Source organism: Tinamus guttatus, unplaced genomic scaffold (assembly GCF_059628265.1).
Source record: "Tinamus guttatus ecotype Peru unplaced genomic scaffold, ASM5962826v1 Tinamus_guttatus_pri_ptg000119l, whole genome shotgun sequence".
Lineage (NCBI taxonomy): Eukaryota > Metazoa > Chordata > Aves > Tinamiformes > Tinamidae > Tinamus > Tinamus guttatus.
The window spans coordinates 1,057,337-1,129,425 of NW_028288653.1; the positions used below are offsets into that span (position 1 = coordinate 1,057,337).

A 72,089-nucleotide genomic window follows, 5' to 3' on the forward strand; every position below is an offset into this window, starting at 1 on the left:
TTTTCTGGAGGAGTGATACTTTCCCCAACCAAATCTCTTGTTAAGCAACAAGTTTGCACAGAGAACTGTGTGTGTATGCCAAAACTGTGGTATTACCACCTGGAATCATTGAGAGGCCCTTCATATCCGTCGGAGGAGACCCTCTCTGCAGCTCCCCACTGCAGGTGAGGACCAAGAGCAGAAGGGCTGCTGCAAATACTGAGCCTAAGGGATTTCAAAGCAACTCTCAGACACTGCCAACCACAGCAACCGTTCGCGCTAAAGAACCAGCCATTTCCAACGATTGTGCCACCAAAATCCCAACCCCAGGATGTATTTCCAAACCTAAGTACAAATCTGCCCGGCGTGTGGCGGGAAAGTTGCCCCGCCCCACGTCCGCCTCCGCCAATCACAGCAGCAGCCCCGGCCCCTCCTTTGTGTTTTTGCCGCGCGGAGGGCAGTGGCGAGTGATGGGCACTCGCGTGGGCCAATCGGAGCGCGCGGCCGCGCCAGGGGGGCGGGGAGACGCGGGCGGCCGTTGGGCGCGCGCGGCCCGTGGGGGTCCCCGCGGCCGCCATGTCGCTGGCGGTCGGCGCGATCCGGCGGCTGGACGAGGCCGTGGTGAACCGCATCGCGGCCGGCGAGGTCATCCAGCGGCCCGCCAACGCCGTCAAGGAGATGCTGGAGAACTGGTGAGGAGCCTGGCCGGGGCCGCCGGGGCGCCGCGCTGCGCGGGCTGTAACGTTGCTGCCGTTGCTCCTGGCATTTAGTGGGTTAAACGGTATAGTGTTCCGTGCTGTCAGAAGGAAAAGGACGGGGGGCGGGAGGAGGGGGTAGAGACCCACTTGAAGCAGAGGAAATTTCAAGATGACTGAAAATCAGGCCTTAAATGGAATTTCAGATCACCTCTCTAATTTGTCTAATATCTCTTGAAGCTCTTCATGCGCTCCAAAGCTTTTCTTTCTCCTTGCAGTTTGGATGCTAAGTCTAGCAGTATCCAGGTGGTAGTTAAGGAGGGAGGCCTGAAGCTCATCCAGATCCAAGACAACGGCTGTGGTATCAGAGTAAGTAACCTGGCTTGGCAGCTGAATGCTGAGGTTTGGTATTGGCGCTTAAACTTCTTTTCAGTTTAGAAATACGCGTTTCTTGTCTTGAAATGACTTGGAAGCAAAAGGTAACTTTTACTTGTTTGCCCTCTTCACACAGAAGGAAGATCTGGACATTGTATGTGAGCGATTTACTACCAGTAAACTGCAAAAGTTTGAAGACTTGGCCAGTATTTCTACATATGGTTTTAGGGGTGAGGTAAGACCTTTGACAAGGCTTTGAAACTGTTACATGTGCTTGGTTATCCTAATGTCTCATTCCCAGCATTCCTGGTGGACAGCTGTGTTTGCTGAGATTCTGCCTTGGCATCGGGCAGGGTAGGGAGATGTTTCGTGTACAGAGGAAAGTCGAGCACTGAGGAGATGAGTGAGACACAGAGTGTGTTGTTCCCTGTTGGACTGAAATTGGGAGAATCCTTTTTTCTTCCATTTTTTAAAAAGCAATTGAAGGTAATGATATTAGTTCATTCTCTGCCAGTGCATGGAAACAGAAAGCTTTTAAAAAATAAAAAGGCAAGTGCAGAGCCCTTGTGCTTCGCTGTGGTCAGCAGGCCGCTTGGTTCAGTTTTGTGCTATGTTAGAGAACCAGTTGCTGTGTCTGCTAAAACATATCTACTGTAAGGTGATCCTTAAAAGTAGCTGACAAAGTTACCACTAATGCCAGTGCGGTAGCCAGCGGCCGTCTCCTAGGTGGGAAGTTGCTTTCTTAATGCTTTTACCCCTGAGGTTTTTCTGTAGCAATGTGCCACCTGGAAAGAAAGAGGAAGTAACATATTTTAAAGCTGTGTTTGTGATATTTATAGAATGTGTTTTACTTCTCTTAGAACACTGAAGCAAAGCTAGTGAAATACATGAAGTTATGTGCTGTCTGTAGATAAATCACTGAATTACTGAATTCAGGTTTATTCATTTTGTAACTGCATTTATATGTGAAATTCCAATGATTTGATATTATCCTGGCACCAGAAAAATTTTCTTCGCCAGCTTTGCCATCTGTCTTTTGTGCCTTCTTGTTCTGAGAATGCCCTGGGGAATTAAATTTGCTAATCTGATTCATGTGACCCCCTCCATTTGGGCAGTGTGAGTTTAGATCCACTCCAGATGCATTCCAGAACGGCTGGACGTATCACGATGCTTAGGGTACCCAGACATATCCCTCCTTGCCAGCTGCAGGGATCAGGCTTTGCTGGAGCTCCCCGCTCGCCCTCTGCCTGCTGAGCGTCCCTGCAGTCAGTGCGCCCGGTGCCAACGCTCTGCTCACGGGGCTGTGCAGGTCTGTACACTGGCGTTTCTGAGAAGAGCAGTGTAACCGGGCTTTGTAATATTGCATAGAGACAGAGGAAGAGCTTGGGTTGGGCTTGAGAAGAAGCCAGCAGAGCCTTCAAAACCAGCTGCCTTTCCTTAGCACAACAGAAAGGAAAGAGCACCGCTGTAGCATTTTTGCAAGCCCTCTTGTAGTTACGTTCACATTGGCAGCTGCTGGTATTGTCAGACAGGATGAAGTGTTGGAAAAGCCAAAAGAAGGTCCTGAGTAACCAATAAGTATTGTAGGCTTTGAAATTCATTTAAGCTTTGCCAACCTGCAGTTTTCTTAGGAGGGTTTTTATTAATTGTTTGCAAGTGGTATATCAAAGTTTAGGATTGTTGTTTGAAGTGTGAACACTCATTCAGAAGTTAATGGTTTCTTGAGCAAGACTCACAAAGATTCTTTGTTTTTCCCTAGGCATTGGCTAGCATAAGTCACGTTGCCCACGTTACAGTAACGACCAAGACAGCAGATGCAAAGTGTGCGTACAGGTATGCTGCTCGCTGGTCATGTAGCATTAGGTAAACAGATGTATTTCTCTTTACAGTGGTCTTAGTAACACGGCTCTGCCTGAGACATGATAGACAAGAGGGCAGCCTCTTCAGAGCAAGGGATATCCATTCTGGGATCCAGAATGGATCCAGCGGATATCCAGAAGGGATTCTGGGCATTCAGCATGGATCCGCCAAGGGGAAATCATGCTTAACCAACCTGCCAGCCTGCTCTGATGGGATGACTGGCTGGGAAGATGCGGGGAGCAAGGGGGGTGTTGTCTGCCGTCACTTCAGCAGGGCTTTTGGCACCGTCTCCCGTGCCATCCTCGTAGCTAGCGCAGCAACTGCGGGATAGATGAGTGGACTGTGAGATGGACTGAGAACTGGCTGAATGGCAGAGCTTACAGGGGTGAGATCGGGGGTGTAGGGTGAAGAGAAGAGACAGCTGAGAGGGGTCTCATCACTGTGGACAAGTACCTTAGGAGAGGGGCTCAAGAGGATGGGCCAGGCTGTGTTCAGTGGTGCCCAGCAATAGGACAAGAGGCAGCTGCCACAAACTGAAGCCCAGGAAGCTCTGTCTGAATTTGAGGGGAAACTTGATTGTGAGGGCAGATGTAAAAAAGGCTCCGAAAGGGAGAAAAGCTAGTTTGAGTGATCCTTTATGCCTTTATGCCATATAACATGCTAAAAGAATTATGTGGGGCAAAAATCTTCTCTGCTCAAAATGTTGTGGACCAAAAGGAGATGTCTTTTATACGTTCAGAGAAGAATTTCTCATTGGTATAATGGAGGGTTAAGTCTAATGAAAAAAATATTTTCATGTCTGGACAGGTCTAGCTGTTAATGAAGAAATACTGGGTATGGTATTCCTGTCAGTGATGCCAGTTCTCATCAAGCAGAAGCATGGGGGTAGCAACCAATTGTCAGCATCCCAAATTTTTGCTGGGAGGAGTGATGAACTGCTGATGATGGGATTTTTTCACCCTTTTTTTTTCCTCTCTCCGTCTTTTTTACTCTCAATGATCTAGGTATCTGGTAACACCTTATTTTTGTTTTCTGATTAGAGCTACTTACAGTGATGGAAAAATTAAAGCCCCTCCAAAACCCTGTGCGGGAAACCAAGGGACTCAGATCACGGTACTTTTGTGTTTCTGCTTTTCCGTATCCCCCTGCTGCTCTCTGGCTATTACCCTTGTTGTGAGTGTTACGTGGCAGTCTCACCTTAGAGGATGGATGCCTCATAAATAAAAATGCCCTCAGAACAAATTTGTCTGTCCTTATTAAGAAGATGGGTTTCTTGTGACCTTTTTCTCTGCAGGTTGAAGATCTTTTTTATAATGTGAATACAAGGAGGAAAGCTTTAAAAAATCCAAGTGAAGAGTATGCAAAAATACTTGAAGTTGTTAGCAGGTAAACTGAAACAAGAGGCTTTTTTTTTTTTTTTTCCTAGCGCTAAGGAGAGCATTGGGGGTTGGGGAGGGATTGACATGTGTGTGGCTTCTTGACTGGTTGTTTTTAAAGTGTTTGTCAGTGTATGGTGTTTGATAACAATCCAATAGGATAAAGAAAATCCAGAAGAGAAACAGTGTAGTTGCTCTGTTGCTATTATTAGCAAGAATTGCACCAAACCGAAGTCTAAATGGCAGTTTCACCCCTCCCCCAAAATCAGGTCAGCTGCAGGGTGTGATGTTCCCTTGCTTGCTCACTGATTCAGGCATCTTTGGCATGTGAAGAGCCTTAGGCAGGATCTATACAACTTAACCAAAAAACACTTTACACTTTCAGTAAACAAAAAGTTAGTGAGAAGTAAAAAGACACTGTGGTATAGTATCTATTAGCATAGTGCCCCTGTAAGCTCCTAAAGAGTCGTTACTGAGCAGGCAGGCACAGGCAGGAGGTGAAGGGTTGGCTTCCACTGCTTCCTGACTGTCTCATCTGCAGACTCGCTGACCATCTGCCTACCAACTCACTGGCCTACCTACTTTTTTTTTTTTTTTTTTTTTTTTTAAATGTTGCCTTTCTTCTCCTGAATTCCGAGCTACTAACTGTTTCTCCTGAATTCCCCGCTGCAACAACCTGCCCTCTTTCTGCACGCTCACCTTTCTTATCTTGCCTACTACTTTGTGTTCCTTCTCACAACCCAGCATTTTTTCTGCAAGTCTGGGCCAAGGTTGAGCACCTGAGCTCTGTCAAACTGGGCCTTGGATCCTCCCGAGAGGGAGCTCGGAGTGGAGGAGCCAGCCTCTTCTCAGATCCTTCTCCATAGAACTTGAGAACTGTTTTACTGAAGAGATTTTATTGTACTTATTAAGCTTGTGAAATGCAATCAAACTAGCTAGATTGTATAGGTTAGATTAGTTGGTTGGTTGGTTTGTTTTTTTTTCCAAGTAATAACCTAAGCTAATCCTTGAAGTTTATATAATTTCAGCTTAGTTATAAATAGACCATTTCACTTTTTTTTTTTTTTTTTGAAAGCTATTAATCTACATAAGTTCAGATAAATTGTATTAAAGTAATTGAAATTGCTTCTGTTACTGGTTGCTCTTTCATACATGGCACTCTTTTTGCCTTGGTCTCAGGTATGCCGTCCATAACTCAGGCATCAGCTTTTCAGTTAAAAAGGTATGTAAAGGGTTCTTAATGTCCTCATATTTTTCTGAAGGTGACAGCACCGCTCTGTGCTGGATGGCATCTTTTGCAATGGGGCTGTTCTATAGACCCTTCCCAGGTGCTGAAATGTTGAGGTGTGTTTTTGTATCCACACTGGAAAGCACATCGATTAAAAGTGAACAAGATAAAAGGAGCTTGGAGTCTCCTATGTTGCCAGTGTTTTATTTTGTGTTAGCTTTAAGAGCTGTTTCAACCTTTTCTGAAAGTCTGGTTACTAGTAATTGTATTAAGTAAGAGTCTGTAGCATGTGGTCTACAGCACTGCTGATACTTATTTACTGAAGTGCTTAGGTTCCCCACTTGCAAAGATGGGTTATTAGCCCAACGGACCTTGCACCTGAAGTGGTCAATAAATTATTGTATTTCCATGCTGTTTGCCATCTGTTGTTTTTCTTAACACAAACAGGTAAATAATAAGACAGATTAAAAAAAAAAAGTTGTATGTTTTTGTCAGAAATGCATATTGTTGTGGTTAGTGTATTTCTGAGACTTTGAGCCAGAACTGTGTTACTCATTTCTGCTCCCTTTATAGCAAGGTGATACTATGTCAGATGTTAGAACCTTATCAAATGCCTCAACAGTGGATAATATCAGGTCCATCTTTGGAAATGCTGTTAGTAGGTACGTTTACCATCAGTTTTCATTTTGACATGATGTGTTCTGCTAACCTTCCTATTCCTTTTTAATAAAAACACAGACTCTGCTAACTTTACATATATTTGCTTTAAAATGAGTTAGAGGGAAGAGGAAATGTTGCAATAATAGAGAGGTTTCTCTTGCTTTGTAGAGTGTGTGGCTGTCTTTTTTTTTCTTCAATCAAAGGAAAGGGGCGAGTTGTGATGTAGTTTCCCTTTAATGCAGCAGAAGGAAGGTATCTGTGTGTAGGTTTCCATCTGCTAATTGAGAAAGAGATGCAGGTCCAGCTTGTGATAAAAGCTCCTGGCCTCCTCCTCACCATGAAAATTTTACCTCTTCTTAGTAGCTAATTGTTTGCACTTAAATAACACAACTGAAAATTGAAGCTGGAATATATGGAGACTGAATTTGAAATAAGTAGCCCATAAGCCTTTTTATGTTAATTTTCAAAGCTGGCATAATGCTTTGCTAGATGATAATACTCACAGATTGCAAAGTCTCATCTGATTTCCCAAGCTAATGTATCACAAATGTCATGCAGTCTGTGAAGACTCTTATTGCTAGGATCTGTACCCATGGGAAGAAAAAAATGTTTTGAGTTCTTAATAGCCCACTATATATGTTTAACAAGTGGACACAACAGTTCAAAAAAACAAGGTGACCTTTCCTGGGCTGCTGACAATTTTGGAGTGTCCATGTTTGCCACCGTTAGTGACTTAAACTGACAGTTCTAATGAAGTGGATACTGTGATATAATCAGGTATTATAAAGATATTCTGGGTGACTTTATAGAATCTAATCCTACTGTGTTACTGGTTTACTTAGGGAGAAATAAGCAATTGGTGTTTTATTACTCTTATGTGTTGAAAAAATTTTAGGGTTGACAAAGAATGCGTAAGCTCTACAACAATTCTAGTGTTTTCTTTAAGGGAAACATAAATGCAATGTATAGTAGTGCATTCTTCCTTGTGAGCAGTAGCATGACTGAAATTTATATCAACAGCAGAATTCTTCATTTCTGTAAAACTCTAGAGAACTGATAGAAGTGGGCTGTGAAGATGCAAGCTTGGCCTTTAAAATGAAGGGTTACATAACGAATGCAAACTACTCTGTGAAGAAATGTATATTTTTACTCTTCATAAACCGTAAGTTAAAAATGCATGTTGTAGAGTTGTCTGTTGCATGCGTAATAATAATCAGACAAAATCCATTTCTCTCAAGAACTACAAAAAATATTCCAAATATGAACTTCCCTGAAGACGACTGAGGGGTAAATATTCCAGTTCATGGTAGATAAGATTTCTTTTATTTCTACGTGCAATGTGGGTTATATTTCAAACTCTAAAATACTGATACTGGCCCTAAAGAAATTCAGACTTAAGAATGTCAAGTTTATGGCTGCAACAACATTGGTGGTGCCTGCAGGAAGCCATGACTGTACCAAATAATGGAAAGGTAGTTTGGTTATTCCAGTTTTAGCACACTGAAAAAAACTCTTCTAAACGTAAAAAGAAAAAATTAGAAGCACACTAAACTGACGTTGCGTATTCCTTAATTTATATTAAGATGTCTGCAGGGGGTAAAAAAGGAGTACAAGTGATGCCCTCTGAAGATGCGGTGTATGAAGATTTTGGTCTAACTAAAGTGTTGGACATCATGCAGCCAGTGTGTTTCACTGATGCATGTAGCATTTTGCTCTTTGTTTCAGATCGACTGGTAGAGTCGACTGCTTTGCGGAAAGCCATTGAAACTGTCTATGCTGCCTACTTGCCAAAAAGTACACACCCGTTCCTGTACTTAAGGTAAAGTAATAGAAAGCGGCCTTTTACTGCCTTTTACTGCTCGTGCAGCGTGTGGAGGGAGTGGGTAGGTTTAAAAAGCCATTGGTATCCCTGGTGGGAGTGTTCGGCATCACATTGAGCTAGGTTAGTGCTGAATAGGAGAAAATTCAGTATGTATTTTCCATATTAGAAAGATCATTACATTAAAAATCTTTAAAAGGAAGGCCTGATTTTCAGAAATAGTAAGCACCTAGTAATTTCAACTTTGATATTTGTAATTTCAACCTTTGCTATTATGAGTTAGGAAGATAGTTGTACTGGGGATAAAGCAGAGCATTTCAGGCCAGTCAGGGCTTTTATTCCAAGCTCCATCAGTATTTTTCTTTTCTAGGATTTCTGTTGTGTTCTAGAGAAGCAGAACATCATCATCTCCGTTCTTACTTATTACTGTTTTTGGTATGCTAGTGTAACAAAAAGAGCATTAATCTTTTGCCATGCATGTATGGAAAAGGTCGGTCTTGTTCTTTTGAGCAATAAAGCGCTGGCACTTTAATAATAAATAAAGTGAATGCACTGCAGCATTCAGCTCTATTCCTGCATGGCAATAATGCTAAAAGACAGGGCCTCAGAGCTCGTTAGTTCAGGCACACTCTAAGTAAGTTTCTTTTCAAAACTGTTTTTGTAGTAACACAATGGAGAGTTTGATTTAAGCTCACCTACGTTAACTGATTTTGAAGAGTTTGGAATCAAATTCTTCACACAGACTCACAAACGTAGCAAGGAAATCTCACTGCGGCTTTCAGGACTTTTTTGGCTTAATTGCATAGAGTTGTGGCCCTAGATCTGATGAATCTTTTATAATGTTTTGCAGCCTGGAAATAGCTCCTCAGAATGTAGATGTGAACGTGCATCCTACGAAGCACGAAGTCCATTTTCTTCACGAGGACAGTATTCTAGAGCGTGTGCAGCAGCACATAGAGAGCAAGTTACTGGGCTCTAATTCTTCCAGGATGTACTTCACCCAGGTGAGAAAACACGTTTCCACTGACCAGTGTACTAACAGTGGTCAAGTTTACTCTGTTCAATAGCACAGTTTAAGCAGCATTTGGTAGCTATCAGTGTTATGCTGGTAGCTTCAAGTTTCTGCTCTATACTCAACTTGCTTTAATATGCCAGTGTTGGCAATGAGGCAGTAAGCTTACTGGAAGAAAAAGTGAATGAAATTTAAAAATAAAAAATATTTTATGTACCTATCTGCCAAATATCTGTTCAGTCTTTTTGGTGTTACGAGTGTGCTGTGCTTCACATTTGGTTTGTTTTTATTCTGTCCTGATTCTGTGGGGTAGACCTGTTACTGTGGTAATGGTTTTTTTATATACATATTTGACAACACCTTGGACTTAGTAAGTGGAGAAAAAACAAGGAAAAAAATCCATTACCTCTGTATGTAGTGTAGTGTAGGGACTTGCAACTACTAACATTTGAAAACAGATCTCCTTGTGCTTGTTGACACTCAAGATTTTGTCTTTGAGACGAGGCAGTGTTCACAGCGACTTCCTTACCTGCCAAGACGCTGACGTTTGTGTTGTGCTGATAGTGAGCACAGAGCTGGTCGCCTGTGTGAGCGGTTGACACGGTGTCTCCGCAGTGCGAATGTTTCGAGCAGTGAGATGGTGTAAGAAGCTGGCAGGGCGTTGGACTGTGCTCATTCTCTGCTCCTCTCTGTCTTCTGTATCTTCATGAAGACGTTGCTTCCAGGGGCCGACTGCTCTTCCAGCGAGGTTGTGAAATCAGCAGCAAACTCTGCGGCAGTTACCAAAGGAGCGGGTGATAAAGTTTACGCGCACCAGATGGTCCGCACGGACTCCAAAGAGCAAAAGCTGGATGCTTTCCTTCAGCCGGCCAGCAAGGCCCCAAGCACAGGCCCCGCGGAGGCGAGAGCCGGGGCAGGAGCAGGGCTCCTGGAGAGCGCAGCTGGGCCCCGGGATGCGGAGATGGAAGATGTCAGTGCTGAAGCTGAAGTCGCCGCTGCTCAGAGGAGCCCGGGGCCGGCAGGGGGTCGGAGCAAGAGCCCAGGCGGGTCTCCTGAAGCGGTGCCGCCTCGGTAAGTCTCCTCTTTGCTGAATGGGAAGTGTTACCTACTCGTTTCTGGGCAGTGCCACCCAAGAAACTGAAGTTGTGAACCATGTGCTAGGCAACTTGTGGTAAGTTCTGTAGCTGGAATGGGAGATTCTGTGCAGTTTGGAAGGCCAGAAACTAAGTAGTGATGTTAACTTTAGCTTAGAGAACTCTTATTACGCTGTATGTGTTCAGAGGTTCCCCGTTTTGGAGGGAATAGAAAATATATCATTGATTTTTTCAGAAAATACCCTAATAAAGATATAAGCACTGTAACTTTTTTTGTAGCTTTGAAGTGAATTATTCTGAGAAGCCAAAGTGATTTGAGAGAACCTGGTTTGTATTTCTTTTCTTTCCTAGTATTGCAGTCCCTAAGAAATAACAGAATTTTGTGATGTGATGTGCTGTTTGGAGCCTGATTGGCTTGATGCTTAAGCAATAGATGCATCAGATGTAATCAATGTTAAAAAAAGACTTAAATTCCCATATGAATTATTATGCTCTGACAAATTGTGCCTAGGAAGTGCAACAGAACAGTTTTCCCTTTGGAGAAGCTTGGGGAAGCCTTCTGCATTTCCATCATTACTGTGAATTGACCATGCCCTGAGCTGAGTGTGAGTGTGATAAGAGGAGATGTTTCATTTTCCTTTCCCGATGGCAGAAAGAGACCACGTGAAGATACTGACGTGGAAATGGAGACAGATGATAACAGAAAGGAAATGACAGCTGCCTGCACCCCCCGAAGGAGAATTATTAACTTGACCAGTGTATTGACTCTCCAGGAGGAAATTAGTAACCAGGCACATGCAGGTAAGCAATTATCTTGCTCCCCAGGATTACTGATGCTGTGCCAAGCAAATGTTTGTTTGGACTGCTGAGAAAGGAGAAAAAAAAAAAAACACATTAAGAAGGTGGTCACATTAGTCCACTGCTGCAAGTGAGCTTCTAACAGAAATGTTTGTTAAATATCAAGGGGCAAACTGCCCAGGCAGCTACTAAGTGGTATGAGCTACACTGGCCTGGTCAGGATTCCATGTTTGTAAACAGATGTTTTATATACTTCCTTTTCTTTTCCTTGAATTTATTTTGATTTTATGCTAGCTACAATGAGGGATCCTCCACAGTTAAAATGGCTCTCTAATAAGTAACCTACAACCGAATCAAACACTAAAAATATTGATCTTTAGAAAGCATGTGCTCCTGATAATATCTCACAGTAGGCTGGTAATTCTGTATTTGTATTCCTTATCTGACTACTGCTGTTTAAATACTGAAATCAGACATTTACCCATGCTATAAAAGCAGCACAAAAAAGTAGGATTTGTAGAATTTGTGCAGCTGGCTTTGTCTTGTCTTTACATGTATGAGAAATACATACAAGTTACTTCTATAAGAAAGAAATGCACTTTAACTGTATGTTATTTCTTTGGAAAAGGCAACACTGCAATTTGGTCAGCTCAATGTTTTGTACATGCTGTTTTAAGAAAGACTGTAAATAGTTATGTCCTTTGAGGAGTGGCTAAAACAGGCTGCAACTGTGGAATCTCACTTCTCAAATTCTCAAAAGAATTTGGACCCTATCTATCTGCCACATTTTGGAAATGTAGTCTGTTGTATTTTGGTGAAAGGTTATTCTACATCTGCAACCTTGTGTTAAAATATGTCTTTATTCTCTTACTAATCTCTCACCAGCAACTGCTCTAGAAAGTCATGCTCTTCAAGTCCAATACAGAAATTTTTAAATAAATTTTCCTTTGTAGCTTAACTATTGTATAATCTTTCTCATTTATGCTTTAATATATACGACTATATGCGTATGCACACAACTGATTAAGACTTCAAAACATATATTGGTAGGGGCTAGTACAGGCCCATAGTACAGGCCTGAATGGAAGTTCGGGACCTTCATCTTGAAAAGACCCATTACAACCCAGGCAAGCAAATCTGTCCGGCCAGGGTTGATGGAATTAGGGATATATGATTTTTTTTTTTTTCCCCCTCAGGTCTTCAGGAGATGCTACACGATCACTCCTTTGTTGGCTGTGTCAGTCCTCAGTGGGCTCTGGCACAGTACCAGACAAAACTGTATCTTCTCAATACAACCAAACTCAGGTAAAGAAGCTATCTATCTATCTGACTTGTCACTGTTGAAATAGCTGCTCGTGACCACACTAATTAGGAGGGAGAAAGAAATGAGAGAAAAACTACTAACGCTTTCTTGTCACCTGTACAAAATTCATGAGGCTAAGAATTAAGCAATCAGCTCAGAAAGCATACGTGTAGCTACAATTTTAGGGTGAGTGTGTAAATCTTAAACTGTTTAGTTAAAATAAGATCTTTGTTAACCTGAAGAGACCTTTCTGATGTTCCCAAGATGACCTTTACTTTTCCCTCTTTACATATAGATCTTGCAGTGGTCATGCCCATGTAACTAACTCACTCTTGTACTTCAATTTAGCCAAGAACTCTTCTACCAGATACTTATTTATGACTTTGCAAACTTTGGCATCTTAAGGCTGTCTGTGAGTATCAAGCCTATCTTTTTCTCAGTTTTTTTTTTTTTTTTTTGGTCAAAAGGAAGCTTGATAATGGAGCAAATGCTGTTAGTGCTGTTAGCAATTTTGTAGCTACTGCTGGGAGCTGTGATACTGGCCCCTTGTTAATCTCACTTTTGGCTACTGACTGAGTTTTGTTATCTGGTACTGTACTGGGACAAATAATTAATACATAAGCTCTCTTTATCAGAAGTAGACTGTAAAGTGCTACTCCTTATCTTGTAACTATCAAGCACGTTACAGAATCTTGGATGCTGCAGAATCCTGTCAGTAAAAAATTAGTATTTTTGCCTGTTTTTAGATGGATAGGATACACGGAACTGCTCACTTGTGGACCAGAGCCAATTAGATTATAGTTGAAGGAACAAATGCATTTTAAAGAATGGGAGGAGGTTTGTGATTATTAACCACAGTTTTGCCTCCTCTGCTTTTAGGAGCCAGCTCCTTTATTTGAGCTTGCCCTGCTTGCTTTAGAGGACCCTGAGAGTGGCTGGACAGAAGAAGATGGCCCCAAGGAAGGGCTCGCCGAGTACATTGTTGAATTTCTGAAGAAGAAGACTGAAATGCTGAAAGATTATTTCTCTCTTGAAATTGATGAGGTGACTAAACTATGCTAGATATTGATGAGGTAACTGTAGTAGTTTGCTTGCTTCAGAAATGCTGGGCAGGTGAAGAATATCAGTAAGAACTTAATACACCCCTTATTTTATACAATGCAGAACACCCTCAACAAGTGTGCTATTTCCCTCAACCTCATGTGTCTGAAATGTTTTCCTAGGAAGGGGGAGTTGTGTTTAGCGCCTTGAGATGGAGAGGAACCCTGAAATCAGGTCTCTTTGACCTGGATGGTCTAAATTCAGGCCTTCTCAGTTTATAAATAACAAACCACAAACCAAAGAGAAACCTCCCCAAAATTCTCCCCATGCTACCTGCCCAGAATCAGACTGTACAAAGATGCAACTCAGATGTTGTTAAGGCGCACTAAGTTTCAATGAAAGGACAAATATCTGGTCTATAATAGACAAGTTTTGATGCATCTACTGTAAGAACAAAGAGCACTTTTCCTTTTTTATGGACGCAGCAGTATTGCATTACAGGAAGGAAACCTTATGGGATTACCGCTGCTGCTAGACAACTATGTCCCCCCTCTGGAAGGGCTGCCCATGTTTATCCTTCGCCTGGCCACAGAGGTATGTTTCCTTAATAAAAAGGAGTGTGTTTGTTCACTTCTTTCTTAAATGAAGAAGGCATTTGTAATTTTAATTAGCTTCTAAAGTTGTGCATGGAAGGCTGGAATGGGTTTAAACAGCCTGTTAATATACTTAAGCTTTTGCTGTGGTTACTTAATAGTTATACTTTTGACCATAACATCATGAGTGCTAACCTAATGAGAACAGATACTCACTTTTATTTGAAAGCCTTCAATTCTATCCATCTTATTTCTGTTCCATTATCTGCATCAAAATGATCCAACTACTTACAGTTTTTTCATATTAGAAGTTTGTATCTTAACTGCTGCTCAGATTTTAAGTAGCTTTTCTTGATTGTAACAGGTAAACTGGGATGAAGAAAAGGAGTGTTTTGAAAGCTTAAGTAAAGAATTATCCATGTTCTACTCCATTAGAAAGCAGTACATAATAGATGACACCAACCTGACAAGCTCTCAGGTATGAGAATATGTAACTTGTTATATGAACACATAAATAACTTGAACTGTTGACCTCCAGTTCCAGTTGTACTTTCAGGGAAACGAATCAAGTAGCAGTTCAGCAGGAGTCTGAAAGAATACATGGCTTAGCTGATCTGAAGAACTGTAGCATTGTGTATTGTAGCATATGCACCTCTGCACTAGCTTGAGGCTTCTTAGAGGCCAGGGTGTTTTTAACCTGCTGAGGAATAAATAAACCTGGGATACGTTTCTGTAGAATAAAGATGCAAGTATACTTTTAAGACACAATCTGGTTAGGGCAAGTACCTGGCTAACCAACTAACCATTCAGTCAAGTTAACTAATTCTGCCTGTGATACCACTAAAAAGAGTATCCAGAACTTAGTAATCTGATTGTATAAAACAAACCTTTTCTGTAATACTAGAAGAACTTGTATACTCGCTGTAAGTTCTTTATTACTCAAGTTGAAAAGCTGCTCACCTTTAGTGCGAGGGAATGAGTTTTACCTTTTTTCCCCCCCCGTATTTCAGGCTGAAGATTCTGACTCCGGCTCAACGGGCTGGAAGTGGGCAGTGGAACACATAATTTTCAAGGCTTCCAGGACTCATCTGCTGCCTCCTAAGCACCTTGCAGAAGATGGCAACATCCTGCAGCTCGCTAACCTGCCTGACCTGTATAAAGTTTTTGAGAGATGTTGAGCAAGTAGCTAGACGGACTTGTGCATATGTAAAAAGCATTCATTTTGTATTCTATTTATTTAATAAAGGACAAAACTGGAATCTCTACTGGCAAAAAAAGGATTTAATATCAGACTAACATGATAGCAGGCAAATGTTATTTTCTTCCTTCTACTGAAGAATATTTTTTTATTTTAACTATGTCTAAGCCCAGCTGAAATTAAGCTGAAAAATAAAATCTTTATGTTCAATCTAAATGTGAAGCTGCCCTTCTAGGAAATGAATTTGGCTAAGAGAGATAGAGCTTTAACTTAATTGAAATTATATTGCTTTAACTCAGCTTGCCCTTTGAAAGCAACATTGTGGGTTACTTACCTGTACTTGTTTAAGAAGGGCTGTTGTATGACAGTATCTGCAGTGCCTATGTGACATTATACAAATGGTTATGCAAGGCACTTAAATAATTTTCTATTACAGAGTCCGTAAGTGTGTTATTTCAGAGCCCCTGCCCTGCATTTCAGCCAAGGATTCCAAAAATAAAGACAAGACACATAGGACAGGTAACAAGTGCCTCTGCAACCACAAGATACTGCATTTCGAGGAGCAGTTGCAGATGGAAACTAATTGCTGGCTCCAGGATCAGAGGGAAAGAGTGGTCTTGCCAGGAAGGAAAAGTGCTGGAGCTTTAACTTGTGCCCTAACCTTTCCTACAAGGCCATACAAGAGTCCTAGAATATCACAACTGTTCTCACAAGGAGGATCCCAGAGAAAAATCCTCTCCTTCAGAAGCATGTTCCAGCCTCAAGGGGCTGGTTAAGAGGAAGTCAACCAGAAGCAGACATGTTTCACACACCCTGTAAGTCATACAGAAAGAGATATTAGCAGAAGCTTTGTACACATGAGCATCCCCTATCCTCAGGGTACACAACTTAAAAACCACTGACTTCAGGCCCTTATGGTTTCTTTGGAATAAGCCCCCAAAGAGAACATGCAGAGCTGAACAGAACAAGAAACCATCTATGTTACCACCAACCTAAGTCTGTCCTTTTAAGACACTGACACTAGGCCCTAGACGCCGAAAAATGAGTCTCCCCATGGAAAACATTTTTCCTTCCCTGTAAGTCTAAGAGGCATCTAGCACAGAAACCAAACATGAAAGAGCACTTAAATTTGTGAAAATGGCTTTCCTTCAGAAAATAGCTGTGAAAGAAGTAGAAGCAGTAAGACTCTTGCTTACAAACATCCTGAAACCTGTGTTGCTTTGAGAACTCCTAAGGAGTGATTTGCTACAGGAAAACATCTGGTTTCCATCTAAAGGATTAATTCCTCTCAGATCAAGTGCTGGTCTCTTTCTGGCCTGAGGCTAAGTCTAACACGGGTTAGTAGCCCAACTTCAAATGATTCAGAACTGTAATTCAGCAGGTGTCTCACATGCTACATGCCAGCTGGAAAAGAAGGCAAGCTCTTAATAGCATTTCATGTCCAACAAAAGTGGGCTACAGCCAAAAATGACTATTGTAAAGAGATCGAAAAGATATTATTTAAGAATATGAAGATCACCATTCAGTGTTAGAACTTTGTTCTATCCTGTTGGTAACTCAGGATTTTAAAAGAAAACAAACACCTTTTCTGGTCAGTAAAGTGTCCATTTAATAACCTCCTTAGCCGCATTTCCCACCCCCTTCCTCCCGCTTTACATTTCATTTCACACCTAAGCAGCAGATGACGTACAATTTGATAGTGTGTAACACAAGGTTTTAAATCTGTACTCTGTATCTATACAGATAAAAGTATAAGATACTCTTATACTCCTGTATCTGATCAGGGAGTACCAGGGGTTACTATTTTACAAAATTATCTGGAACTCAGATGTGCCCATGCAAAAAAAAAAAAAAAAAAAAAAAAAAAAAAAAGGCAGATTTTTATGTACAGTCCCTATTTATTTTCTTATAAATTCAAATATTTTACAAAAAAAGCATTTTCAAAATGTATAAAGTTTAGTGAATACCCCGTATGTATTTAAAATAAAATGTTATCTGATTTCAAACGTTATTTCAACAATCTAGCGTCATTGAAGACTAAATTGCACCATATAAAAGGCACTTGTGCTGTGTGATGTCTTGAGCAAATATAGTTGTTAGTTTATAATACAGTGTCTTCTGAATTCATGCAGTTGTCTCCAAGCATCAAGCATCATTAAAGCAGCCAAAACAGATTGTGAGTAAACTTGATTCCACAGTTGTGAAAACATTTTCTATCGCTAAGTCAATCATACAGCATTGTGCTCCAGCTCTGACTCTAGAATCAAACGCTATGGAAAAATTGCTGTCATTCACAGGGGAATTCAACCTACATTTCATTCTCTCATAAGTTACAAAAACATGATGCCATTTAATTATGAAACTAAAATACCATCGAACAGCTCGGTGTTCCAACAGTTTGTGACAATGAGAGTCTGTACTTAAAAACAAGCTAGGGGCTAGTTATTCAAGGAGCAGTGCACAGTATTCTTTAATTTGCACTTCACTGCTGAGATAAAAGCGCAGTCCGATTTGCCTTCATCTTCTCCAGCCTTTTCATCAAGTGGTTATTGGTCATCTCCATTTCTTCAATCTTATCCAGTGCTGTTCGTAACTATAACATGAAAGCAAAAGTTATTATCACTTTAAGCTTAAATGGACTTTCTGCTGTTCTTAGCTCTTGATAGAGGAAATAAGACAGGAGCACAGCTAAGTTCCAGCTCCCCGTGAAGTGCTGACACCTGACACAGCTCCCTATGGAGCTTCCCAGTAACTTTTCTGAAAGAATTAGATCAAAATAATCCAAAGCATCACATTTTGAAGAAAATGGAACTTTAGATCCCTCCTTCCAAGAAAATACTGTGTTAAACTGTAACTGGTAGTACTTTATGTGCTATAGTTGTCATCTTCTGAAGGCAATACTAGTGGCCTCTATTCAGAACACTTCAAAGCTGAAACAGAACATTACAAAAAGGGAGAGCTTGGAGACAAAGGAGAACGCCCCACAGCTGAAAGCTGGGTGCGACTCAAAGCTCACCTCTCGCTGAAGCTTCCTCTTCTCAGCCTTGAGTTCATCTTCCACTTTTTCTGCATTTTCTGCAGCACTTTTGTATCTTGCAACCTGGCCCTCAAGTCGTCCAATCTGCAAACCCAGATAAACCCAAAAATGTAACAGGGTGCTCCACCTGCCTCTCCTAAAAAGCATTGTATAATTGTACCCCAAGCCATCCTCCAAATTAAACACAGATTCTTCCTCAGGAAGGAGGCAATTAAAATGGGTTAGCAGCAGCCATGACTGCAAAGAGAGGGTTTAAAAGTAGTAGTAAATTTTCAAGCAGCAGAGTAAGCTGAGGGCAGAAACTTGCAGTACCTTTCACAGCCTGATGAGGGTGACAAGAAACAGCAGAGAATGGAACAGAGTAGGGGAAAGAGCACAGAAGACAGAACAAGTTAAGGTAACAGAGCAGAGAGGAGCTGAGCAGAAAGCCAAGAACTGGGGAAAACGTGGGATTAACAACAAAAGGTGGAAAGTGGAAAAGCAGAGACTGTGAGAAAAAGCGTAAAGCAGAAAGGAGACAGCAACTGTAACTGGATAGGCTGCATGGTGTCTAAATTCTGCACAGTTCTGCGTGCAGAGGGGACTCAAGACAAAGCACGGCTGCGACTGTGGCATTCAGCCCACTTGCTGGGTTGCTTTGTGTCCACCTCCCTGCCCCACTATTGCATAGCTGTGGTTATTACTCATTGCTGTGCAAGACAGAATAAAAGCAATTGTAGTTCTAATTCAAACTATAATCTTTTAAGTGTTTTTAAGCATTGCTGAACTATAACCCCATTTGTCCCAAGAGTTGATTTGCAGGAAAAGGGAAACAAATCTCAATGTAATGCTGGTTTGTGTAAACTACAAAACAAACAGTAAATCAAGTTATGAAATAGGTTTTCATGCATTTGTTAAGAAAATTCTTGTAAAGGCCTGCAGAGCAAGTGCCATTTGCTGTGATCTGAAAAAACATATACTTACATTTTGTTCCATAGTAGTTATATCTTGTTCAGCTTTTGAAAGCTTGAATTTGTATTCACTAATTTGTCTATTGGCATCTCCTAGGAAAAACACATGACATGCATTACTCAATGCAATTCTCTCAACAGGCAGTTTCCATTTAAACTCAAATGCATTAAAATACTCTATTAATCAGAAGCCTATATTCAGGACTATCAAGAGGTAAATGTTCTTTTGGAAGTTGTATTTGAGAGTAAGTTTCAGTTTTCCTGTTAGATAGAGAACACAACAGTTACCATTATTTTAAGAGATTGCATTACATTTCAGATGCATAAGCCCACATGTGCATGCTTTAAAACAAGCACATTTAGATCAGTAAATTCTTCACACACACAAAAAAAATCAGAGAATCAACAGAGTAACCAACACACTGCAAATTGGCTCAAATAGGGAGAATTCCCACAGTGTTTAGTGTAAACATCTGGAAAAACAAACGACTGATAAGGAGCACAAGGCCTGAACCTGCTTGACAAGAAGATTCTCAGGAAACTTTGTCATATTTTAGTGCTACTGTTCAGTGCTGACATTGCCAGTGCTCTGTGCACACTAACTGCAAAATGATTATTAAATGACAGTCTGTCAGATGAGGAACACTTGTAGCTTAAGAAACAGCTTGTTCATAGTGGCTTAGTGCTTGTATGAAGCAAGACATATTCAATTTTAATAGTTTGAGTACTTACTTCACGAGTAAAGTTTACTTTTCAATAAGTATTTTCAATTAAATATTTTTAATTTTCAAGTTTTGGCACTCATGCTAAGCAGTATTGCCATCTAAGAAATAACCTCTCAGAAAAGGAAAAGTTGAAGAAATAGGGGAGGGGGTTGGAAAAAAACAGTAAGAAATTTCCTGAGAGGAGACTTACCAACAAACCTTAGCTGCTCATTCATTCATACAACCAGTTTGTACAACTTCATAGAAAAGACACTAGGAAGAGTCTGTTTCCTCTCTCCACAAGAAAAGTATTTGTGGACAGTAACTATGTACCTACTCTGCATTTCAAATAGCTGCAAGTCAGAACCATTTTCTAAGCCTGTTGCATCCAGATCTGTGCCATCACTTCTGGAGTATTTCTGCCGTTCTTCTTCCAATTGCATCTTCAGTTTTCTAACCTGAAACAGGAGCATTCTCTTGTTAAAAATTCAGCTTCCAGCACTTCAGTTATCATATATCTAAACTTCAACAAGCCAAAATGGTAAAGCAGTCGTGAGATGCCTCTAGTTGAGAGGGTTTGGTAGTTGGAAGCTGGCAACTGACCGCAGCGCTAGCATCGCCGCTGCTGGCCAATGTGCTACCTGCTGCCCAAGCCCAGCACCTCGGTCAGTGCTGCGGGGGCCTCAGCACAACGCAGGGGCACCCGAAGGGGCTGCCTTCCCAGCAGGACATTCAAAGGACTTGAGCCCTGTCTTTCTGGAGTTCCTCCAAAAGATTCTTTTTCCACTCTTGGCATTCCACTCTAATCAACAACATCCTAGTGAGTTTAGGGAAAAAAATAATCCATAGCTTTTGCGGGGTGGGGGGCTGGCCCTCTCTTTTGTTCTACCTGGACAAGTCTGCGGTGCATGCTAGTCCTATGCTGCTGGCTTTAGGCTACAGGAGCTGTCTCAGGATTTTTCCCAGTAGTCACGGAGCACCGATTCCTCAGCTATGTCCTCTATATCTGAAGTCCATGAAGGAAGTGGGAATTGTTTTGTCGACTCTCTGTTATCGAAATATTGCCCTACAGATCAATAGTATGGGAATTATATTTTCAAAACTCCCATTTGTGATATAGCATACTCAAAGCATAAAAGGTCCATTAAAATATATACACACAAATACACACATAAAATATTTAATAGTCACAATTCAACAATAGAATTGGGTATTCAGCAAACACTAGAATTAAAGTCGTGCTCCCAGCAAAAAAATATATTGACAACACCACTTAAATCTTGAGATATCTTTAACTGGATGCACAGAAGTGACGCTGCTCTTAACAAAAGCTTGCTGGACTTGAATTTCTTGAGCACTCTCTTCTCGGTACTAAGCTGCATTAAAATATATAACTACTTTGATAATATTATATTTTCCCTCTGAGTAACTGAAGTGATGAAAGGAATGTTAACATGGAAGGAAGAGCCTCTTAAGCTTGCAAGAATGTCAGTTTATTGAATTCAGTATTTTGGCACAGGACAAAAGAAAAGAGATAATTTTGAGTATATGTAGGCAATTGTTGTTATGACAGCTTGGGTCCTTCACCAACCCAGAACCAGGTCACATTGATAAGGATACTTATGGAGCTGATAATTCCCACTAGTCAGCCAGGCTGGAAGCGAGTATTTGCTTTATATTAGCACTTAAATATTTAAAGCATCTTTACACTTGGCATTTATTGTTAGTATGTAACTATTTGCTGGGAGACACACTATTAAAAAGAGGACACATTTGGATATCCTTCTACAGAATTTTTGAAAAGGATTGCTTTTTTTTTTTTCACCTGGGACAGTAACTCCTCCTTTTCTCCAGCCAGTTTTCGTAGCCGCACATCTAAAATGAAACAAACCAATTAAAAATCAGAGAAATCTGTAAGTAAAAATGTCATAATCTTGTTAAATTGAAAAGTAAAATGCTCTTCAAACCTAAAGTTTATATGAGAATAGAATACCTTGATATCTTAAATAATATCAACCTTTAGTTAATAGCAGAAAAAGGAAGATATTTAATTCATTGTTTATTAGTATAATAATTTTAAAAACAAGATTTCCAACTGTATCAAGTATTCACTAAAAACTGTCAACTGAAGTGTCAACTGAAAATTATCTTTGAACATATGTAGACTTAGAACAAAATTGTTTTATAATCCAAATGACTGAACCAGCTATTTCCAACAGTTTTTTTAATGGCAGCATACACTCCTCCCTATGCTTTACTTTTAAAGACTGCTGTACCTTCAGGAAAGGCACTAAGCTATCCCGTGTGCTTGCAGAAGCTTTTATTATTTGTGTTTTCAAACCACAAAAAAAGCACTTGGGAAAGGGCCCAGAGCAATGTTTCAATTTCTCAAATATCCAGAAGACCAATAACAGCTACAAAATACCCTCTCAGACAGTTTGGTGCTGAGATTAGAGCCGCTCACTCAGAATTTACTACTTGGAGGTTAACAAGGCATGAAGACAACATTTGTGCTTTGCTATCATGGAACCATGTCAGAAACATTCATAATTAAAACAAAAATATTAAATTACTGTACATGCTGTGCAAAGATATGCAAGCTTATAAGAATATTTCCTTGGATATTCACAATTTTGAAAAAATTTTGCAGGTGATAGACTATATGCACAATAGCTTGTTCAACTTTAGAATAAAAAATAAGTTAAAATAAAGGCCCCTCCAAATCTCTTTTCTTGTTATCCGTGTTACTTTTAAAGTACTACAGGTTTGCCTAAGGGAACAACAAAAAAAAAGCAATGACATTATTTTCTGCAGAACCTCTCGCACTGATGATATATGCTTTTAAAAAAATGTTTTGTCATGAAAAACAATGGAAAATACTAATCAAAAGATCCAATAATCCTAGGCTTTTAGGCTAATCTTACATATTTTGCCAACATTAATAAAGAGACTTAATCAGCTACGAGCATCTTGACATATCCCATTATATTTAGTCAAACAAAATATATGTTTATTCATAAAATATTCATGTAAAAAAATAAAATCTTTGGAGTAGCGTAGCAACTCAGTATCTCAGAAGCATTGCAGACGTCTTTCTGCGGCTGTAAACCACAACTTAAAAAGAACAGAATGCAGACAAAAGTTTTATAAACTCTTAGTATACTATTATATTAGCATGTTTTACCTAGTGGTCCTTCTCCAGCAGATTCCAAGACTTGAGCAGCTTCTTGTGATACAACTGTTATTGCCCCAACCACCGACTCGTGGTTTACATCACCGTTCGGTGTGCCGTCGGGAATTATAACTAACCCATGCTTCTAAAAAATACAAAAAGAAACACCACATTCATATCAGAGCACTAAAGTACAACTCAACAGAAGGGTTTTTAAAAGGCTTTTCAAGTTACTAGAAGCAGTGACACCACAGTATTTCAACTAGCCTAGCCTACCCTAAAGGCCAGGTTTTGAGGCTGTGTAAGAGAGTAACAATGATTCCTCTTTTACATGGCCTTTGATTGCATCCCCCATGCTGGATTTCTGTAACTCTAAGTAGCTACTACTGACATACCTCTCCTCTCTTCATTGCTTCCTTCAGGTCAGCCAACTCCTCTCTGAGCTCATCTCGCTCTTTCTTAACGCAGTCAAAGAAAGCTTTCTGCCTTTCTAGGGCCTGTGCACAGGCACATGGCAAGAAAAAGAATGGCACAGAGAAAAAGCATGTAACAGATAGCAGAGAGAACTTCTACAAACACATACAAAGAGCTGAATAAAAGAAATCAGGAGGTGAATTTAATCTAATGAATACATATAAACATCCAACTCTAGCAGCTACTCTTTACAATGAGTCACCTATCTAGTCTCACTGCTACATACTTCTTGTGACATCTGAACTGGGTCTTAGTAGATTCTACAGTAGATATCTGTTTAATAGATTCCTTTTTGGTAGTTTCTAACTAAATCAAACACTAAAATAATAAATGAGTACTCTTATTTCTGGCTAGAGTGTGGCTACATTAAAATCTGCTGGATGTCATCCACCCGATAAAACTGGCTTATTCCCTGTTTAAGTGTTACAGCCACTCTGTACTAAAACCAATCATTTTCAGAGAGTGGGGCAGAGAGGGAAAAAAAAAAAAAAAAAAAAAAAAAAAAGAGGCCCAAAAGCCAATAGCCTCTCTTAGCAGGAGAGAGGATCAACTAAAAGCACAATATGGGCACAAGTTCATTTGCACACCTGCACTGCAGTTCTGCTCCCTGGGTGCAAATCAGACCTTTTTATCTGAATTGGCAGCATCTCTGCATTTCAGACAAATTTCACACTGCATGCATTACAAATAGTCCTGCCTATCAAATTACTGCAAAAAGGTGCACATGTTTTCCCCCCAAAATCATCTAACTAAACATTGTATCATGCAGGAATGTTTAGGAATAGACTGATATCACGAAAGAAACAAAGGTGAGTCACTGTACTGAAATTGCTCCCCATGAAAATTGCAGTATGCTGCATTTTAATAATTGTCCAAAATGCACATGCTAGAGCAATACCTCAATGCAGTATTCTGTTAATTTCAACAGAAGAAAGAAACTTCTGGCATGAAATCCACCTGGCGGCAAGGACCCTGCAGTTACCGGGCAGCGGCTCCTCCTTTCCAACCGGCACGAGCAGCAGGCAGGGAGCGCTCGTGGGCCCAGGGCTGCCAGGGCAGCTGCCCCGGTACCTCCCTGCACAGAGAGCCTGGCAGCCGCTCCTGCCTGCCGAGGGGGCGGATTCCGCCTACGGCGCCAGCCAGGTCACCACGTAGGAAGTTTTACAAATTGCATTTTCTGTATGAGGATGAAAAGCTTCAACACTCACTTCAAAAATTGTATTAATATTCTACATGTGGACCAGACATCCTTCACATTTGTTAGGATTAAAGCAACTGACTTTTAGGGCTCATATTGCAGGCAAAAATTTTCTCATAAAAAAGTAACAAGACCTGTATGCATAGCAACTTGTTATGTTGTAGATTTGATTTGCACTATTCACCACTATGCAAATAAAGTGGAACTCATTTCTTTCTCTAAATAGGAGAAAGATTTAAACATTTAAAATACTTTTCAAATGGAAGTGGCCTTCGTTTCTTTGGTGTACACAGCATTCCTTGGAGAAAAAAAAAGTATCAGTCTACTTCTAAAAATGCAAAAAATACCTTCCCCCATATCATTTCATACCCCTATTTTTTTATCTTTCCAATTAATTGTCTCCTGGAGATCAAACACCTCTTTGGTTATGCAGTCTATATTCTGCTGCATTCGTTGATTCTCCTGTAGCAAATACGATGAAGACAGAATAAGAGAAGAAAAAGAAAGACGAGTAAAGAAATGGGAAAAAATGTCTGAACAGATAAAGGAAAGGAAACAGTAGGAGTCAACCAAAGAGTTTATGAGCATGACATAAAAGAAAAAGGATGCAACCCAGCGTAACACAGGGTCCCTTCAAATTCATACAAAACTGTATTTTTATTGAACCACTTAACGCTGATAGGAATATTTAGCTATAGCAAGAACTATTTCGTAACAAGTCCCATTGCAAACTGCAAATAACATCCTTTCTTTAGAAAAATAACTGCCTTGCAGTAATTTCCATTTACCAACAAGTGCTGTATGGAAGTGATTTCCCTCCACCCCCAACTTTCAAGATTCAAGATTCAAGAGCAAACAGAAATCATCTTGTTCACAGAATAAAGACTGAAGTAGAGCCACAAGCATATAAATACATATGTACATAAAAACAGCTTTCACATTCAACCACCTAAGCTATTGAAATACATTAGAAAGTTAACTGCAACAGAAGCAACAATTCTAAATTTTGTAATTGAGTGTTAAAGAAAGGAACGTAACTGATTTCTAGTCAGCAGTTGCCTTCCCTATATTTGTCTACCAGCAATGTCAAATATAAACAAACACCTTCCAGTGATCAAATAAAACCAAACCTACCTTTTAACCCATAAATAAGAAATATATTTGCAAGACAATGACTGTTAATAAAGCTAAGAATAAGATACTGGAGAGGAAAATAGGGCTAGGAATAATTTTTTGCACTCCCCAAAAATTGAACTTAATTTTTCAACCAGTCTCCTAAATGGCTTCCGCTAGGTTATCTGGAATAGTTGCACAAATAAATTTGGGTACATTTGAATGGGCTGCCTGCACATATTCAATGCACATGCTGCGTACTCCCACAGCAAACACTCCAGAACCATCTGCTGTGTATTCCTCATTCATTTATCCTAAAAACCACCACCCAGGGAACAGACACTAAAGCAGCAAACTTAAAGCTTTTTCTTGACAGCGAAGTCAAAGAGATTCCAGAAAACATGACAGAGCTTCAAATGGAATGTGCAGAAGTTTTTTGCCTATCAGCACATCAGTCTGGGCACAACGTTGCTACCTAGGCTGATCAGAGCCCTTTTCTTCTGCTTGTAAATCACGCCAATGCCAGTTCATGCACTTAATCCTTTTCTCAGCATCATCATCATCTCTGCGACTTTTCAAAAAGACTCTGAGCTCACTGGGCTACTGCCTGTATAGCACAAGAATTTGGTGGGAAGAAGATATCAATCCAGAACAATACCTGCTACTGTCAATGCATCAGAACTTCCAGCTAGGCCTAATGAGATTTTGAGCAACATAATCATTAGTTCAGCCCTCAAAGAGGGAAAAATAAAGAGAACATTGATGACAGAACCAGGGTTCTTGCAGGAATTAAGGATTTTTACAATGTGTAATACATTTTTGAAAATCTTGCAGTGACGTTATTAACTTCAGAAATTGAGAGATTAATAGCTTAAACTCGTCTCAGTAAAACAAAAAAAAAATATTTGTTAACAAGTCCAAGATGATAATGAAATTAATTTTGTGCATAGGAAGACTGTACTTGTGCAAATCTTACACCATTTTTGTTTACACACATTCTATCACACACTGTCTCAGATGAACATACCTCTATCAATTCATCTCTCTGACGAAGGCCTTCTTTGAGTTCATCCAGCTTATGCTGTAGAACACTGCATGTGTGTTTTTGCCTTTCCAATTCCTAAAAACATCAGGAGGCATGATTTAGTTTGGATTTGAGAAACATCTCCAAAAAAAAAAAAAAAGAGAGAGAGAGAGAGGGGTAAAGGTTTGCTTAACATAACACTACCAAGGAGATTATTGCAACAATTTAAGAAATTCAAACAATCGAATAGCTAAAATTCACATAGTCAGTGACTAAATTCTCTAGATACTTCCTACATGGAAGATTTTATTTAGTGATATTTACAGTGGAAGAAAAGATTTATGAGCTCAGCCTTTTTCTCCCCTTCAAAAAACAATCCTCAAAAAAACAACAGTACCTTTGACTTCTCTTCATTTTCCCTGTAGAACTCTGCTATCTGTTCTTCTTTCTCCTCAATGACATCCTTTAAAATATCCACTTGGTAAACCAAGTTGTTCTTTTCATTGTCTAGCTGAGCATTGGAAACCATGGCTTTCTTGTACTTCTCTTCAACTTCAGCTAGAGAATCCTACAGACAGCAGAAAGACTCACTTTAGCCTAGCTTTTTGACAAATCACACCACCATAACATTCAAAAGTGTTAATCTCTTGTATAGTAAAGTGAGGCAGACATCCTTTTTTCTGAAGTATTATTCATGTCTTTTCTTTAGAGAAATAAAGTCATGGTCATTTCCATTACTCAGGTTATGCTATATCCAGCAATGAAAATTACAGCAAATGCATGAAAATTACAAAATATTTCACCTGCATTTCCTGCTCTGACACCTTCATAGCTTTACTAAATCACAAGAACAAAGAAATAATGCACAGCTTTACTGCATTTTTAATGCATGCATAAGAACGCTTCAGAATGGAGCAACGAGTGTGACAAAGAGAACTCACACAAATAAACAAATGACAAGAGATAGCAGAAATATCTTTAAGGGAAATTTGAAAATAATCCTCATTAATATAGTTCTATAACTCTGGTTTCAAGTTTTAAGGTAGTCGCATCCTTTTTTCAATAATGATTTTAATGAGCTATTTAAGCAGACTTTGTGTCTTTTATTTCATAGTAAGAAAATGCTTTCTCCATACTCCTCCCCCAATCCCACCCTAAATACAAGTCTTCTAAAGACAAAGGGAAATACATCAAGATTTACCTACTCAACCTCTCTACCTGCAAGTACAACATGCCTTGCTAATCCCACTTAGCTAATTCTATCATTTCTTGCATTTACCCACCATGATTTTATATTATTTTTCCCTGGTATTATAGCAAATATAAACTATTGGGATATAGGAGCAACTATTATTCCATGCCCTTTTAAATATACAATGATTGCAATATGAACTATTTTCAAAATAATTTCAATTTTCAAAATTAAGTTTTATGAAGTCCTAATTTTAGAGTTAAAAAAGATTAAACTATTTCCTTTAATAAATTATTTTTGAGGCAGAAAAGTGCGAATTACTTTTGGAAAAGAAACCGAGCTTTGTCTAAACGTCTCAAACTACTTAAGAGAACTGGGACATTGATAAGGTCACTTTGGAACAGTTCCTTCTTTCTGAGGAAGATACTTGCAACATGTTCCTTATGCTGCAAGAACTTCATGGAGTTTCAGTTACCTTTTGGTTAAGTAAGAAACAATAAGAATTGAGAGAGTCCCGTAAAATGAACAAGTGATAAAATTTGAGGGTAGAAAAAGGAAGAGAGAAATATTGAGGAAAGAAAAAAAGGGTTTCTTTCTGGCTGATTCATGGGAAAGTGGATTGAGTCAGCAAAACAGAAGCACCTAGAGACATTAAGAGACTGGAACAACTGACGAAGTCAAAACGATCCTCCTGCAGTTTGTTTTGCTGACACCAAGCAGGTCTGAAGCCAGGCAAGAAACTTTTTGCTCTATGCAGATGAACAACCACAGAGATGTGCAAGCAGCACAGCTACATATCACTGTTATTCAATGACTGAGAAAACACAAGATATCCTAGTAACTCAACTTACACAACACAAAACTGCTAAAATGGTGGTTGAGAAAACCTTACTAATTAGGAAAAAGGGCTCCCCAAAGAATCTCCAAGGAAGGCAATTTAACTTTCAGTCGCATTATTTAGTATTATTAATAATTACTATATTTATATAATAATAATTTAAAACTGTATAAACCAATTCTGCCAGTCAAGTGTACATCAAGATCTTACTCTACACGGCAGACCCGTGCTCTTTGCAAAGTGTAACTGCTTAAAATGGACAGTGCATTAGTAAGGACTCAACATCAGTCAGGCCACACGGGCAAACATGCACAAACATTAGCTATTTTGAAATTACAATGCAATCTCATCTTTAATTCCAAGTTAATAGAATCATACCTATTTCTAAAGATCTTGCAACTCTCCCTCAAACTCACTATGGGAAGCTTTCAAAGCGCTAGGCAATTTAGCAGTATTAGAAAAAAAAAAACAGCTTTGTGACAATTCTGCTTTTTGAAATCCATTTAATATACATATAATAATATGATAAAAATATACTTCATCTGAGCCTCTGTCAGATTCAAATATGGTTACTTATCCTCTGAGGAGGGAACAATTTTTGATACGTATTTTCAATCATTCATTGTATTTCCTCTTCACTGTACTATTCAATATTATGTTATTTAATTAAAGAAATTCAAGGAGGATGTTGAATTGCTGTTATACTATTTAATGACAAGTAATATTAAATTCATTCTCTATATTAATATACAAAATATATTCTTAAAACTTGCTCCTTTTACACAGAACTATTTATAGCTTGGCAAAGGGAAAGCGAACAGAACAACTATTCTGAAAAAGATATTGTAAGTCACATCATTTGCTGTATCGAATTTCCCTTCAACACAGAATGCAAAATAGTCATAATTTAGATTAACTATAAATTCCTAATTGAGTAGGCACAAAAGAAACATTTAGGCAGAAGTCTTATTAACCTATTATTGAAAATATTAGAAAAATTAAAAGATAATCAGAATGCAAGCCATGAACATGAAAAAAACTCTCTTGATGGCTGTATACAAATGATCCACACGAACTTCATCTGGCCTGCAAGCACTATGCCTGATGAGATTCATGTGATTGCATCTTTCTAAAGTATCACTTTGGTTTTATTTTTATAAAATTCAGTATTTTCTTAGTTAAGGTCTTTGTCATGACTACCCCACTTCTCTTCCCCCTTCAATATACAAGTACTCTGAGTTCCCACTAAATGGCTAACAATAAAAAGCACTAAAAATATAGATTGAACCTCTCATTATCATACCAGAAAACACCTGGTTAAGAGAAAGTTTAATACTATTTTAATATAAGCCAAATAATTAGCATTGTTTCTAAATGTACAGTGAGACAGTAGAGCTTAAAAATTTACCCACACGACAAATAATGATGTGCTCTAAGCATTAAATGTTAAATACATGCTTCAAACAAATTTAAAAAGCTAGTTAGTAAAGCCTTACATGGTTAGTGGAGCCAGTGCCATCTCCATTACCCACAAAACCACATGGAACACATGCTTGGGAGAAGCCCTGATACCTTTAGTTCTTTAAGTCCCTGCATGTATCTCCCTTCTACATCGTGTATCTGGTCCTTAAGATCATAGATATCCTGCAGGACATAGGAATGAACCATTGCATAAGTAGTACGGGGAAAGAATTTATAGCTGAACGAGCATTAAAAAGGTTTCCATGCATTTCTATCAAATGCCAAAGCCTGCAGTAACTCACAGAAGTTATATTTAATTCACAATGCTTAACCAGAAGAAAATTAAGATTTGTTTATAGCACTGAATCCAAGTCATGGGAATTAAATATTTTCAGAGACAGCAAAAAGCTATTTCAAATTTGATATATACATTTTTTTAATAGAAGCTAAATATCAGCACTGTAAATATTTATGAACACAACCAATACAATATCATGACAAATATATATATCTCTCCTCAGATTGAAAGCATTCCATCACTTTTTCTATAAAGAGAAGACAGAAGCTTGATAGCAAAGAAAATTCTTCCTAATAACAAATATAAATTAGCTCCAAATTCTCCAGTAACAGAGTTTACCCGTAGTTCACTTAGGGAGGCATCAGGATCCACCAAACTGCTTGTGTCTCCACTTCCTCTCCTAGATGAGTTGCCACTTAGAGGGGTTGCACTTATTGAATTGCGGGATGATGGCTTAAAAAAGTGGAAGACAACATATCAGGAAGCATACTGTGATTTCTGACAGGGTAACCTCCTTTTGCTGATTTTACCTTATTCTTTATAAATTATTTCACAGTCACAGAACACCTTTCTCCCTCTCTTGTTTTTACCATTTCTTAATACAAGGTTACAGACAGTATTTTCCATTGATTACTTTCCAACACTTCTGTTATTTCTTGGTGAAGTGTCGGTTTCTCTTTGGTGCTATATGCTTTGCTTTTGAGAAGCTAATAGAACACTGAGGTTATGTAACAACACAGAGAAAACCTAGATGGCTCATCGTAGCATTTTAATTTTGAGTATTCTATTCTGAACACTGTCATAAGGGAGCTGTTAGTACTGGAAAGTATGAAAGTTCAAAACATTTTTTTAAGTTCTAATTTCTGCCATATTCAGGAGAATGTCTCCAACAGCATCTATTATCCAAATTTTACAGCCCTGTTCTCTTAAAATTAAACCTGTTCTGCTATTTCCTAACATAAAGGATGATTTTTACAAGAAATGTTATTCAAAGTAAATAAAAATAAAATTTTCTTGGTAAATAAAAGGTGCGAAGTCCATTAATTCCTGGTAGATAAAATCGATGTTCAAGAATACCACTTCGCAAGATCTATGAAATAACTAAATTATATTCTACTAAAAAACACATAACATTTCAACTTTTGGAACTACTTCAAAGCTTGCGAATTAATGTTGAACGCTGACTTTCAATAATAGTTAAATTAAAAGCTCTTACCCTTGAATAAATTTCCAAATGTGTTTTGTCACTCTTTTCTTCCAGCTGAAAGAGAAAAGAGAAAGCAATCATAATATATCTTCTGTGATTAAAGTCTATATATAAGCACCATCATCTGTGGTGAATTTCTCAGACACTGAGAAATATTTAAGGAAAAAAAAAGAAACAAATGAAAAAAAAGTTAGCAAATACTGAGTGGTGGGGGGAAAAGGGGCGAGGAGAGGAGAGGGAAAAATAATAAGCCTGGAAGAGTAGTTTTTTATTTAATTGCAAAGTTTTTACTTTAATTACTTTATTAAGTAAGTAAATGCATATAGTAACTCAGAAACTTTAAAGAAAAAAATGTTAAAAGACAATGCTAAAAATTCAAAGTGTACTGCACAACAAAAATGCTTCAGCATCTTATATTTCAACAGTGACTGCAACACTTTGTGGCATAACAAATGGAAAACTTTATGCAAGCACAGTTTACGTTATTAGTGACGCCCGTGTGCATGTCAGTCATTAGGAAACACGTTCATTACTTCAAACTCTTTGACAAAGCTAGCCAGCAAAAACATCAGGACAAGAACAACTCAAGTGAACACATGCCTGAAATGTATTAACAGCAACCTACTAAACAATTTCCATTCAAGCGTTGAAGCTAGAGCAAAAGAACAAACTTAAATAGACCCCCTAGCTTTTTAGCTAAGAAGTTCTGATATTCCCAACTTTCACTATAGTTTTCCTTAATTCCAACAGTTCTGTGAATCAAAATAGATGATATAAAATGACATCCATATATTGATATGTGTTCTAATATTGGCATGATTGCTGTAATACCTCACTTCTCCAAAAACTAAGTGATTTAGAAGCATGCTAGAATCAAGGTAGAAACAAGCTCACTCCATAAGATTTTCCTTTTCCTGCCACTATGTTTTCTACAGGAGCAACACCATTTTTCATTGACAAATCTGCACCATCTACAACGATGTCTTGAAATTGTAAACAGCAAATATTTCTCACCACTGTAATGACAAAATGATGTGAAGAATCCTATTGATACGAAATATCTATATGGAATTACTTAAAATAACAACGACTACATCAAGAAAGGCAACTGAGAAAATAGTGTCATTGCCAATCTTGGTCTCCACGCTCTCTTAGCAGAGCATTAGCTCCAGGAAAGAAGCTTTATTGAAGAGGGAGGAGAAAAAAAAGCTAAATTTAGACTAGAGAGATGACTGATCTCTCTTACACTTGGAACACAGACAATAAATATCCTGCAACATTATAATACAGACTGTGCTGCATTAAGTACCATCTAAATGCTGAATCACAGAAACAGTGCCTGTAAGGGCACTCGGGAAGTCATCTGGTTTGGTCTCCCTCCCAAAGCAGGACCGTGGCCAACAGTTCCATTTAGCTGTGTATTCATTTAGCTGATTTTCTCAGAAAAAGCAGTAAGCTTTCCTGAGCACCTTGCTTCCTCTATTTGAGAGAAAAAAAGATGGGAAAGTTTTCTACCTTTGCTAAGTTGGTACAGAATAGTAGTCACTGCAGCTTGTATTGCGCGTTACTGAAATACTGGAGATAGTTTCCTTTCCATAGGTAGTCTACTGACCAAAAGTTGGTGTTCAGGTAAAAAGTTGGTGGTCAGGTAGCCTACCTGACCAAAAGTTGGTGTTGAGACACTTGAAAAAAACATATGGATACAATACTAATTGCCAGTATGAGGGCCTTGGAATGCATGCAGAAGGCCAAAATATAAAAATAATAAAAAAGAAGCGATACATAAACTCTTCACCATCTGATTTCTTCCTTTTCTCCTCATCCTTTGCATAAAACTTTGCCTGAGAAAGAACTTAGACTTTCTATTCGCAAGGAAGATTTCACATTAAAGAAAGCAGCATCTCCTAAAAGCAGGTCTCTTGGTGACCATTCAAAAGTGCCTGATGCCAGACTACACAACTTTTTAACTCTTCAAATTTAAGGGTCTAAGGCTATTTCCCACCTTTACTTCCTTCAAAGGCAAGCATAAGAACAGGAATTTTCCTGTCTTTTATACAAAAGAAAAAAAAAAAGAATTATCAGGTAATAAAAATATTTCATGAACTATTCGCAGCAAAAAAAAGAGGCAGCTACGTTTATTGTCAACAATGCTCTTCTTGGTGGAAAGACTACTAACATGTACTAAAGAGAGCACACCTCCAAGAATATAAATTAGTGTTCCGAAAAGCTCTATAGGACACTAATTTATATATTAATTTTCAACACAAAAATATTTTTACATTTCAGAGATGCTTAAGTCCATCACACAATAAAGTGAAGTGTTTATCACATGCTTCTAGCAACAGGCAGAATTTCTTTAAAATAAAAGCAGCATGCAGAGGCAAATTGAAAGGAGTCCCTGAAATTCAAAGGCTTCTCATTTGGAACTTCCTTGTACTTGATAAACATGAATGATGCAGCTTGTTCTCATCCTGGCTATATGATAGCCAGGTATCCTTTTCACAAATGTGACCATTTATATATAAAATAGTTGAAATGAAATTCAAGGACTCCTGACATCTTTGTATAAAAAACAGCATTAAGCTTTAAATAAACCCCAACAATTCCAGTCAAAGTCACCTGCCGTTACATAATTCCAAGCTCTTTTACAATATTTTTTTTTCTCTTAAATATGAAAACAAAAATCCAGGATGTGTTAGCTTGCTGCATTCACCACAACATAATATCAAGCATTTCACTCACACTATTCAAACCTTGGAAATCATCTGCATCAGAAACGATGCTTCCCCTGCGGTTGGAACGACTAAAATAGTCAGCAGCAGTTTCACTTTGATCAGAAAAATCAGAAGACTTCAAAAGACAGACAGGGAAAAGAAGGAATAAAATTGAAAGCGACATCACAGCATTAATGAAAGTTTATTGACAGAAGTATACTAAATCATAACTTTAATTGCAACTTTTGCAATTCACTGATGAATAATTCAAGAGCCACATGATATAAGCATTTTGGCTAGTATGTATACGTGTATTTTTAAAACATATATTATAGTCCTGTATAATTTAAGGTATCTAAAAACCACATAAAGACAGTAAGCATTTATTGATTTCCTTCTCCTACCTGGTGTGGTAAAAAAAAGCATAGTCATCGGTACAAAAGAATATAGCACTAATATTATGTCAAATGGACTATAAAAGTTAAAGGTACATTTTTAAAAAGAACTTTTGTAGATGACAATACCAGATGGAGAGGTCAAAGAAAGCTGATAACTAAAGTTATTACTTTTATCTACAAATCTTGTCTTTTCTTCTGTCACAAGCACAACAGTAGTATTTGCAAATACAATCTGGGCTTCCTGCTATTCAAAATTTTAAGACTCTCTACAACAGAAGATAAGCTTTTCCCCCAAGGTCAAATGTCAGACAAGGACCTAAAAAAGGGGGAGGGAAATACACCAATAGGACACAGCACTTCTTGCCATCAAGGCATGATGTATCTAACAGCATTACAATTCTCATAGGAAAGCATTTTACTGCGCACCTATTGAAGTGACACTTATAACAACTGTACACTCTTTTTCATTTGCAAAAGACACATCTTTGCTGTTACAAAGTTATTAGTACACGATACACTAAACACAACAAATTAAGAAAAGTTAAGGAATAAGAAAACTTCAAATAGAAGCATGCAACCCAGCTCACCATCCTATCCTTCAGCTCTTTTATGGTATGATTACTGGATACTATACTCTCTATGTGATCATCTGCACACTACAAGGTTTAAAAGATAAACCTTTCTTTTATAATAGTAATAAAGTTGTTAGGCTGAAACATAAGGTTTGTCTATTTTGCATGAATAATTTGCATAGTGTGATTGATGATAGCCATTCTGCATAGAAAAAGAGATGCAGATAATTAGAACATTCTAAAAAAGATAACAAATCACACACTTGAAAAACAGACATTCAGACAGTTTTCCTGAACTGCAGGAAGGGTCTTCAAAAGAAACACTTAAGCTGAAAACATTAGGCATGCTTTACATTTTAAAATCCTCAAAAATGGCTACAAAATCAGTTAGTATTAAGGGCCTAATATACTTATTCTCTGCAAATCAAGCATAATGGGAGTGCACAGTAACAACAACAACTTCAGTTTGTGAATCACAATCAATACACACTTTACACAATGTATATATTTTAATGTTGACCAATGGGAAAAAAAGAAGTTCTTCTACAACTTAAACAAAAATTTAGCAGTTTATTTCTTCCCAAAGTAGAGACTTGCTTCATTACAATTGACTGAATGAGTGAAAACACCTTCAAAATCTCCATAAGAAAGCCTAAGGCGAACTAGCACAATGCTCTTAAACTAGCACCTGAAACTGCAGCACCTAAAGACTGATCCTCTCTTGCTAAACTGTTGCAGATTCTAGAAATGATCAGCGCCACTTTACCAACCAGGGGAACCACCAGATGCACATGTCCTCCAGGACTTTGTCTAACCCCAATTTAAGCAAAGATACTTCCGGATTCCTAAATAAATTCTAGGTATATTATATGCTGCACAAACCACTCCCCTTTATCAGAATTGATAGTTTTTGAATTTGAGATGCACCATAGTTTCTCAACTGTATTTTCCCATCTGTTCAAGTTTTCTCTTACTTTCCATTTTGACTTCCAGTGAATACTCAGCTGACACTTTCAATGAGCTACCCACAATGACGGCAAAAAATAACCACAGAAAGAGCACAGAAAGTGAATGTTAAGCGGCAAAAAGGACCCACACTGCCAAGCAGCCCCCTAACTCCCGTGCGTTAGTAGCGAAGTGCTCAGTAAGACATGCGAGAGGAACGCTCACCACAGGGCTACTTCGAATTGAGCTCGCTCTCGAAGAGTAACTGTATTCAGATGGCTGAAGTGATGAAGTAAATTTTCACAATTGTTATACATTTTAATCTCCAGAAAATAAAAATTTTCAAAGAAATGACCAAGAGCTTATTACACTTACAGTGCGAGAGCTATACGAGCTATGAAATCCATCACCACACAAAGATGCCTGAGAAAAAGGGAACAGAAAAGTTCTTACATTTGGCCTTGGAAAAAACAGTGCCACATTTTTATGCACTGGAAGATACTGAGCAGTGAAACCTCCTATTATCTCATAATATCAATGCATTTTCCCTTTTCCGCTATGCTTTTGGAAAGGATGGAGAACAGTATTTTCTTTACCAGCAGTATTTCTTCGCCCTATTAGGGAATTTTACTCCCAACTACAAACCTAAGATTTTCCTTGAAAAATAAGAAGTCTTAATTTTCACAAGAAAATTAAACGTTTAAAGCACAATTTACTTTTCCACTACTTAGCTCACCCCGGGAACCTTATCAAAGGGGTTATCAAAGAGTTTTACTTTGCCTCAACCATGCAGATTTTCCAAAAGGAGTTTAGTTTTGCATGATTACTAATCTTAAATAATGCATGCCATGTGAAAGAATTTTAAAGTACACTTACCACAAATTTCTATAACCTCAAGACAATGATTTACCCATTCAGATTTTTGCTTATTCTGAAACTTAACTAGATTTTTTTCATACTAGACTAGTATGAAAAACTAGACATACAAGACACACATTTTTTTCTTTAGAAATATGTCTGGTTTGACTTGTTCTTTAGAACTCCACTGTTTAATATAACTTTTATTCAAATTTTATGCATGTCCACAAAAAGAGCAGCAAAACTGCAATTACCAAAATATTTTAAGAGGAAATCTAGCAACATTAAAAGCATTTAACTAAGGTCTCCCCAAAATAAGACACACAAGCTTTAGTTTTCTTTAGAAATATGGAAAGAATGCAGATGTAATATGCTCAATCCACACGGCCATACAACACAAACTTAAGGCAACCATGCAAATGGTGCTTACGAACCAAACTGCTACTTCTTATTAAACCAGTATTTACAGAAGGAGACACCTATAAAGAGAAGGGTAATTTTAAATTTGAGAGCAAATAAAACAACTAACATTAAGCAAAACATTCTTTCACATTGTACTAACCCTGTAACTCCTAGTAGTTGCCACTGGATCACTGCATAGAGAAGACGACTGTAGTGCGAAGAACAGAAAAAGTCAAAGGCTTTTTCTGTGTACAGTGAGTGTATCTATTGTTCTATGTTCAGCAAAGAAAAAAGCTCTAGAGATTAAAATACTGAATAAAAGTATAACATGAAATTAAATAACTATCAAAAGATATGCCAGTTTTCTCTAGCTACTTATTTAATCTGACCATGACAACTTCTGAAATTACTGCAGTTGCTACTCCTCTCATCATAGAGCATCAGTTTATCATTTATATCACTATAGAAGAGAGCAGTATATTGGTGCTGAGCTTTAATAGCCTTGTTTTAAGTTAAATAGGACTTTTTAGAAAAAAGTGTCACAGCAGCTTTTTTTGTATATATTATATACATACAGTAATTCAAGACATTTTAAATCTCCATGTATGCAGAACATAATTTACATATTATAGACTAGTTTTATGAAAGGAAATAGTTACAAAAAATTGTAATTACTGCTAGCTATAGTCATTTGCAATGTTATAGAAAAGGAGAGAGGAGTTTGCTTTATAAATCATAGAACAGAATCATAGAATGCTTAAGGTTGGCAGGGACCTCTAGAGGTCATCTAGCCCAACCCCCCTGCACACGTAGGGTCACCTAGAGCATGTGGCACAGGGTGGCATCCAAGCGGGTTTTGAAGATCTCCAGAGAAGGAGACTCCACAACCTCTCTGGGCAGCCTGTTCCAGTGCTTGGGAAGCATGAGAAAGTAGAAAAAAATAGAGTGAATACAGGAAAAGACAGACCCGAGTATGGTAGGAAGAAGCTGGTTTACTATATCTAAGGCTGCTATAATTTCTTTGATCATGGTAAATTCCACTCTGTGGAAAAACAGAAAGACACAAGAAAACACACGTTTCATTTAAAGATATCAGGAATAAAAGTTCTCATGATATTGCCCAAACATTCCCAAGCTTATAACTTGCATAGAAAGTTGTAAAAAAATATTCCTTAGGGTAGACTCAAAGTCCATTTAGCTTTCTGAAGCAAGTACTCCAAGCTTCAATACTTGGTGCAATTTTCAACTAAGCTAGTTTTATTCTCTCTCCCTAATAAAGAAGAAAATACTGAGAAGTATATATTAACAGAAAATGAGGCATAAAACACATGGAAAATAAGAATAGGGGATGGACATTTATGTGATAAGCATTAGTCCACGACCTACCAGTGTTCTCTGCACCATGCGCAAATCCTGAAAACTTAGCAATTATATTTCTAGCTACTTATTTCTCTTGTTTTCAGACATATCCCCATACATTAGCGCACGTATATGTGAGAAGAAATTTGATGCACACACGCAAACAGAAAAACCCATAGATGAGTACGTGTCCAAAGTAGTGCTTCATATTGCAGGTCTCAGGAGGCACAAAAATTCACATCACATGTTTATTAAAATAGAGGGGGAAGAGGAAGGAAGCATCCCAGAAGATGCAGAGAAGTACCATAATATAAATAAACACAAAAATTCTTGTCTCAACAGAAATGTTCACTTCTCTCCGTTGCATAACTCCTGTAAACCATTAAACAACTACTTAAGTGTTAAAACCTTTTCAAAAGTTAAATCCAAAAAAAACAGTTTCCCCGTACTACCTTAATTTGTTATACACTAAACTCTTCTAGCAAGTTTTCTGAAAATCACAGCAGTCCAAAGGATTTTCCCCAAAAATTATTGGGATAAATGTAAAGTTTGTAGTAAACAATTTACTTTATTCCACATCTACTCTTAATATAACTCTAAGCAACAGGGGACCAGATAATAGAGCACATACCTCCAGCCTGACTGAACAACCTTAATACACAGAATTGACACGTTTAAATAATTCTAGAGTCTTGTAAAGGCCAAGCATATGATTTATATTAAACTGAGTTCCATTCATGTAATTCACTGACATGAATGCAGTTTCAAGTACTCAAACTCAGATCAGAACTTGGTCAATATTAAGAGTTGTTTTTTTCTTCCCTTAAAGTTATGCATGCATGTGTAAGCAAGTTAATAAATGTACCCATTAGAAAATGACTCCACAAAGTTAGTTTGTAATAAATATTGCTTTTGATAACTAACCAAGAAGTCTCTACGGAAATAAGCAGTTTTCTTCTTTGTACTAGCAGATTCACTGTAAGCATGACTCTAAGAATAAAAATTTTAAAAATTAATACTATTATTTAACAGCATGTTCAATCTTAAAGCACAGAGAGCTCATAACAACTTGAGATATTTATCACCTACAGTGGAAAAGCCATAGAAAATTCTAATTACATGATTAGAATAATATTCTTTCACAGGTAAGAAAAGAACTGTTAAGTTCCAATTATCCTGATCTTGGATTAAGTGAGGATTCACACTTTTCAATAAATAAATCCTACATAAACTAAAAACATCTAGCATTACAGATTATTATATTATGTCATACATCTGAAATAGATAACACTGTTTAAACAAATCTGGCATTTTAAGTAGCTCTATATTCCTTCCTGGTGCATCTTCGCTTGAGATGTGCCTAAGTCTTACTTGGCATAACTCCAATGAGAATGGGATGCACTCTACTTCTTATTAAGCAATAGTAAAGTTATATAAACAACCTGCATTTTCTCTAGAACTAAACAATTCTCCATTATAACAGCATAAATTTCTACTTATAAATAAAGAACACAAATACATGGGCGCACACACATAAACATTTTTTGAAAACTATGACTTCTTCAAGTCTAATCTATATGCGTCACACAAGTACACTTAAAATACTGTAAAGATAGATTAATAAAAAATGTTTACATAAGATAGCCATCTGTAATACATAACTGCATTAGTCTTCTCCTCCCCCACGAGAAAGTTCATACATGCAGGCTATGGAAAGTGTTTGGATGGCATTCATATTCTAGATCTGATAGTGCAAATCAAACATGTTAGTGTCATTATACCTTAAAACACACACACATACACACACACAGACTTCACTCATACAAAATCATGCAGAGCGTTAACATACAGGGACGGAATATCTTGTAGATCTATCCTTAGCACTGTCATACTAGGGTAAAAGAAAATGAAATTAAAATACAAAAGTTAAAAAGAGACAAAAATGCTATTAAAAATGAATTGAAAACTTAAAAGGTAATTAGAACACAATCTTATCCCATAAAAAGGCATTTTTGGGCTGGATTCCCCCCCCCCGTTCCCCACAATTAAACCTCCTTTTTTAGCTCTTTTCTGGCAATAACCTGATTTATAAAAAGCAAGATAATTTCAGACTGTCATAGGCTATGTTTAATATTTTCCTGCTGTTTTGCTAACATAATTTTAAACAATTAAGCCAGCTGGCATGGCAAGTTGTACTAAACAAAGGTAATATTTGCTAGGTAGCAGGATAAAAGGCTCATCTCCGCATGCACAACGGAGCGCAGAGGATCATCAGGTGTCACCATTGCCCACAAGGTCCAGAAAGGCTCTCCAGAGCATCTTGCCATCCATCTGAGGAGCGTTACTGGTGAGGAGGCTCCCTTATCAGGAACTTTTTTTTCTTGCTAAAAGTGTTTCCACCCAGGACCCAGAGGTCTCTGTACCAGTTTTAAGGAACTTCACCAAATTTTTAAATATAGCTTTTACCTCTAAGTATTAATTTTGGATGGCTAAGAAGAGCAACAGCTCCTTCAGAGAAGGCAGCCAGATCAAACTCAGATAACTTATTATACCACTTAACTTATCCCTGAATATAAATTATTATCAGTTTACTAACAAACACATTTCATGTAAAGATTGATTAGAAATACTACAAAATATTCAGAAACTACACTACCAAAAGTGAGATTTCTTCTTGTATTCCTGTCTTTATTGTAGGTTCGCATTATACACCATAGTAATCAATATAATTTGGGTGAAAAAAGTGTTTCCTGACCCAGCTTTCAGCAACATCTCTGTACTAACAGAACCACACACAGCCTTCGCTCCCTCATTCGACTTCCCCTTTCACCTTTAGGGACACTGGAAGAGTCAGACTGGAGGGACTACGTATTTCCTTCAAATTGAAATTTGAGGTTCTCTTTCAGTTACAAGTTTTATCTGAGCCCTTAAATTTGCTATCACAGAGAAATCACTGCATTTTTTTTTTTATCAGCCACTGCAACAGTCCAGTCGATGCTGCTTTCAAAAAGACACTTTGACAGAACTGCTGCTGTTGGTGAGTAGGCACAGAAATGGTTATGGCAGGAGCACATCAGAGCATGCTTGTTCCAGGCTACACACCACAAGGTCTCTCCTCCGGGAAGCACTTGTTCTGCTCCTGTGTGACCCACCGGCATCCAAAGAACTCTTAAGAATGAAATTGTAAAGATTATATCAATACAGAAAATTTAATATAAACTTCTAAAGGCAGATACAGGTAGCTGCTAATCTTCACTTGAAAAGGCACAAAATAACTGCTCCAGTTGTAAAGCGATTTTGGGTAAGTGTCAGGAAATTGAGCCTTGTTTTATCAACCATGTGTTCGTGGATGAATTCTTACTCTGTTGGCTTAATTTGGACGTTAACACGAGATCGCAAGGCTACAAACAATGTCACATAACACTGACCAGATTATTTTCTGCAAAATTATTGCTGTCTGCAAAGAATCCACCATTTTTCTTGATTTACTTTTACTTGATTTGTAAGGTTTACCTGGTGAGAATACCCATGTGATAAGTTGCAAAAGCATTTACTTAACAATAGACTTTGCAAGTTCACCTTAAAGATTATATACAACTGCTCAAACCTCTTAGGAAGTACATTCTGTGAAAAACAGAAAAATTCCTACCCTGTAAGTAAAACATTAGTGACACAAAAGAAAACAGAAAAGCCAGTACAGAAGTACTTCTATTAGCAGGATTTGGGATGCCTTGCATCATTGAGATAAGGATCTATTATTAATGAGTATCATCTTTCCACAATCTTCTCAGAGAGCTAAGCCCTGCATGATCTTCCATTCCTTGTATTTTAAGCTATTTCTTTCTGTTTCTTCCACAAGCAATACCGACACCTGGTAGTACTTGAAGTGTAAGAAAAGCCACTATAGCAGCAATTTGGAACCAAAGTCACAAGACAGTGTAACTCATCTTCAGTAGGCGTCATTGATCATAGGATGACTTGAGTCATGAGTAATATTTACTTTATAAAACAGAATTTGCTGGTTTGCATTATTTCTAAGAAAAATAAGGAAATTCAGAAAGGGAGATTTTTTTTTGTATTAGAGCATTACTACCTAAACTAGACTAACAGCTTTACATCTGACCATGAGGTTTGATGTTTAGCAGTAACCACAACACTATGACAATTTCTGTAAGTATCTTACGGCAGATGTAACTCCCTGTCATGTAAAAACAAGACTAAATCTTACTATCTGAAAATATTTGAAGCCTAAGCAAGTGCAATGATTCATTTTCTAAAAAATTTAAAATATAAAAATGTAAGTTGAAATAACACTGGAGAATGATACTTAAAATATGTCATTAAAGTAATTTGAAATAATATATTGCTGAATGACATATTTCCAAGCAGTTCCTCAACATCTACTCCTTTTCACCACAGGCCTATTCTAAAATATAGGAAGAATTGTTATCTGGTGAAAAGCCATATTTTATTTATATGTATGTATGTATGTATGTAAAATACATGCATGTGTAATGCAAACTCAAAAAATTAAAGCATGAGACTTTTTTCACTAAAAGTATGTGAAAGTACATAAATTATCTTAATATTGACAGAAATAAACATCGGGATGAATTTTAATATTAAATGCAACTTAAAATTCTGACACTAAGATTGATAATTAAGCATAATATGTTCCCTAGGTGAATTAAATCAAAAGTCAGATGAAATGTATTTTTAAAAGGACATGATGGAATGGAAAAAATATACAGTTTGAACACAAACCAAGTATGAATGTCGACTGGACCGGTGAGAATACCTGGCCCTCTCTGAATCTTCCTGAGAGAGAAGAAATGTAGTTATTTAGACTTCTTTTCTTTTTGTTTTAATGAAATAAAAGCAAGCAAACATGTGCAACATGCTGTTAGCATTTTCAATGTCACAAGCTATTTGGAGTAATGCACTGCAGCAAGTGAACTCATCCACATCAGAACTGTGGTTTTGCTCATTTTTATAGGCATATACTTCACACTTCATAATGAGAAGAAAATAAAATTGATTTAATACAATTAGCAATAGACAATCATTTTTTCTGACAACTGTATCAAGTGCAGAAAAAAACCCTTTGAATTAGAAGTAAAACTCAAAATTCACGAATCTAAATGAAGTCTTACAAAACTACAGATTAGTATAAAATTTGCTAAAAAACTACTAAAATTAGGATGTGAATTTTTTAAAGTATTTTAGCCTAAATATAGATGCTTCCAGTCCACTCTCATTCTCACTTTCTTCATACATATCTTCCCTTATTTTAAAAAACAAAGCTTCTTAAGTAAATTGATCAATTGTATATTGTAAATTCTCTATGTGGCTCAGATCTACAGTGACAGTAAAAACAGCACCCCAGCTTCATTAAATCTGGACAGACAGGTATTTGAGACTCTTTGATATCCTTAGTTCAGTTGAAGGATTGGGGAAACTTCACTTTGCTTCAAACATGAAATTGTGAGAAATAAGACAAAGCTAATTTAAAACTAAGGGGAAAATGCATTTTGCTCAAAGCTTCTCATATTTTTAGTTACAAGAAATAAGCATGTTAAGGAAGAGTTTATTTTTTAATTAATCCATTTTAAAGCCAGAATAGATGCTAAAACTATAAATCCTTCCTAAAATTAGTCTCTTGCTATAGTTTACAATATGAAGCACTCCAAAGATTAAGTAGCAAATCTTCAGAGTTGAAAGCTCAGCCTTCAACAAAGTCATGAAGCCTGAAGCTTTGTATTAGCACAAAGATCAATTTCATAATATGTTAGTCTCTCCCAAGTGCCTCAAGTCTAAAGAGACAAATATTTAGTTTGTTACTAACTTTTGCATCTTGCATATAGACACTTTGTGAATGGTTGCCTACAGATTCTGTAGTGGCTGCTTAACCAGGATTCCTCTAACAGTGTGAACTGGTTGTTCCCCAAGCATTGTGATAATATACTCCTGTTATGCACAACTTGAGTTTCAGAAACAACTTGCTGTAAATGGTTACCCTTGGTAAGTCACCTGCAAGTCTCTTACTGACATAAAAACGGGAAATACCAAACTGGGATTAAGCATTCCTTGTTTTCCAAGAAGAGCTAAAATAGTGCAGTACATATTGCAAGTAGATAGGCACTATCTAGCTAGCACTATCAAACCCAACTGTTAGGAAGATACACTTGCAATATGTACTTTATTTAAGACAGAGGTTAAAGGCCTCCTGATCCAAAAAAAAAAAAAAAAAAGGAATCCACATTTGCCCAGAAACTTCCCCCACATTCATGTGGGTGGCATTAATAGGTTTGGAAACAGTAAAGAAAGCAATCAAAAGCACACTCCTCCAGAAAAATAAAAGAAAGCTTAAGAATAGTTCTGTAAGAGGGAAAAGAGAAGTACTATGCATAAGAGTGCCAGGTGGACAATGATAAAGTATCAAGTCTGCACAACTTTTTGCCAATAAAATTTCTAAAGAAGTTCTAGAGAAGAGAAGTTCTCAAGAGAAGTGCTGATTAACTGTAACAGCAGTTTTAACCATTTTAACCTACGTGAAGTCTTGGCATGTCTCACTTAAATCTCAATTCAAACATTCACAATAAAAATTCAAAAAAAAAAATCCCCCTATTGTAATCAGTAGCTATCCATCTCTATGTTTTCCTACTTAGAGGATGTAATCTAAATAAACAGCCAAACATTCTCAATGTTAATTAGAGCTAGGGGCAAGTGGTAAAAGAATGCATAAGTGAGCCTGTCACGTGGCAAGTCACCTAGATTTGATTATAAAGGGGCAAAGGAAGATCAGAGCATTTTTCTTCTCTTCCAATCATTTAAGGATAAGTCACAGAAGTGATTTAATCAGTGAAAAATCAGCATTTATCACCTTACTCACAGAAAAAAAAATAAAGTCTGCCAATACTAATGTTAAAAAAAAAAAGCAGAAACTAAAAATATTTATCACTGAAAAGATGTGTTTACCTAGATTGAAAGCAACGTAGCTTCATTCTAAATATAATTTATGATTTTAAGTCAACACATGGTGGAAAGCGTCTCATTACAAGGAAAGCATCCCACTCCAAAGTTTGTCTTTTGCTTTTGTAAAGCATCTTCCATATCCGCAACCATATACAATCATTTACTTTCCCTGTTTGAAATGGCACAATGCAAACCATTAGTAAATTATGTTCTTCAACTCCTCTGTTAGTTCTCTGATTGTCAAAAACATGCACATCAGGCGGTTTTAGCCTACCATCCATTTCTGAATATGAGCCCATTTTCTATCATATGAATGCGGAGAAAACTACAGAATGTAAAAAGAAAATAAACAAACCATTTACAACACAAATTAGTCACCACACAAAATGGGATTTGCACGTAGAAAAATTGAAGTATAAATTTAATTCCCATAAATCTTCCACAGAAAAATACCTATAGCATTTAGAAAACTGAAGATCTGGAATAAGGAGTCACATAAAATGAGTAACCTTTTTTTTATATTTTTTATTTTTTTTTAAAGGAACTGTACTCATTATCACACCAAAACAGCAAGCACTATACATCATTTTCAATGCAATTACAATAAATATTAATAATATTTTCTGATGCTTTTGCACAGCAAGTCAAAATTTAATTTCAATGACCATGATATAATCAAAGACTGGTAGAAACCTAGTTTTCAGTTTTCCTGTTCCAAAAAGGAAATGCAAACTTTCTTAGGACATGGTGGTATACTATGCAGTTGTGTGTGTAACTATTACTAGATTGCTATTAAACTCTTTTACATGAACACATCCTAACAGTAGGTATTTATTCATTGCAGGATTCCTGGTATGATCCATAACAAAAGAAACTAACCGAAAACTCCATGCACAAAGTCACATATCCTAATTATTCAATTACTAAGCATTAGTAATTATATTTTTATAATATATTATAAATAAAAAAAAAATCCCTACTTTTTTTTTGTAGTTGTTTGCCCTCAACAGTGTACCTTTGAGGTACAGACATGTTCATTATTGCTGCCAGCTACCCATACCCATATGAATCTTTTGCAGAGCAACACAGTCAACGAAATCACTTTGACATAAGTCATTCTCCTTATAAAAATATGGAAAATGGATCTAATAAATCCAAATAAATATTAACTTTCATTGGTGTGTTAGCTGTTGCAAACTTCTCTATGTAAAATTATTTGTGCATGCCTTATTTATGGGTATTACTACTGTGTTTTCCTGTTCACTTGAAATCAAATATGTAATAGTAAAAACAAAAACAACACACACACCTTAGGTCTTAAAATATTTTAAGGTAGATTTTTAAAGGTAGACATTTAGATTCACTTTTGTTCAATTTTGCTTGTTAGTGTTGAAATTAAAGTATTTGTTAAAACATTCAAACACTTAGTTTTACCTGTAAAACTAGATTTTCAAAAATCACGTTTTTTTTTTTTCAAACTAAAACAAGAATGTTAACAGCCTATTTTGTGTAACAGATCCTTGATTATATGATCTTTATTAATGGTGCTCAAAATGAATGTTCACTTTAATATTTTGTGAAATGCTACTAACAGGTAAATTACCCTTTTAGATTACCTTTTAGAGGTTACTCTGAGGAAGCAGAAGTTTCAGAAGGGAGAGAGAGAAGGTAACAGATGTTTGATGCTAAAAAAAAAAAACCTCAGCATATAGCTGAGCTACACTGAAAGAGAAAGTCCAATGCAAGCATAGAAATAAAATACTATACATTAAGAATTTTAGTAATTTGTGACAGCTTACCTCTTTTTGCTGTCTCTCCAGTTCTCTCATACGTATATCTCTTGCTTCTGCTCGAGCTGCTCGTTTGGCTGCCAGCCTGGCTTCTGCCTATAAGCAAATTGAAAATACTGAAAGTTTAAAATACACTTTCATGCAATGGTTTGAGTATTCAGTTTAATAATCTCTTCATAAAAATGCATTAAAATTCTAACAACATAGTAAGTACTTGAGAAGCCATAGTTCTCAGAAGAAAACTTTAGAAAAGATATAGACCCAAGTCATTACATGTATTAGTAGTTAAAAGAATTAATTAGTAGTCAAAAGTTGTAAAAAAAGTTAGCTAAGAAATTTTACCATGACTAAAAATTTTATATTCATGTCAATCCTGATGACTTTAACCCAACTTTCTCACTTTTTCCTTCAAGGCTCTATACTTCCATCTCCCCTTACTGAAGGTGCAACTCTAGCACTTGGACTCTGCTGTCTGGGCATACGCATACTATTAAACAGACTTGTAAATAACAGCAGGATCTTGGGCCAGAGAAAGATGTTTTTTAAAAAAGTGTAAAAAAAAATAAAGATTTTAAACTGCTGCTGTTCATATTACACTGAAAGGCTCTGATCTCATTTAGAATTATTTTAAAAAGCAAATACCAATTAGACATGGAATTCTTCATTATGGTAATGGAACTACTAGCAATCATAAAATAAAAATCAATTATTGGACAAAAATACGATAGAGAAAGACAAATAGAGGCACAACAAATAGGCTTGCACAACAAGCCACTAAATTGCTCACCACCAAAAGGATGGCTGCATACCTTTCCTCTCTGGGCCTGATACTCTCAACCACTTAGGTACTACTTTAACATGTAGAATCTGCTGCCAGCCAGTTTAACTCCCTACCATAAGGAGAAACAACAGAGAAAAACAAAAATGCAGTTTTCTACTGTGTTTGTGAATTGAACTGGCTTGCGGAAGGATCTTACAAACACCAAAAGTAGACCTAAATGGTATCGAGGTCTCACCCCCTTTTCAGTGGCCACTGACGGCTCCCTCCCTTTTCAGTAAGCCATTAGGTCTTGCTTGCGAAAGCCACAAAGCTGCCACAAATTCTACTGCTTATTTTTTCCCCTTCCTATTCAGCTTCACATAAAGAGGCATTGTTTTTCATACTGCAAATGCTATTGAAATTTACTCAATTACCTGCAATTATTTGCTTTTGGCATAAAGCTAGAAGCTAAGGAAAATACAAGCCCAATTGTTTCATGTTGGATAATAAGTTCAAGAAAATTTTCTATTAAAATTCTTGAAATATTAAATCACTGAAGTCAGATTTGCCACAAAAAATAGGTTTGTCTATCTAGTGCAAATTAAAAACTTTTGAGAAGCACCAGCACTTGAAAATTCAAACTGCTGACATTAAAAGCATGTAATTGGATAGAACTTCTTAGAATAAGAATAGGCACAAGACTGCGGATTAAGAATGCTTTTTTTTCCTGCTTTTTGCCATTGTTACTGCAAAAGTTTGTATAAAACGTCAGAAACTTATAAAACACATAATGACAACCAGAAATAGCTAGTTTGTTGTTTATCATCATTATGATTCAGGGAAAAGGAAGGAATGCTTGACTCAATTTAAAATACAGTTAAGCTACAGGTACAAAAAAGGTCAATCGAATAGCAAGAAAGCATGCAAACAAAAAGCAACTTTACTACTTAAAAATAGTGAAGTTCACCTCAAATACTCCTACCCAAACTATTTTGTGTATTTTGCATACTCAAAATATGTGATTTCAGATCAGCACCAGAACTAACTTGCCACTATTCAATCACTTTTCTATGAACACGAAGCTACTGCTCTTTCTATGTATTGACTGCAAGAACTAAGCTAAGAGAAATTCCAAAGCAGCAAGAAGTGTTTTCTCCCTCCCCACCCTATGCTGCACTTGTTTGCCAGCCTAAGCTTCTATGACAAACTTTCACACAGGTGGCCAGCACAGAAAGAGAAAGGACTCAATCTGCCTCATTCTGTCTGCAGCTCACCAGACATACACAAGCAGCCTTTAGACTCTGGCAAGACTTAACCGTCCTGTTAAAAGACAGAAAGTTCATTCATTTATTGACTCAAGCTAAAATCAACTTCTATTTCACCATTCATTCCTACAGCTAGAGACCAAACTTTTATGTTTGCCATGTTTCTACAGTAATGGGGAAAATCCCTTTCTAACAATTCATTAAACCCTTGATAGGATTCAGAAAAAAAAGGGTGTACAAAGTTTTGTTATATGGATTACACCTGAAATTGAAGAAAAAGGATATTTTTAGGGAATAGCTTGAGCAAAACCTTTCGTGATTCAGTATTACAAAAATTATTAATCTGAGCAACTAGACTCATCTGAAAAGTAGGAATCTTCAGAAAGGTAAAGAAATTGACAAATTTGATAAAAGTATAGTTCAGATTTTCTTCACCACAATTTAGGACAAGAAATGAATCAGACAAATTTGAAAGGCCACCATGATGATACATTCCTTCTTCTCTTTTGAATTACCGTATCACACTCTAAAAATGCCTGAAAGGAGGTTGTAGTGAGGCAGGGGTTGGTTTCTTTTCTGAACTAACTGCTAATAGGACAGGAAGAAATGGCCTCAAGTTGCACTGGGGAGGTTCAGGTTAGATATTAGGAAAAATTTCTGCATGGAAAGAGTCATCAAGCACTGAAACAGGCTGCCCAGGGAAGAGGTGGAGTAATTGTCCCTGGCAGTGTTCAAGAAATGTGGAGACGAGTCCCTCAGGGACATGGTTTAACAGGCAGGGTGCTAAGTTGTGATAAGCTTACAGTTGGACTCAATGACCTTAAAGGTCTTTTCCACCCATAATGATTCTATAAATTATAAGAGTAGTCCTCAAATAGAGTAGATGCAAATCCTGATAACTATGGCATTGAAATTCAAAAGTTTAAAAATAAATAAAAAAATCCAACTCTATTCCAAAGGACACGTCTTTCCTCCTGGATGCTGCTATTCACTGTCTTGTGCTAATGAAGAAAGCCCATGGAAGCAGTCATGAAACAAATTTCACTGACAGACTCATCACAGACAAGACCCTTCAACTATGCTGAAGCCAAGTCAGTAGATAACTGTTAAGGGAAATGCACTGCTGCACAAGTTCGCATAGGGAACTTTTTGGAAAACAAGGAGCTATTTCAGGCCATGAAAGTGATAGGAAAAAAAAAAAATCTAAACTAGCTCTGTAAGGGTAGGTAGAAGTAAAAGAGACTGAAATGAAGAACATTAAAGACATTACTACCCCTTGCTCACATGAGCTTGGGACTCATAGCAAACTTTCTTATCCCCTCTAGACCTTGCTTAAAAAAAAAAAAAAAAACATTTTTAGCAAACTAAGGATCATCCACTACAGCACTCATTCGGTGTACAACCTCTAGAAAAAAAACATGCAGTGATGATATGACAACACGACAGTATCTGATTATAGTACAATTTATTAAAAAGTGAGTTTTGACAAGTTTTATTTGAAAAGCTTCTAAGAGGAATTTTCTATTTCATATAAACAAATGAGAACTCAGGTCTCTCCCTCAAGAAAATAAGCTACCTAAAAGCAGTAATCAATACTAAGTTATTTTGATGCATATGTTTATTAAAAATGTGAGCAGAAATATTCTCTTTCCATTACAGATGACAGAGGCTATCAACTTCTTTATTTTCAGCTAAAAAATTTCTAACAACTATCTGTAATGAATTAGAAAATTGTCTCCGTTTATTGCATTTTTTCTTCCTTCATATTTTTATATATACTCTACCAAAATATTTCACAAATTTCAAACCCTGTTACCTCAGCTTCCAGGAATAGTATTTAGTTAAAAAGCATGATGACTTTGGCCAGGAAGAAACAAGAAAGAGGGAAAAGGTCAGATTTGGGTTTGAATGCCTCTTTATGATTATGGTCTTTAGAGTCTTCCCTTTTTGAGGAGTTTTTCCCATTTTTTTTTTAATAGTCCTTCACCAAGATATCAAAGGAGATGCATAAAAATAGATTAGAAAAACTTTGGTAGAATATAGCATTAATGTGGTAGCAGCATTCCTTCCAGCTAGTGCCAAGCAAAAGTAAGCAGAACTACGTAGCATTGACAGACACTTTCCCCCTTCCCTTTGCTTGCAAGAAGACATTTCAGCAGGAAATGATAGCAGCATGTTTTTGATTTTCCATATTGGAGAAAAAGAAGTTTCTTAATCAGCGTAGATTCAGGATAAAAGCTTCATAAGGATAAAAAACAGGCTGTAATAAAAACAGAACATTCACCTATATATATATATATATTAAAAAAAACACAATTAAACATTATACTACCATCACTGGTAACACTCTGTACAGCTCCTAACTAGTCAAGTGATTTGCAGCTTTTACAAGCCTGCATCTTCCAATACTCATGAGGCTGAGGCAGGGGAAGGCCTCTTCCACAAGATGGCAGTTGTGAGGAAATGAGCCACCTCTGCCTACTTACTATAGTCCTCTTCTGACATGACCACACTTTTACCATACTGTACTTTTCCATCCTCACCTCCTAACAGTCTCCTGGACCTGGGACTGCACTATTCATATGCCAGATGTGCTTCTTAACTCCTCAGATATACCTTTCTACACTGGTTTCTAATGCACCTACTCTGCCACAAGATCTTACAATGCTTTTTCTAGCAAAAAAAATAAACGAAACTTTAGAGCTTGCCTAAGAGTTTAGGATTTCTGATGTCTCTGACCAACTCCCAAAGCAAAAGAGAGGAGGACTCTGTATGTAACAGTGCTGGAAGACTTTAAGGAGAAAAGAAACTACTAGAGGACAAGTGCTCTGAGGGGACAAATAGTGAAAACTAAAGCTGTGTGACAAGGAAAAGGTAGATCAACTAAGCCCTTCAGACCCTGTCATAAAGACCTGGTCTTTCGGTAACTGTTTTCAAACAGTAAAATTATGCTCAAGCAATGCCAAACTACAGAAAAACAGCTTTATTGGATCAGTACCGAAGTATTCTTCTTCATCTGAAGTTTCCTAGAGTATAGATGACTGAGTTGGTACCAAAGAGAGGGCACATCCTGCAGAGTTAAGAAATTTCAATTTTGTCAAGTTAGACTGGCGAGGAAGAACAACATTCTGAAATTTGAATTTTTGCTGAAAAACAAGTCCTGAATTTCAGACACTATACTAAAAGCCTTTGGCAGTGTTAGTGCTCATCTTGTGTTTCTTTATGTTCTGGTTACCATTTCTTGATGACTAGAACTAGTTGATGGGACACTTCCCTCACAAGACACCCGACTTGTAGATTACAAGGCAGAATTCAAGCAATGCTAAGTAACATATGCTGAAAAGGAAATTTCAGAAGAACACACAGATGACAAAGACAAACAGCCATATTGCTAAAATTACAGATTCAGCATAGTGGAGGGTTTGATCTGAGTGCTAACAAATTGAGATGTTTGCTTGTTGCATATATTTGTGCCCAGAGAATTGACCTGCTGTATGCCAGCAGAGTAAAATAGAAACACTTTCCCACTCTCAAATCATAAGGGATAGGTGTGGCACAGTGAAGTCAGATGTGATTAAAAACAACTGAGATGCTGTTACCCAATTCAGAATCAGGTGGCCAGCTTGTCCTACACAGGCCAAGAGGGTAATGATCTGAAAGTAGTAGGTATTATCATAAGAAACTTTCCACATAATTTTTAAAAATTTGTCATCAGAAAAGTTAAGAGTCATAGTTCTATTTGCTACTCAACTGAAACCTGGAGATGGGAAAACAAAGGAAAATATCATATGATGCTATATGTAACTTGGAGGAGGAAAACATGCAGGTAAGAAATAAATTTTATTTTAGTATGTTGAATTTCCTTCTCCCTATAGGGCCATGAAAAAATAAAGAAAAAATAAAGAAAAACGCCAAAACATTAGAAAGGAAAAAGCAGTCATTCTAATAATAAAAATCAGAAAAATTATCACTTAGACACTACAAAAGTCTTGGGCCTAAATGAAGCAGCATAAAAAAAAATTTCAGCACATTTAATCATGTACATTGTTCAATATTACACAAGTTTTTCAACAGTTTGTTTTCCAGTTCATTTTTGACAGAAAAGGCAAAAAGACTTCACTCTATAGTTATCATTGGAACACACACATACAACTCAGTTCATCCCCATGAGCTAATACCTCCATTAGCTTCATAAGTATGAAGGAAAAGAAAAGAGAAACTAAGGGAAAGAAATAATTTAGTGATGCTCCATTTCAGCTGAGGTGGGATGGGAACATAAGAGAACAAAGAACACTCCAAATGGCAATAATTAAGATAATACTTATTATACCTCTTTACTGCAACTATCTTTTTCCTAGTCTGACTAGTTCACAAGTTGATGTTACTTCACAGGAGTTCAGAGAAGAACTGCAATAAATTTGAAGGCAGAGTCCTTCTCCTGCTTTAAGTATGCTTTCCTCAAACAGAGATGACGCTCGAGGAGACAGCACACAGCCAAAAGATGGCTGGTGCTGTGAGAACTTCCATTAGACTTGGTGGCAACACAACACTTGTAGAAAGTTATCAGAAACATGAAAGTGATTTTTGCTGACAGAGCATTTCCTTTATTTACAGTCAGTAATAGCTACTTAAAAAGAGGCTATATTTTCAAAGACGTATAATCTATTTTCTCTTACAATGTATATACATAAACATATACAAACATAAATTTTATGCATACACATACAAAGAACCTAAGTCTTGAATTCATGTCATCCAGAATAAGCAGCTTTGTAGATAACATAGTTCGAATTTTCTCCATCTCTTTCTATACAAACAGCACTAAGACTTCTGTTTAATAGTGTTTCTTCCCAGAAAAACTCAAGTCCAAATAGAGGTCTGTAGGACACTAAATTCCAGGTGTCTCATTCTATTTGGGAGGGCAAAAATCCACTTTTTTTTTTTAAATCAACTTCTCAATAGTATTTTCAGTTGGCTAGCTCCAGCTCTCTGTTTTTGAGCTATGACCCTGCTAAGGCAGCCCTGGTACAGCATATATACTATTTTTGACAGATGTGCTTTTACCATTTTAAATAGAATGTGTTTGTTGCCACTTAATCATTTTAATAATGACTATTACACATTCAACACTAACTGATAGCACTGGTTATTTTAAGCCTATATAGTGCAACAGGATACACAGTCATTTTTTTCAGTTTTAGACTAGGAAAGCAATTGAATTTCTCATTCATCTTGAATTATTTTTTAAAGCATATAGATACATGTAGAAATATCTGCTGAGGTTGAAGTGTGATACTATAGAGTTACATTAAATCACACAACATGTATCATTTTCAAGTGACATTTACTGAAATACAAAATAGGAGCATTTGTAACCACTGTATTTTGTCATATTTTGGTATTTTTAACGCAACTCAGCAAAACATTCTTTTCTGAATACCATGTTAATTAAGTTTGCTTTCAACTACATTTTAAAATAGAAGACAAATTTAAATTAACAAACCTCTCTGGCAATGTTACTTAAAGCTTCATCTTCTGCAGAAAACCTGTCTTTCACTGGAGTTCTTTTCCTTCCCGATCCAGGAGTCCCCATTTTTATTCTCTAGGTTCTGTATTTGCAAGATGGACAGGAAAACACCTCAGTTTCCAGATCTAGAAAAAAAGAAAATACATAATAAATTTCCCAATTCTTTATCTATAAAGCTACATGCAATTGGCACAAATGTCTCCAGCACTTGTAGTTCTGAGAAAATTCTATCACAAAAACCTTCTGAAAGCTGTATAAGACACCCTTGTCTCCTACAAGGCATATATGCACTGTTAAGTTTTTTTTATCCTTTTAAGTTTACCATTGCATGAAACTCATCAATTTTGAGCATACAGCTTTGAAGTGCTGAGTTAGCAGTAGCTGACAGCTGTGCACAACTGAAGATATGCAAGTACCCTGTCACTTTTCACAGCTCCTAAAAGCAAGAGTCTGTTTATTTGTATAGACTTTGGAGAAGGTATAGGCAGTAATGCTTCAAAACAAAAAGTCAAAGTTACACATCTCTCTCCAAAACAGAATGATTCTGCAGACAGTCTTTCCTAAGCAACCAAGCAGCTAAGAGAGACTTATACATTTAAACGCATATAGCTTTAAATCCAATGAGAAGTCTATGTGCTACCTATGACAGTAAAGACACTTCCAAATTAAATTTTTTGTCTAACAAGAATTCCTAATTCAGAAGATGGAGATAAACATACAAAATCATATATCTACTGTAATACATAAAATACCCAGCAGTCATCTTCCAAAACTCCTGTGCCATCAATTGCAAGTGTATGAAAATCATTGTCAAACAAAATGCAGCATATTTCTACATGCTCAGCCAGAGACAGCAAAACATTACTTATTAAAAAATATTAATTTATTTAAATATCCTAAATAAATGCTACTTTCATACACCCAGGTCCTTCCAAATGCCAGATCAGATTTTGCTGGCACTTCAGCCGTTTGATATGAAAGAGGCAAGTGTTTCACACAAAACTTATGAAGTTACCTTTCTTCAAAAAGGAATTAGCTTCTGACCTTGCATGGCACTATATTGGCAATACTCTTTATATTTAAGAAGTTGCAAGCTATCTTTCATACTGGATCCAACCAGCAGACACTCCTATCTGATCAAAACAATAAAAAAATTAAGGATTTTTAATGCAAGTTGATTTCCTTATTTTTATACATCAAAGTCAAAAACAGGATACTTTCTAGGACTCAATGATAACAATTAGCATCACAGTTTTTCTGTGTTTTAGTTTCTACGCTTCCTACCCCTACCCTCAACGTCTTGCCTCTGTCTCTTCCTTAGAGGAGGTCTTTTCCTCTGCTTCGACTTCTGCATGTATTTTATACTTTTCTAGGCATTAGAGAAGGAAGTCCTACTATTTGTTCTTGGAACTAGTAGAGCAGAGGTTGAACAGAGTATAAGAGCAGAGGTGAAGTGAGGCTCTGAACTAAGATCTTCTGGGACAAGTAGCGTTGCTATTCAATAAGAGTCTCTTCTCAGTCCAAGAAAACAAGCAAGTAAACTCATACTTTGTACTTAGATGAACTTACATGTTTACACCCAGAAAGCATTTTTGCTGTCTCAGAGGCTGAAATTCAAGCTCAGAACTACAGGCTGTTGCCCACATTTGGAAAAAGCTGTCCAAAAACCTACATGTATTTTTAATAATTCTTAATGGCTATCTTCATATAAAATGCAAATAGAACGCATAAAATGCATAAATACATAAAATGCATAATCAATGCATAAAAATCAATGCATAAAATAATGATCCCTTACTATAAAAGGGATTTAGAAGGCTATATATTACAAAAGTCAAAAATAAATCGGCTCATGCAATACAACTCAAATCTATCTACTAGAAGACATCACACCAAGGCTGAAATTTTTATTTTAATTTGCACATTCAAAGTTGCATTTCTTAGCAAAATATTTAGCACATAAGTAAAAACTGTTGAGTAGCTACTTATAACATAGACCTGAACAGCATCCACATATCTTTTAAAAAACATGTCACTTTAATAGAAAACAAACCGTGGTTTGCTAATTCACTAAGATTTTCTTAGATGACAGGCTGATTTAGGCAATAGTTTATAATAGGTTATATAACTATTTTTCGCATAGGCATGTTGAGACTGCCTATTACTACTTAATGCATACACAAATCATCGTGGTTAAAAAACCAAAATGTTTGCTCTAATGAGCAAAAAGTTCCTCATTCGAGTTTCACTCTGCTCACAAGAGCACAGAGATCATTTTGCAGCAATGCAAGCAAGTATGGCATCCATGCTAGCCATCTGCCATACTTATTTGCCATGAAACAAGTTTACACATTACAAATGAAACTCCTGTCTGAGCACAACCTCAAGAAAACAAAGCAGCAATAGGCAGCCTGAAGAAATACAGCGATATTGCTTTGGCTTACAAGGATGAGTTAGCAAAGCCAAAGCTCAGTAAAGCTTATAGTGCAAAGCACAAGACAGACTTCTGTAAGGACATAAGAAGCAAAAGAGTCCAAGAAATCTGCGAGGTCATTGCTCAATGAGGCGGGGAACATGGGTAGAGCCTTTTAAGATCCACACTTGTCAAAATAGCCTGTATAACAACACTGTGAAGGAAGGAATGGGAGTGTGTGCATGAGTCTGAATATTCAAAGTTGTCTGAGATGATGGTTGTTCCAAACTCATCATGTTGAAGAAGGTGGCAGCAGTCAGATAGATTAAGCAGTAACTATGGAATTACAGAGAGGCTTCTGCAACACAGGAGTAGGCTTGGAAAGCAGTATAAGAGCAGCAAAAAAAATTGAACTCTAGAAGGGTGAGTAGTTGAACATTGGAAAGGGAAGCCAGAGAGGCCATGAAACTTCAGCACCAAAAATACTCAAAACTTGACTGGGCAATGCCCTTAACAGCCTGCCCTAACTGACCACACTTGGAGCAAGTGGTTGGACCGAGTGACCTCTACAAATCCCTTTCAACGTAAACAATTCTAAGATGCTATAATTACTACTGACAGCTTTGAAACTACATTTCAACACAAGCAATCCTCAGCAGGGTGTTTCAGAATTCCTTCAAGGGTTCTATCACTGTTTCTTCTGTTCCATAGAACTTTTATCTAGCTGACATTATCTCAGAATATTTCAGGTCTTCTTATGCAATTCTGTAGTATTACACACCTAAAGCTGTGATGTTACTTTTCATGCAAGTTTCAGGTGACAAATAGTTTGAGTGCATGAAGAAATACGCCTTAGTGCTTCCCCTCTAATTTGTAAGTTACAGGAAAAAAAAAAAAATTCTGTTGCTGGAGTAAGAACTTGAAGAAGGCCATAACCATAGAATTCTTCCAAAAAAAAAAAATATGTTTTTGAGAGCCCCCAAACAAAAATCACCTAAAGAACAGTTTATGTCAGTTTATCTAAATAAATTACAGACGATAAGGGGAAATTGTATTATTATTTGCTGCATTTTCAGTTAATAAAACTCAAGTCATGTCTATGGCATGTTTAGTTCTCACTGTAGGCCGAGTTAAACGCTGTATTACAGATAGCTGATGAAGAGGCATTTAGCTTTCAGACCTTATTTAGGTTTCAAGAAAGGTGACGAGAGGGGTGCTACACTGTCAAAGTATCACTGGAAGTGAGCATTACATTTCCTCCCACCCTCCGTTCCAAAAGATGCTATATACTGCGTGGTTTCATTTACCTTTTATCCTGAAATTCCCAGCAGTTTCAGCTAGCAGAAAAGCCACTGTATTTGAAACCTTATGATTCCCTCCTACCAATTTCAGCAATCCTTCAACTCTTTACGAAAAAAGAATTTATACAAAATTATGACAGAATGCTTAAACAGCACAGCTTATTTTCTAGGTTTTAAAACAAAAAATTAAAACTACATACTAATAAAACAGTAGGTACATAAATACTGGCAGCAGTGCTGAGCAGTAACTTATACATGAAGTCTTTCAGCATTAGAATTATTAGGAGCATATGTGGTCGGAATGCAGTGGATTTTTCTATTCTATCAATAGCAAATTCTTGTAAATAAGGTGTCCCTAGATCAGGTGCCAGGTATAGCACAAGAAGGACAAAACAACTCACCTTTGCTTGACTTGACATCTGTTGAATTTAATTCCCTATCCTAGAAGCCCAAAGTTCCCAAACTAAGAACATTTGTGGGGAAGTTCCCCAGCTTCCCTTTCTCATTTCACTCCAGGTGAAGAAATAGAAAAATAAATTTGATCACTTCAAGTTAAATATTGTTGTCTATTTTTTCCTCTATATTTATTACACCACAAGACTAGCATTAGAAGATTACTTGTTTCTCTTTCTCTCCCTTAAATTTTGATTTCTCTTACATAAAAGAGAAGCCACACTATACTTTAAGGCTGTATCACTCACCACCTTCAGTGGCACCACCTGTTCTGATGTCTGAGTTTCAGCCAGTATACTTGGCATCACATACATGCAAGGCATTCAGATACTACAGTGTGAACAGGCTATAAATAAACAGACTAAAACCCTGCTTCACTTTTAAAGAGCACTGCAAGATTATTAAAATTCACCTGTGTAGAAGCAGTCTCTATTTTTGATCCTACAAATAAGATCAGCAGCCCTGCTCCATAATCACTGGTAGAACCTGGCCCATAGCTTCCTAATACTGCAATATAAGCAACTACCTCTGTATTTGGAGTCCAAAGCCACAGACACAGCACATCTTTAAAAGCATCAATTCTTTTAATCCTGGGAAGGAGTGCAACTTAACTGTAATAATCCTGAAACATTTTACATGACTGCAGTTATCCACTTGCAAAGTTCATTTTTGGAGCTGCCACACATCTTTAAACATCTGAAAGTGAACCAAATAGCCCAGACAAGAGCTTCTACAGAATCCTGCTAACTGTGGCTGACATCTGGTGAGATAAATAATCTGTAATGACCAACTTTGCAGTAGTATCATCTGAATTGACAGGGTATGCAAAAAAATAGGTTTGAGATTTCTGCACCAGTCTTAAACAAGGCACCTAGTAATTACAAAAGCTTAGTGCTATAATTCTTTGATTTCATAAGAGCAGAAAGGAAATGAAATCAGCAGGAGACAGGAACTCAAATTTGAATACAGAGAATGGCTAGAATTTCTTGAAATAAAAGAGTGTAAAAAAACCTAGAAAAAGAAATGAGCAAAGATTACTTGGATGAATAATTGGAAAGACATTAATAATATGGAAAATGAATAAGGGGTGTGAGAAAAAAAATCAGCAACAAAGTCTTATTTGTTGATCAAAATGAATCACTAGTCGTTTACTTATGGTAATTCCACAAATCTCAAAAATATCAAAAAGAATGTACTTGTGAAATATACTAAAGAGAGCAAAACTTTTTTAGACACCTAACTGAAAAGAAAGGGTTAAATAGCAGGTATACCATGCAATGAGAGGAGTTGAAATTAAATGATTTAAATTGACTTCATAAAATTATTGAATGCTTGCCCTCTACTTCAACAAATCAGTACTACCAGCAATGGTGTAAACACAGAAAACAGTGAGACTAAAGGTATGGAAGCTATTATATGCAGAATTAGAACTTAACAGGCTCAAGAATACAGCAGAAAGCTCGCGTCTCGGAAAGTTTAAAGAACTCTTCCACGAAACTGCAGCTCTAGGAGCAAGGATATATTAACAAATTAGAGCTGTTGTTATTACTGCAAAACAGCAGAAACAGCATTTGTATTTGGGGAGGAGAAGGAATCATACTGGAACCTACAATCTTCATGGCTTTCACCTTTAGTGCTGTGCGAGAGCAAGCTCAAGGAGACAAGGAAATCAATAGATATAAAATAAAACAACATGAGTAACATAACAGCCTTCTCCATTAACTAACATACAAGGGCATGTTCTTTGGAATTAGTGAGTATTTCAATTGAAAGAAAGACTCCAAAACACTTGAAAAAGAAAAAGAACTGTGTGTACCAAGTAATCAGAGGGTGACTATCAGCCACTAAAAAAGGAAGGTGGGGAGTAAGAAATTAATAATAAAGAACATAAATAATGTTTCCACTAATAAAAAGTTATTTGTTTCTAATTCTATCTGCTGGCACAAGTGACTCCTCTCCAAGAAAAAAAGTTTCCCTTTGCATAGTTAAAAGTCAATTCACTACAATTGTGCAAGAACTGCACAAACTACCCTATAATGCAGCAGTTGATTTGCCTTTTTAAAATCTGAGAAATAAAAGTTTGAGATCATGGTGTTTAAAAAAAAATTACGATTTCCTAGAAGCTGGATCCCCTTACTTCTTTAGTGTTATGGGGCAATAGGGGAACATAGCTCACCAGTTAAGATAACAAAAACGTTCTTATGCAGCGTGTAAAAGTGTTGCATGATTGAGCTATAAACTGCAACTCTGCCTGGCCAGCACTGATATACTAAAAGCAAGGCAATAGAGTAGGGATACTGGTGTAGTCTACAGCTCTGTAAGGTCACCAAGCATCTCCGTAGCCACCAAGTTATCTTGGGTGATCTTCCGTCCTCTCAAGCTACCAAAACTCTGGGACATCAACATGCAGATCACTGTGCTTCACTTCAAGCAGTGGCCCTTATTTTTCTATGAGATATGAACAACAGCTATGAGTTCTCAGTCAGTCAGCTGCCAACAGCTGCACTTGCAGATACCATTACTTTCCCCAGTGATAAAACCTTAGGTACAGGATATTATCACCAGTAAGGAGAAATATCTGCAAAGCTCTTACAATGGTCGGTCAGCCACCAAAGGGTATCTCAGGGCACAATGTGAAACAGTATATAAGAGCAGTATAACACATTTGGATCTTTCCATAAAGAGTGCTACCATAAAATGACAAAGCTCCCAAAACAGACTAAGAAATTAAACACTATTATAAAATATGAGAAAAAGACAGCATTAATAATGAGCACAAGAAAAACAATGATGGGAATGCATAATAAAAAAACAAATTCAGAAAAATCTTGTGTTTATTCTGAAATTGAGCAAACAGCATTTTTACATCATCAGCATTTTTTCAAAATAAGTATTCTTGTATCATTTTGCAAAAGAAAGATCCATTACTCATTAAGAAAACATACTGCTACTATATTGAGGCTCCTTTTTCTTCCTTTAATGATTTAAACAAACAAAGAGCCCCATGGCAACAACCCACATTCAGTAACAAGTTGCAACTATTTAAGATATTTTTTCCATTAACAATTTCCTATTTAGAACACGCCTACACTCCCCCCCCCCTTTTCTTTTTTTTAAATAATAATAAAAAAAAAATGTTGCTACAGTTCCGTACAATGAAGACAGCAGCAATGACAGCAATTTCTTCTGGGTATCTCTCAGAGGTTTTTCCACCTGCTGCTGCTTCATCAGCTGACATAACCCTTGCTGACCAACTCTCTACTTAAAGAAAAGCCAGTAGGCTTAAAAATATTTGTTCCCACTTGGCCCCTTTGGGAGTTGCCCCTTCACCTCTCCTCTTGTAGCAGCTCTGCTATATATGACTATGATCAAAATAATAAGCAGAACATTATCATCTTCAAAAACAGACAGGATTATTTATGTATCATATAAAATATTATGTAAAAAATTGTAAGATGCATAAGACTACATGTCTGTCCATTGTGTGTACTTAAATATTTATCTAGTTTCCCTATAATCAAGCCAATAAAATTGATTATTTTTTCCTGAAAGCATCTCTGATCCCTAGCACACACTACAGAACTGTACAGCCCTGTAAGTACCACCACCCCGCTTATATCAGGATTTCACAGATACAGCCAGCCATATAATATGATATATTACCTCCTTGGTACTGGTTTCTTATTCTCTGTTGGCATTATATACTAGAGGCGTACATGTTACCTAAAATGAGAAAAAACTCCTGTAGGATGGTGTATGTACACTACGATTTTCACACTAGCTATATGAAGGAAAAATAAAATAGACTTTTATAAGTCTAGCATGTCCTAGACAAAACCCTATGACTTGGATTCCATTTAAATTGTGCTTTCCAAAAATGTGCATACGTTGAAATACTGTGTCATCTATATAACAAGAGTCATATGAAAATGAGCAACTTTCTTAGAGTCATTTCATAAGAGATGCTGACATTTAAGGGCAACAAGCATCCACATTGCACATTTCACTAAACTTTCCTCTGGTCACAGCTTCCCAGGTGGAACCAAGTGAAACTGACTTCACGCTCCAAGGTAAACATTTCTAAGCCCAAGTAACAAAAACATCAGGTACAGCATGCCATGTATGCCAAACAGTATTTCATATTGCTAGAACACCTTTTTCTTTTCTTGCATCATCACTAAGGAATTATATTAACTGAGAAAGCAGATATGTATTAAAAAAGATATCTATAACAGGGCCCCAAAGGTTATATATTTACATAGTTGCCAGCCAAGATACAATGAAAGCTTAAAGAACTCACCAGACAAGCACTGATTTGATCTCACAGGAGACTACAAAGAAATTTAGATCTCTAAAGATGGTGAAAACTAAAACTGTCACTTTGAAGGAATAAAGCTGGTAATACATTTTCTTCCTCATTTCAAGTATAAAATAGATAGAGGTCTCTCCAGAATGAGGCGAACACTGAACAGATGCTACAGATTCATTGCAATACGTTTTTGCTGTCAGTGAAAATACCACATTAGGGCCCAAACTGGCAACCCTTAAGCATAATGGGCAGACCCCAGCTGTGTTTTCAGGCTCCTTCCAAACTCAGGATGGCATTGATCTCCCCTAAGGTCAGATAACATCACAACATTTTCCTTGCAATCTTAAGAGCAGAGCAAACCAAGAACCCTCCTCCGGTGACCATCTGTGGAGGGAGTACACCCTGCCACTTTGGGAAACCCTGAAGACATAGCAGTGCACTTTGAAGAAGCTTAGGAGGCACTGAAATATGAGCAGCCGTGATTTCAGGACACCTTTCTTTCTATCCTCCCCTCTCCCACTCAAGCTAGGGGAGAGCCTCCACAGCGGGGCAGCCAGCGAGTGTGAATGACACCTTCCCGCAGGCCTGCAGACCGGGAAAAGGCTCGAGGCCGGCGTGTGGGAAGCGCACGCCGGAAGAGGTCGGCCGGCCGCGGCTTCCCTCACTCCACACATGCCAAGTCTGACACGGCCGGAGGGAAAGCGGGGGCGCACATCCCGGCGCGGGGCCGCGGCCGTTATTGTTCCCCTTTCCCTCACCCACCTGACAAGAGAAGCCAGCTAAAGAGCCGTATCCTTCCCGCCTCGCAAACCCCAAGAACCAGGTTCTCGCAGTGCTTCCCTGCCCGGCTCACACGGACGTAGGAGACACCCTCGCTGCCTGCCCCGCGGCCCGGCCCTCTCCTGCTCTGCGCGCGGCCCGAGGCGCTTACCTGCGGACCAGCCCGCTGCGGCCCCGCGGGCAAGTGCGGGCTCGCGGGTCCGGCACGGCCTCCGGCTCCTTTCCCTTTCCACTGCGCACACCAGCAGTGCGAGGTAGAGACACGGGAGCGGCCCCGGGGCGAGCACGGGCGCTGCCGCCCGCGGGCCTCGGTGAGGCAGCCGCTTCCCCGCGTCGCTCTCCCTCCCCGCGCCGTGAGGGCGGCGCCAAGCCCGGGCCCCGGCGGCAGCGGGGTGGCAACCGCACCGCTCTGCCCGCCCTCGCCGCCTCCCCGTCACGAGGCCGCAAGGAAACAGCGGTTAATTTCAAACCGCTCGCGAGGGGGGGGAGGCGCCGCGGGGCGGCCGTTACGGGAGGGGCGCGGCCGTTACGGGAGGGGCGCGCCACGCCCCTCCCACCGGGGGGAGGGGCGCACTGCGCAAGCGCGGCGGGCGGCGGGCGCATGCGCAGGACCGGGAGGGCAGTACTGTCGTGGGGCGGGGGCGCTGAGTCACGGCTGCGTGGGCGGAGGGGGCTGTTGGGCGCTTGGGTTACGTGTTTGTTTATTTGTTTCCTCGTTTATTTTAGAATTAGAAACACATCATCGCGTCTTCTCTTACCACGTCCCAAGCACTAAAGCCTGTATATACACGCTTATATTTAGGGTTGCAAGGCATAGCAAAAGGAATAAAAATACTGTTAAATATACTCCTGTTTGTGCCCAAAGAGCCAATTAGCATTCATGGGACCGCTAATGAGAACCTGGTATAATCGGGGTGGACGGGGTGCATGGGTGTTTCAGTGCGTCTCGTGCTAGGAGTGACTGTAAGCGTGGCTGAAGACAACCAGAGATCTGGAGGAAATGCCATTTCACATATTAGAAACCGTCTGTGAGTGAAAAAGCCTGATTGCCGTGACAGAATCAAGGACACACCCGGGAGCCCTTGGCAGAGGTGAAATCTCCTACCAAAAGGAGCTCAAGGAGAGGAACCTAAAGCAAAGAAGGGCACACAAGTGAATTAAATCTGTTATAGCAGACATGGAGCACCTTCCTTGACATTCATTAATATTCTAAAAGTTGCTTTTTGAGAACATGTGGACCCTTGCCCTGCTTTCTTGCCTGCTCACATAGTGTAGCCGCACACAGTGCTTATTTTATTATTTCGATACCCCACTGCCTTGTGAAGGGATGGATGGTGATCCCATGGCACGGAGAGAAGAAGTTCCCTTGACCCATCAGCAGCAAAGACAAGGACAATGCCCTGTATTAAGAACTGTGCTTTTATTTGAGGCTCATTCTTACAGAAAAACTCATTTGCAGGTTTTCCAGGCTCTATGCAGTGAGTCTTCCTAAAAAAAAAAAAAAAAAAAAAGGCCATTTTGGTTGGTTTAGGAGAAATACGTGATTCCCTCTTGTGGGATTGGCGTGTGTGGAATCCCCTGAGATGCGGGATCCCCCGAGCCCGTGTGGGATGATCCATGGTGAACGTACCGCCATATCCATGGGAAAACAGTTTCCGGTTGTTTTTACGTTTTTCTCTAATGAGACATTGGGACTCGCTTGCGTTTGGTCTTTTGAAATCACGGGCAGCACATTTTTCTTTCATGATGCAGCAAAAAGCATGTGCCTGTGAGAGCAGACACGCATTTTTGTGGCCTGAAAGAGCAATTGTTTACTTTTCTGGAAAGCAGTGCCCAGGACAGCATGCTACGCAGCGCGGCTACCGCAGGGAGTGCCACGAGATGTCACGGCAGCAAGTCGCAGTCCAGCATCATCATCGAGAATGGCGAAATGGTCACAAATTTTCATTATAGAAACCTTTAATTAGAAACCAGAAAATGAAAGAGAACACTCGAACTTTTTCTGTGAAACGGCTCCAGTTATGTATAAAGATGATTTATGGATCTTCCTTGACTAAATTCTCATTGAACCTACTGTAAAGGCAATGAAGTACTGCTGAAACTGCCTTTGGATTCATTTTCTCTTCACTAATTTCACTATTTCACGGTAGGTTAGTATAAACTCAGGTTTAGTATAAACAGGTTAGTATAAACTGCCTTTGGATTCATTTTCTCTTCACTAATTTCACTATTTCACGGTAGGTTAGTATAAACTCATAATGTACCCTGCTGATTTACTCTCTCCCCTTTCTTTAGAAGGCCACCTCTAAACCTGGTTTGCTCAGTTGGAGGTGTATGGTGGGTGAAATTTTAATTCTGGTTAAAGAGATGACCCCTTAAGAAAGTGAATCCAGGATAAGTCTGTGGTTCAGTGTTTGGCATATTCTAAAAATGACAGGTGTCAGTTGCTGTGGTAATTTGTATATAATTTTAAAGAGACTTTAATATATGCATATTTTATATATTAAATGTATATACACAATTTTTAAAAGATTACCCATTCGACTGTTAGGTTCACTGATGGGGACGGACTGGCTCAGCGTATCATTTTGGAAAGTTCTCCCTGCATCCCTTTGCTTACTGCCCTTCTTCCACGTTTTGTCTCCTTCCTTTCCTGCAGTTTCCATCTTCTCATTACAGATACCATCACTCAACAGCTGGTTTGACACCACTGTTTTTCTTTTAAGCAGCAGATCCTCTTTAGGAGATGGCCAGTGTTAGATTCTTGTTCCTTTCTCCCCACAACAAGGCTGATAAAACCCTGCACTGTGACAAGTGGAAAATCAACTTTGTGGGCTGCACTGGAACAAAAGGCAAAACTTTACATTTCTAAGGTAAAAAGCAGTAACTTTTTTTTTTTTAAATTTTCAGATTAGTTATTGGGTGTTCTTATATGAGATGCTTAATTTCTCCTAAACACATGCTTCTTTCATCAGATGCACAGCCACCAACACGTTAAATAAATTGTTTTTTTCAGGCTCAGCATTAATAATCAAAACATACATACATGTGTAAAACAAATTGCCTTCCTCTCATGCAGTAATGTACGGCATTGCCAGTTTAGAATTTGTTCACTGGACAAGCAAAATATATTTCTAGCTACTGGAAAATATATTCACTTCATTAGCAGATGTAGCAAAAAATCAGTAATTCTGTGGCAAACAAAAATACTTTAAAAAAATTCATGACCAGCTCTGTTGAAGCACTTGGCATTATCCAAAGTAGTGCTGATTTTGTTACATTTGAAGTAAGAGGCAAAAGGTTGGATAACATCAGTGAATTGATGGGAAACAACCTTATCCTTTAAGATAATATTTTATATATCTGTAAAACAGAATGCATGCAGACTGTCTACTGAACATAAACATGAAATTCTTTCTTGTTTCAATCTTTTGTAGAACTCATTGGTGTCTGGACGGACAGTTATCAGGCTTCCTCTGTATTTTTTTGCATATATAAAAACATCTTTATCAAATAGAGGAGAGAAAATTAAAAAAAAATGCGTCTAGATGCCCGCATGCAGCATGTGTTACAGGGACGTGCAAATTTCATAGCTGTTCTTGTAGGGCCTGTGTAACCTAGATAGTTTCGGGAAGAGCTAGGTAACAGCTTATGTAGTGAGCTTTGTTCAGCCTTTCCTTCTACCTTTTTGACCTTTATTAGTGCAAAATTCTGTGATGCAGGTGGGAATTTATGCACCTAGGATGCATTCTGATGGGTATTTGCACCCCTTAAGTCTTGGCACTCTCCGGCAATAGAACTGCACGGGTTCTGGCTCAGACCCTTTCCATCCCCTGCAGAGAAAGGGGTAGGCTGTCTGTGTGGTTACCATGGCTCAGGCTAATGGAAATTTGGTGCTCCAGTGTTTTCCAGAAATCCAGAGTTCCAACTAAGTAAAATATTTTGTGGAAAATACCTGCTTTCTGCGTAGATTTGTTACTTAACAAGATAATTGCAAACAGAACACTCTCCACTTTCTCCACTTTTTTGATAACTAGTATTTTTCAGCAGTCTTTTAGAAGTCAGATAAATGACTGGAATAATATTTTTTATGCACATAGTTATTGAAAGATGTTGCAAGAATTTGTGAGAATTATTTTGTTTGTTTTAATGAAGTGAAACTTTATTCTGAAAGATTTTAAAAATGAAGCTTTAATTTTTCTATACATAGGAGTATATTTAATTTTCATATAGGGCTTTTCATTATTATTCTAAGCTAAAAACAACTGGAGTTCCAAGTATCATCATCCTTACAAACTTGATATATTTCTAAGTGCATTTATGTTCTGCTTGATACGTATAGAAATACTGACAGTTACTTACTTACCCTAAATATTAGTCTTCAAAACTCAGTCTGGTGTCTGAAGTCATAACCTGTTCTTTGTGTTACATATCCACAAAAAGAGATTGTGTCAATGCTAGTTAATTTTATTGATACACAGGGCACACATAGGAAATCACCTCACTCTTACATAGTTACCTTAGATCTGCAAAACTAAAGAGAGAGTCTTAGTTAAGCCTAAGTGACTAAACATATGGATACTTAAGTGTATACTCATGCTTTTCTTAGTCACTTTTCTGCCCACTGTTACTTTTTTTTATGTAGAGTGCTATTAGCATGCTAAGTTTAAACATGACTTTTCAATGTATTAAAATCTAATAGACACTTACTAGAAGTCTCCTGTGCCTGTTATGCACACAACCCAAATTAACTTGACACATTACAGTGCTCTCACTAGGTTAATTATTAATAACTAATATATATCTATGTTTTTTGTCTTCCTAAGAAAATAATTAAAATACTAATTTATTTTTACGCCTTACCTAAAGCAGCCGCTCCTTTACAGTTTTCTTCAAAATCCCAAATGCACAGAGATTCCATATAGCAAAAGTGGCTTTCGCCTGGATATATCACCTCATTTTCTCCAGCAGCAAAGCTGAGCCTTTTTCTAATGGGTTTAAAAAACAACCAAAAGGACTAGCCGAAATCCCACTGAAGAGAGGTGCATCTTTTCCACCAGTATCAAGCCTGTTTGCTGCATGCTGCTGCTTGCTGCTTCTGCTTCTCCCTCGGCCTGTGTGTGACGCTACTCCGCGTAGTCCCTTGAAGGCAAGGTGGGGCGTCCTTCATACAAGCGCTGCTAAAGGGAAGGAGCAAGAGACAATGAAATTTGACGGTGAAATTTGTTAGAACCTAACAAACGGTTCACTTTTCACAAATGTGTCTATTGCTCCTGAAAGCCAATCAGTGGGATCTTTTTATCTTCCTTATCACTTCCTGCACTATCACTTCTGGCCCAGATTTTCCCAAGTGCTGAGCAGACACCACCACGTCAGTCAGTGGATGCTCGGCACTCCTGAAAGAAACAGCCTATCAGAGTTAATCAAATTTGCCAAAACTTTGTCAAATTATGATTAAAGCTAAGAGTAGCTCAAATACTGGAAATGTTAATAACACCATACTATACAAGTGGGAAAAAGGTAAGTTCCTGTTTCTTAAGATGACAGAGGAATACTACAAAACAGAGTATGAACACTAGGAAGCAGTGAGGAAGAAGAAAAATGTGGGAAAAAACACAGAAATATTCATATTCATTTAAATTATATACAGTTTTGCTTAAGCCATGCCTTGCTTTTCTGTGAAGTTTAACCTGTGATGTTTCTCTTTCATTTAGTTATTTACATTATACAGTATTGTAAAATAGCATATCCCTTCTCAGTCTCTCTTATGACAATATACAGATCTTTTACATTTCTATAGAGCAAAACACGAGAACTCTACAAAAGCTCCAACACCAGAAAACTGGCTGAAGAACTAAAAACTGGATATATCATTAGAAAATATTTATTTATTAAGCTAAGTTGATAATGTTCCCTTAATTGTGTGTTGCATGTAGAGCTTTTAATAATAGATTACTTGGCTTTTATAGAAAATTTAATTCTGTGTATTTAATGCTGTTAAGTGCTGGGCTTTTGTGAATCAAAACAAGTTTGTATGTTTGTATATGACAAGTGCAGTTCTACTCTGTAAAAAGCTTTAACATTGGAAACTACTGTATTTGTTACATAACAAGATATTTGAACTAAGGTATTTTTATGTTTTATCTAAAGTTTTGTTTGCTTTTCTAGAGATAAATAATCATCACTGTTCATGGGAGTCCTGAATTACACCCATGGAAGCCATAAGCCTTCTTGATTTGTATTAGCAAAAGTAAAACTGACTGTAACCGAGTAAACAAAACTGTGGGTGATGCAAGACAAAGGAGCTGTCTAATATTGTTTCAGGGCTGGTGACCAAATGTAAAAGCACTATAAAAGCAACAGATGCGACTCCAAATATATACAGAGCAATTCTATTTCCAGGCATGATTTAGCTCTGAGGAGTGACCTAAAAGCATTGGTCAGCATTTCTCCAGCGATCGAAAGGAAATCCAGTAACTGTAAAGATGATTCATGTATGGATATTTTACACTCCTACTAACTACTCTGAGCAACTTTGCTAAAAAAAGGATGAGAGAGCACACATGGCTGGAGATGGTGTTCTTGTGCAGGCTTGTTTATCAGCACACAGCTAAGAGCCGCACAGTAACTTGCACAGCCTGAGCTTGGCTTGCCACAGGTGTCACCAATGGCATCACTTTTGAAAAAGGAGATTACATAATTGTAATGAGGCCACTGCTTGGCAGGGAGAAGCTTCATTACAGCGAGCGAGGGAGGGAGGGAGGAGTGAGAGGGAAATAATGCTGCGTGGTTACAGGAGCCAAAACTGGGTGTTTTGGGGCCTGGCAGTTTGGGGAAAAAAAATAACCAAATCTCCCCCGAAGTCCCTCTCCTCCCCAAACTCTCTGCACGATAACAAAAGGCTCAAGTAGCATCCTAACAGTGGCACAGTAAACACGGATTTCATTTTTTCCTGGGGGTTTTCACATTAACTCTTTCACAGAAAACCTCTGAAAAAAACAGGTCTTCAGCTTTTACTATTTTACAAAAACAATTCGGTTTTCCTACTTTTTATAAACACCACATTCTCTAATTACTTAAGGCTAAAAGTAAACATTTTAGGCTTTATTTATGAAAACAAACAAAAAGGTTAATCCACAAATTATCTTTCAAATCATCAACAGAAATCCTGACTTGTATTTATATTCATATATGCACATCTATATGTGTATAAAATAGAACACTGAATGCTAGTAAATTTAGTATTAAAATTGGGCTAAACAGAGTTCCCTAACAAGTTGTAATATCCAAGAAGAGCAAGTGCATTCAGAACTCCTCCATGCTGCTGGGTTACTCCCCCGCTGCCGCTGTTGCAGTTATGCCCATGTCTGCTTTACTTACATAAAAATTCTGAGAAGAAATTTGAATAGTCACCAGAGCAGCACACGTGAGCTGCACGCTGCCTTGTCAGGCTTCGCCTGTTTCCTGGCGGAAATGCCACAGCTCTCAATTCCTGCTTGTGACACGGATAGGTTCAGTTTTAGAACTGATGCCACGTCTGTGTTCATCAACTTTTATATGGCCATCACA

The 72,089-nt window shown here is 37.8% G+C and overlaps 2 protein-coding genes across 8 annotated transcripts; one reads left to right on the forward strand and one right to left on the reverse strand.

Moving 5' to 3' along the window:
* The first annotated feature begins 525 nt into the window (after positions 1-525).
* On the forward strand, positions 526-15,174 carry MLH1 (mutL homolog 1). The gene is made up of 19 exons (XM_010223799.2): positions 526-671; positions 953-1,043; positions 1,186-1,284; positions 2,809-2,882; positions 3,950-4,022; positions 4,204-4,295; positions 5,465-5,507; positions 6,087-6,175; positions 7,223-7,335; positions 7,899-7,992; positions 8,843-8,996; positions 9,717-10,075; positions 10,751-10,899; positions 12,093-12,201; positions 12,548-12,611; positions 13,079-13,243; positions 13,742-13,834; positions 14,198-14,311; positions 14,844-15,174. Exons 1-19 carry the CDS (start codon positions 556-558, stop codon positions 15,009-15,011), a joined length of 2,259 nt encoding a protein of 752 aa, XP_010222101.2. The 5' UTR covers positions 526-555; the 3' UTR covers positions 15,012-15,174.
* A 1,909-nt stretch (positions 15,175-17,083) lies between these two features.
* Positions 17,084-55,369, reverse strand: LRRFIP2 (LRR binding FLII interacting protein 2). Of its 7 annotated transcripts, XM_088521361.1 has the most exons (25): positions 55,241-55,369; positions 47,722-47,808; positions 46,197-46,247; positions 43,712-43,765; positions 42,050-42,115; positions 39,872-39,937; positions 38,556-38,630; positions 37,749-37,796; positions 37,621-37,665; positions 36,704-36,751; positions 36,554-36,607; positions 34,442-34,549; positions 31,709-31,753; positions 30,832-30,945; positions 30,306-30,377; positions 27,101-27,271; positions 26,707-26,799; positions 24,936-25,028; positions 23,290-23,391; positions 22,907-23,039; positions 21,548-21,597; positions 20,060-20,180; positions 19,032-19,111; positions 18,048-18,152; positions 17,084-17,624 (listed from the first exon to the last, which is right to left on the reverse strand). In XM_088521361.1, exons 1-25 carry the CDS (start codon positions 55,328-55,330, stop codon positions 17,514-17,516), a joined length of 2,082 nt encoding a protein of 693 aa, XP_088377487.1. In that variant the 5' UTR covers positions 55,331-55,369; the 3' UTR covers positions 17,084-17,513. The 7 variants fall into 7 exon arrangements, with proteins under 7 accessions (XP_088377487.1, XP_010222095.1, XP_088377488.1 ...); XM_010223793.2 differs by lacking the exons at positions 34,442-34,549; positions 36,554-36,607; positions 36,704-36,751; ... (5 more) ...; positions 43,712-43,765; positions 46,197-46,247; XM_088521362.1 differs by lacking the exons at positions 30,306-30,377; positions 34,442-34,549; positions 36,554-36,607; ... (6 more) ...; positions 43,712-43,765; positions 46,197-46,247.
* Positions 55,370-72,089: the final 16,720 nt, after the last annotated feature.

Bases quoted from the DNA above. Each gene is read 5' to 3' on its own strand.
- MLH1 (XM_010223799.2), top strand. From the start codon at position 556: ATGTCGCTGGCGGTCGGCGCGATCCGGCGGCTGGACGAGGCCGTGGTG. The intron at 2,883-3,949 runs GTATGCTGCTCG...TTTTCTGATTAG, and splicing joins GATGCAAAGTGTGCGTACAG to AGCTACTTACAGTGATGGAA. The intron at 13,244-13,741 runs GTGACTAAACTA...ATTGCATTACAG, and splicing joins TCTCTCTTGAAATTGATGAG to GAAGGAAACCTTATGGGATT.
- LRRFIP2 (XM_088521361.1), bottom strand. From the start codon at position 55,330: ATGGGGACTCCTGGATCGGGAAGGAAAAGAACTCCAGTGAAAGACAGG. The intron at 43,766-46,196 runs GTAGGCTAAAAC...CTTCTCTCTCAG, and splicing joins CTCATATTCAGAAATGGATG to GAAGATTCAGAGAGGGCCAG. The intron at 17,625-18,047 runs GTGAGCTTTGAG...TTCATGTTATAG, and splicing joins AGAGGAAGCTTCAGCGAGAG to TTACGAACAGCACTGGATAA.